This window comes from Petromyzon marinus, unplaced genomic scaffold (genome assembly GCF_048934315.1).
Source record: "Petromyzon marinus isolate PM22_M1 ecotype Great Lakes invasive population unplaced genomic scaffold, UKy_Petmar_22M1.pri1.0 PM_G_Scaffold_34, whole genome shotgun sequence".
Classification (NCBI taxonomy): Eukaryota; Metazoa; Chordata; class Hyperoartia; order Petromyzontiformes; family Petromyzontidae; genus Petromyzon; species Petromyzon marinus.
In genome coordinates this window covers 2465546-2537634 of record NW_027422917.1, presented here as the reverse complement: position 1 = coordinate 2537634, position 72089 = coordinate 2465546, and the positions used below count along the sequence as shown (strand labels likewise).

At 45.3% G+C, this 72089-nt stretch overlaps 1 protein-coding gene across 1 annotated transcript; it reads left to right on the top strand.

Annotated features, from left to right (window-relative positions):
* The first annotated feature begins 17251 nt into the window (after positions 1-17251).
* On the top strand, positions 17252-55316 carry LOC142915706 (gap junction gamma-1 protein-like). The gene is made up of 4 exons (XM_076061401.1): positions 17252-17360; positions 47743-48074; positions 49526-49990; positions 54664-55316. Exons 2-4 carry the CDS (start codon positions 47773-47775, stop codon positions 54866-54868), a joined length of 972 nt encoding a protein of 323 aa, XP_075917516.1. The 5' UTR covers positions 17252-17360; positions 47743-47772; the 3' UTR covers positions 54869-55316.
* Positions 55317-72089: the final 16773 nt, after the last annotated feature.

The window sequence follows — 72089 nt, the reverse complement described above, 5'->3', positions numbered from 1 at the left end:
TCACACATCATACACTGACTCACTCACACAATGCACTGACTCACTCACACATCATACACTGACTCACTCACACCATGCACTGACTCACTCACACATCATACACTGACCTTCTCACACATACACTGACTCACTCACACCATGCACTGACTCACTCACACATTATGCACTGACTCACTCACACATCATACACTGACTCACTCACACCATGCACTGACTCACTCACACATCATACACTGACTCACTCACACATCATGCACTGACTCACTCACACATCATACACTGACTCACTCACACCATGCACTGACTCACTCACACCATGCACTGACTCACTCACACATCATACACTGACTCACTCACACCATGCACTGACTCACTCACACATCATACACTGACTCACTCACACATCATACACTGGCTCACTCAAACATCATACACTGACTCACTCACACATCATACACTGACTCACTCACACATCATACACTGACTCACTCACACATCATACACTGACTCACTCACACATCATACACTGACTCACTCACACATCATACACTGGCTCACTCAAACATCATACACTGACTCACTCACACCATGCACTGACTCACTCACACATCATACACTGACTCACTCACACCATGCACTGACTCACTCACACATTATGCACTGACTCACTCACACATCATACACTGACTCACTCACACCATGCACTGACTCACTCACACATCATACACTGACTCACTCACACATCATACACTGACTCACTCACACATCATACACTGACTCACTCACACATCATACACTGACTCACTCACACCATGCACTGACTCACTCACACCATGCACTGACTCACTCACACATCATACACTGACTCACTCACACCATGCACTGACTCACTCACACATCATACACTGACTCACTCACACCATGCACTGACTCACTCACACCATGCACTGACTCACTCACACATCATACACTGACTCACTCACACCATGCACTGACTCACTCACACATCATACACTGACTCACTCACACATCATACACTGGCTCACTCAAACATCATACACTGACTCACTCACACATCATACACTGACTCACTCACACATCATACACTGACTCACTCACACATCATACACTGACTCACTCACACATCATACACTGACTCACTCACACATCATACACTGGCTCACTCAAACATCATACACTGACTCACTCACACCATGCACTGACTCACTCACACATCATACACTGACTCACTCACACCATGCACTGACTCACTCACACATTATGCACTGACTCACTCACACATCATACACTGACTCACTCACACCATGCACTGACTCACTCACACATCATACACTGACTCACTCACACACCATACACTGACTCACTCACACATCATACACTGACTCACTCACACACCATACACTGACTCACTCACACATCATACACTGACTCACTCACACATCATACACTGACTCACTCACACATCATACACTGACTCACTCACACATCATACACTGACTCACTCTCACATCATACACTGACTCACTCACACATCATACACTGACTCACTCACACCATGCACTGACTCACTCACACCATGCACTGACTCACTCACATCATACACTGACTCACTCACACCATGCACTGACTCACTCACACATCATACACTGACTCACTCACACCATGCACTGACTCACTCACACATCATACACTGACTCACTCACACATCATACACTGACTCACTCACACATCATACACTGACTCACTCACACATCATGCACTGACTCACTCACACATCATACACTGACTCACTCACACATCATACACTGACTCACTCTCACATCATACACTGACTCACTCACACATCATACACTGACTCACTCACACATCATACACTGACTCACTCACACCATGCACTGACTCACTCACACCATGCACTGACTCACTCACACATCATACACTGACTCACTCACACCATGCACTGACTCACTCACACATCATACACTGACTCACTCACACCATGCACTGACTCACTCACACCATGCACTGACTCACTCACACATCATACACTGACTCACTCACACCATGCACTGACTCACTCACACATCATACACTGACTCACTCACACATCATACACTGACTCACTCACACATCATACACTGACTCACTCACACATCATACACTGACTCACTCACACATCATACACTGACTCACTCACACATCATACACTTACTCACTCACACATCATACACTGACTCACTCACACATCATACACTGGCTCACTCAAACATCATACACTGACTCACTCACACCATGCACTGACTCACTCACACATCATACACTGACTCACTCACACATCATACACTGACTCACTCACACAATGCACTGACTCACTCACACATCATACACTGACTCACTCACACCATGCACTGACTCACTCACACATCATACACTGACCTTCTCACACATACACTGACTCACTCACACCATGCACTGACTCACTCACACATTATGCACTGACTCACTCACACATCATACACTGACTCACTCACACCATGCACTGACTCACTCACACATCATACACTGACTCACTCACACACCATACACTGACTCACTCACACATCATACACTGACTCACTCACACACCATACACTGACTCACTCACACATCATACACTGACTCACTCACACATCATACACTGACTCACTCACACATCATACACTGGCTCACTCAAACATCATACACTGACTCACTCACACATCATACACTGACTCACTCACACATCATACACTGACTCACTCACACATCATACACTGACTCACTCACACATCATACACTGACTCACTCACACATCATACACTGGCTCACTCAAACATCATACACTGACTCACTCACACATCATACACTGACTCACTCACACATCATACACTGACTCACTCACACATCATATACTGACTCACTCACACACCATACACTGACTCACTCACACATCATACACTGACTCACTCACACACCATACACTGACTCACTCACACATCATACACTGACTCACTCACACATCATACACTGACTTTCTCACACATCATGCACTGACTCACTCACACATCATACACTGACTCACTCACACATCATACACTGACTCACTCACACATCATGCACTGACTCACTCACACATCATACACTGACTCACTCACACCATGCACTGACTCACTCACACCATGCACTGACTCACTCACACATCATACACTGACTCACTCACACCATGCACTGACTCACTCACACATCATACACTGACTCACTCACACATCATACACTGGCTCACTCAAACATCATACACTGACTCACTCACACATCATACACTGACTCACTCACACATCATACACTGACTCACTCACACATCATACACTGACTCACTCACACATCATACACTGGCTCACTCAAACATCATACACTGACTCACTCACACCATGCACTGACTCACTCACACATCATACACTGACTCACTCACACCATGCACTGACTCACTCACACATTATGCACTGACTCACTCACACATCATACACTGACTCACTCACACCATGCACTGACTCACTCACACATCATACACTGACTCACTCACACATCATACACTGACTCACTCACACATCATACACTGACTCACTCACACATCATACACTGACTCACTCACACCATGCACTGACTCACTCACACCATGCACTGACTCACTCACACATCATACACTGACTCACTCACACCATGCACTGACTCACTCACACATCATACACTGACTCACTCACACCATGCACTGACTCACTCACACCATGCACTGACTCACTCACACATCATACACTGACTCACTCACACCATGCACTGACTCACTCACACATCATACACTGACTCACTCACACACCATACACTGACTCACTCACACATCATACACTGGCTCACTCAAACATCATACACTGACTCACTCACACCATGCACTGACTCACTCACACATCATACACTGACTCACTCACACCATGCACTGACTCACTCACACATTATGCACTGACTCACTCACACATCATACACTGACTCACTCACACCATGCACTGACTCACTCACACATCATACACTGACTCACTCACACACCATACACTGACTCACTCACACATCATACACTGACTCACTCACACACCATACACTGACTCACTCACACATCATACACTGACTCACTCACACATCATACACTGACTCACTCACACATCATACACTGACTCACTCACACATCATACACTGACTCACTCACACATCATACACTGACTCACTCACACATCATACACTGACTCACTCACACATCATACACTGGCTCACTCAAACATCATACACTGACTCACTCACACAACATACACTGACTCACTCACACATCATACACTGACTCACTCACACATCATACACTGACTCACTCACACACCATACACTGACTCACTCACACATCATACACTGACTCACTCACACACCATACACTGACTCACTCACACATCATACACTGACTCACTCACACATCATACACTGACTTTCTCACACATCATGCACTGACTCACTCACACATCATACACTGACTCACTCACACATCATACACTGACTCACTCACACATCATGCACTGACTCACTCACACATCATACACTGACTCACTCACACCATGCACTGACTCACTCACACCATGCACTGACTCACTCACACATCATACACTGACTCACTCACACCATGCACTGACTCACTCACACATCATACACTGACTCACTCACACATCATACACTGGCTCACTCAAACATCATACACTGACTCACTCACACATCATACACTGACTCACTCACACATCATACACTGACTCACTCACACATCATACACTGACTCACTCACACATCATACACTGACTCACTCACACATCATACACTGGCTCACTCAAACATCATACACTGACTCACTCACACCATGCACTGACTCACTCACACATCATACACTGACTCACTCACACCATGCACTGACTCACTCACACATTATGCACTGACTCACTCACACATCATACACTGACTCACTCACACCATTCACTGACTCACTCACACATCATACACTGACTCACTCACACATCATACACTGACTCACTCACACATCATACACTGACTCACTCACACATCATACACTGACTCACTCACACCATGCACTGACTCACTCACACCATGCACTGACTCACTCACACATCATACACTGACTCACTCACACCATGCACTGACTCACTCACACATCATACACTGACTCACTCACACCATGCACTGACTCACTCACACCATGCACTGACTCACTCACACATCATACACTGACTCACTCACACCATGCACTGACTCACTCACACATCATACACTGACTCACTCACACATCATACACTGGCTCACTCAAACATCATACACTGACTCACTCACACATCATACACTGACTCACTCACACATCATACACTGACTCACTCACACATCATACACTGACTCACTCACACATCATACACTGACTCACTCACACATCATACACTGGCTCACTCAAACATCATACACTGACTCACTCACACCATGCACTGACTCACTCACACATCATACACTGACTCACTCACACCATGCACTGACTCACTCACACATTATGCACTGACTCACTCACACATCATACACTGACTCACTCACACCATGCACTGACTCACTCACACATCATACACTGACTCACTCACACACCATACACTGACTCACTCACACCATGCACTGACTCACTCACACATTATACACTGACTCACTCACACATCATACACTGACTCACTCACACATCATACACTGACTCACTCACACATCATACACTGACTCACTCACACATCATACACTGACTCACTCACACATCATACACTTACTCACTCACACATCATACACTGACTCACTCACACATCATACACTGGCTCACTCAAACATCATACACTGACTCACTCACACATCATACACTGACTCACTCACACAATGCACTGACTCACTCACACATCATACACTGACTCACTCACACCATGCACTGACTCACTCACACATCATACACTGACTTTCTCACACATACACTGACTCACTCACACCATGCACTGACTCACTCACACATTATGCACTGACTCACTCACACATCATACACTGACTCACTCACACCATGCACTGACTCACTCACACATCATACACTGACTCACTCACACACCATACACTGACTCACTCACACATCATACACTGACTCACTCACACACCATACACTGACTCACTCACACATCATACACTGACTCACTCACACATCATACACTGACTCACTCACACATCATACACTGACTCACTCACACATCATACACTGACTCACTCACACATCATACACTGACTCACTCTCACATCATACACTGACTCACTCACACATCATACACTGACTCACTCACACATCATACACTGACTCACTCACACCATGCACTGACTCACTCACACCATGCACTGACTCACTCACACATCATACACTGACTCACTCACACCATGCACTGACTCACTCACACATCATACACTGACTCACTCACACCATGCACTGACTCACTCACACCATGCACTGACTCACTCACACATCATACACTGACTCACTCACACCATGCACTGACTCACTTACACATCATACACTGACTCACTCACACATCATACACTGACTCACTCACACATCATACACTGACTCACTCACACCATGCACTGACTCACTCACACATCATACACTGACTCACTCACACATCATACACTGACTCACTCTCACATCATACACTGACTCACTCACATATCATACACTGACTCACTCACACATCATACACTGACTCACTCACACCATGCACTGACTCACTCACACCATGCACTGACTCACTCACACATCATACACTGACTCACTCACACCATGCACTGACTCACTCACACATCATACACTGACTCACTCACACCATGCACTGACTTACTCACACCATGCACTGACTCACTCACACATCATACACTGACTCACTCACACCATGCACTGACTCACTCACACATCATGCACTGACTCACTCACACATCATACACTGACTCACTCACACATCATACACTGACTCACTCACACATCATACACTGACTCACTCACACATCATACACTGACTCACTCACACATCATACACTGACTCACTCACACATCATACACTGACTCACTCACACATCATACACTGGCTCACTCAAACATCATACACTGACTCACTCACACCATGCACTGACTCACTCACACATCATACACTGACTCACTCACACCATGCACTGACTCACTCACACATTATGCACTGACTCACTCACACATCATACACTGACTCACTCACACAATGCACTGACTCACTCACACATCATACACTGACTCACTCACGCACCATACACTGACTCACTCACACATCATACACTGACTCACTCACACACCATACACTGACTCACTCACACATCATACACTGACTCACTCACACATCATACACTGACTCACTCACACATCATACACTGACTCACTCACACATCATACACTGACTCACTCTCACATCATACACTGACTCACTCACACATCATACACTGACTCACTCACACCATGCACTGACTCACTCACACCATGCACTGACTCACTCACATCATACACTGACTCACTCACACCATGCACTGACTCACTCACACATCATACACTGACTCACTCACACCATGCACTGACTCACTCACACATCATACACTGACTCACTCACACATCATACACTGACTCACTCACACATCATACACTGACTCACTCACACATCATGCACTGACTCACTCACACATCATACACTGACTCACTCACACATCATACACTGACTCACTCTCACATCATACACTGACTCACTCACACATCATACACTGACTCACTCACACATCATACACTGACTCACTCACACCATGCACTGACTCACTCACACCATGCACTGACTCACTCACACCATGCACTGACTCACTCACACATCATACACTGACTCACTCACACCATGCACTGACTCACTCACACCATGCACTGACTCACTCACACATCATACACTGACTCACTCACACCATGCACTGACTCACTCACACATTATACACTGACTCACTCACACATCATACACTGACTCACTCACACATCATACACTGACTCACTCACACATCATACACTGACTCACTCACACATCATACACTGACTCACTCACACATCATACACTTACTCACTCACACATCATACACTGACTCACTCACACATCATACACTGGCTCACTCAAACATCATACACTGACTCACTCACACATCATACACTGACTCACTCACACAATGCACTGACTCACTCACACATCATACACTGACTCACTCACACCATGCACTGACTCACTCACACATCATACACTGACTTTCTCACACATACACTGACTCACTCACACCATGCACTGACTCACTCACACATTATGCACTGACTCACTCACACATCATACACTGACTCACTCACACCATGCACTGACTCACTCACACATCATACACTGACTCACTCACACACCATACACTGACTCACTCACACATCATACACTGACTCACTCACACACCATACACTGACTCACTCACACATCATACACTGACTCACTCACACATCATACACTGACTCACTCACACATCATACACTGACTCACTCACACATCATACACTGACTCACTCACACATCATACACTGACTCACTCTCACATCATACACTGACTCACTCACACATCATACACTGACTCACTCACACATCATACACTGACTCACTCACACCATGCACTGACTCACTCACACCATGCACTGACTCACTCACACATCATACACTGACTCACTCACACCATGCACTGACTCACTCACACATCATACACTGACTCACTCACACCATGCACTGACTCACTCACACCATGCACTGACTCACTCACACATCATACACTGACTCACTCACACCATGCACTGACTCACTTACACATCATACACTGACTCACTCACACATCATACACTGACTCACTCACACATCATACACTGACTCACTCACACATCATGCACTGACTCACTCACACATCATACACTGACTCACTCACACATCATACACTGACTCACTCTCACATCATACACTGACTCACTCACATATCATACACTGACTCACTCACACATCATACACTGACTCACTCACACCATGCACTGACTCACTCACACCATGCACTGACTCACTCACACATCATACACTGACTCACTCACACCATGCACTGACTCACTCACACATCATACACTGACTCACTCACACCATGCACTGACTTACTCACACCATGCACTGACTCACTCACACATCATACACTGACTCACTCACACCATGCACTGACTCACTCACACATCATGCACTGACTCACTCACACATCATACACTGACTCACTCACACATCATACACTGACTCACTCACACATCATACACTGACTCACTCACACATCATACACTGACTCACTCACACATCATACACTGACTCACTCACACATCATACACTGACTCACTCACACATCATACACTGGCTCACTCAAACATCATACACTGACTCACTCACACCATGCACTGACTCACTCACACATCATACACTGACTCACTCACACCATGCACTGACTCACTCACACATTATGCACTGACTCACTCACACATCATACACTGACTCACTCACACAATGCACTGACTCACTCACACATCATACACTGACTCACTCACGCACCATACACTGACTCACTCACACATCATACACTGACTCACTCACACACCATACACTGACTCACTCACACATCATACACTGACTCACTCACACATCATACACTGACTCACTCACACATCATACACTGACTCACTCACACATCATACACTGACTCACTCTCACATCATACACTGACTCACTCACACATCATACACTGACTCACTCACACCATGCACTGACTCACTCACACCATGCACTGACTCACTCACATCATACACTGACTCACTCACACCATGCACTGACTCACTCACACATCATACACTGACTCACTCACACCATGCACTGACTCACTCACACATCATACACTGACTCACTCACACATCATACACTGACTCACTCACACATCATACACTGACTCACTCACACATCATGCACTGACTCACTCACACATCATACACTGACTCACTCACACATCATACACTGACTCACTCTCACATCATACACTGACTCACTCACACATCATACACTGACTCACTCACACATCATACACTGACTCACTCACACCATGCACTGACTCACTCACACCATGCACTGACTCACTCACATATCATACACTGACTCACTCACACCATGCACTGACTCACTCACACATCATACACTGACTCACTCACACCATGCACTGACTCACTCACACCATGCACTGACTCACTCACACATCATACACTGACTCACTCACACCATGCACTGACTCACTCACACATCATACACTGACTCACTCACACATCATACACTGACTCACTCACACATCATACACTGACTCACTCACACATCATACACTGACTCACTCACACATCATACACTGACTCACTCACACATCATACACTGACTCACTCACACATCATACACTGACTCACTCACACATCATACACTGGCTCACTCAAACATCATACACTGACTCACTCACACCATGCACTGACTCACTCACACATCATACACTGACTCACTCACACATCATACACTGACTCACTCACACAATGCACTGACTCACTCACACATCATACACTGACTCACTCACACCATGCACTGACTCACTCACACATCATACACTGACTTTCTCACACATACACTGACTCACTCACACCATGCACTGACTCACTCACACATTATGCACTGACTCACTCACACATCATACACTGACTCACTCACACCATGCACTGACTCACTCACACATCATACACTGACTCACTCACACACCATACACTGACTCACTCACACATCATACACTGACTCACTCACACACCATACACTGACTCACTCACACATCATACACTGACTCACTCACACATCATACACTGACTCACTCACACATCATACACTGACTCACTCACACATCATGCACTGACTCACTCACACATCATACACTGACTCACTCACACATCATACACTGACTCACTCTCACATCATACACTGACTCACTCACACATCATACACTGACTCACTCACACATCATACACTGACTCACTCACACCATGCACTGACTCACTCACACCATGCACTGACTCACTCACACATCATACACTGACTCACTCACACCATGCACTGACTCACTCACACATCATACACTGACTCACTCACACCATGCACTGACTCACTCACACCATGCACTGACTCACTCACACATCATACACTGACTCACTCACACCATGCACTGACTCACTCACACATCATACACTGACTCACTCACACATCATACACTGACTCACTCACACCATGCACTGACTCACTCACACATTATGCACTGACTCACTCACACATCATACACTGACTCACTCACACATCATACACTGACTCACTCTCACATCATACACTGACTCACTCACACATCATACACTGACTCACTCACACATCATACACTGACTCACTCACACCATGCACTGACTCACTCACACCATGCACTGACTCACTCACACATCATACACTGACTCACTCACACCATGCACTGACTCACTCACACATCATACACTGACTCACTCACACCATGCACTGACTTACTCACACCATGCACTGACTCACTCACACATCATACACTGACTCACTCACACCATGCACTGACTCACTCACACATCATACACTGACTCACTCACACATCATACACTGACTCACTCACACATCATACACTGACGGTAAAGCCACGTAGATAGAAAAAATAATGAAAATAAAAACAATATCACGTTTCCATCGCAACACAAGCAATCGTCTTGTGTTGCGAGTAAATTCCTTTTATTATACATGTAACATTTAGGAATTAGTTGTATAATAAAAAAAAATGTTAAAAAAGAGATGTTAAAAACATATTATACGCACGTTTACTATAACATTATCTTCAAGTCTGCTTATAAAACAGCTTTCGTTATAAAAGTGGAAGGTTTTAATCAACAGTGTATACATGCTGCTGCCATCCTGTGGCTTACATTAACATGGATGGCGACTGCACTGCATGTTCTATACTAAACACACTTCTTATTCCTCCTATTCTTACCTGAAATTATATTTGGTAAATGAAATTGGCCTCCGAGGCATTTACAGCGCTAATTATCTGAATATTTCTCAATTTATTGATGCAATGCACACGTAACAAGAGGATTACAGCTGTAAAACATTAAGATAGCATGGCTAGCGATAAAGCATCTCCCCAGCAATATTCCCCATCAATAAAACAAATTACGAGTTTGGTTGTTTAAACATTGCTTTTTAAGTTTATTAGGCTAATGGGGATTTAATCTTACCTTTTTGGGGAGCAAATCAGACCGTTGTCTATTATTTGTACATCACTTTATTAATTCACCACTGGATGAGGGCTTTCCACCATGTGAGTTGTGAGGATTATGGTGAGAGCAGGAGCATTAAGATGATAGAGCTGCCCACCATGAAGCATAACAGCAGCCTGCACTAAGCCGGTTTGTATGGTGGTCACCGATCGACGCACGATCCAGACTCAACCGTGCTGAGCTTCCGAGATCGCGTGAGATCGGACACATTCCTGGTGACTTGGTTAATTAACATTTAACCCAGTTGCACTCGATTTTTTTGGGATTGTTTAATGCTTTGTTTTACGTAACCCCCCACCCCCCCTTCTCTACTTTTCTAGAAGGAATTAAAAAAAAATGTGTTTTTTCTTCACGGCGCGCTCGTCAGTAAGGCCCCCCCGTGCCTTGAGGACCCCCCGTGCCTTGAGGCCCCCCCGTGTCTCGAGGGCCCCCCCCCCGTGCCGCGAGGCGGAGCGCAGTACCGCTCCGGTCGCGTCGGCGAGCGGGAACGGAAGCGGCACTCGTCCACGACGCCGCCCGCCCCGGCGCCCCGGCCGCCCCGGCCCTCGCCCCGCCGCGCCGCGTAGAAGCCGTCGGTGCCGCACGCGAACCGCGGCGCCTCCATCAGCTCGGAGCCGCGGAGCGTCCTGGCCCAGCGGGGATCGCACCGCAGCGTGGCGCGCAGGGCCAGCCACGCCGGGGCCTGGACGAGGCGGTGCGGGCGCGGCCGGCGGCTTGAGTGGAGGAGGCTCATGGCGATGGGGGAGCGGTGCCGCCCCTGCTTGCCGCTGCTTGCTGCCGCCGTGATCGCGGTGAGGGTAAGAACGGCGAAGCATAGTTCATAGTTAGTTCATAGTTTCATTTATTTTGGTATAGCCCTGTGAGCCATTCGGCTCTTGAATCGGGTGCAACCTCAACAAACAAAAAACATGAACAAGAAAACATCTTAAAGTGACTTTGTGTTGACTATGCAAACAGAAAAATCCAGGAAAAAAAACCATCAAAATATTCCTGAAATAGCACCGTACACCAAGGCTGTGTGCAAAAATCCCAGTGGGATGCAAGTCAAACAACAACAACATCAACCACAAGACAACTAAGATTAAGGCCATCAGTCTAACTCCGTACTACAATAAACAAAAACATGGCCAAAACAAAAAAACTTTTCGAAATCAAAATAAAAGCCATGAATGCAATGTGGCTCCCTCCACTTGCCGGATTTCAGCCACCTCACGCCTCGCTCCTTGCCTCACCTCCTCTCTATCGCCTCACCTCCTCTTTCTCGCCTCACCTCCTCTTCCTCGCCTCACCTCCTCTCCCTCGCCTCACCTCCTCTCGCTCGCCTCACCTCCTCTCGCTCGCCTCACCTCCTCTCTCTCGCCTCAACTCCGCACCTCAAATCACTTTCTTCTCGTCACCTCACATCACCAAACTCCCCACCCCCACACAAGTAGGCACGTGACTGCCCCTCCCCCCCATCACGAGACCCGCCCACCCCCACCCGTAGGCACGTGACTGCCCCTCCCCCCATCACGAGACCCGCCGTCCCTTGGTGTGGACCAATCAGTTTCAAGGACAATGCATATATTATCATAGTATGTTTTTTGTTTGCATTTTGACTGCAGGTATTGTGGTTAATGCAGACATGAATCCTTGTAAAAAGGTTTCAGTTTTGTTGCCAGAAAAAAGGGGAAAAACCCTATTATTATATTTTGGTACTGGCAAAGGAGGTCTAAGGATGTAGATGCTCTACACACATGTTGAGCGCTCGGTTTACCGAACTGTTTAATCTCATCCACGCTCTGCATGCGCTAACCACAACAACTCCCTCTTTGCTTCTTTCTTCTTCCCTCGCTTGGAGAAGTCTCGTGGTATCAATGGCTGCCGCCACGATGACATCTTGTGTTTTGACACGATTGTGATTGGAGGGCGATGTTTAAGTGCTTACTCTTTTTTTTACATCTCAGGTGGCATGCGGTGAGAAATCCTGCGTTTACTCTGCAACACACCGGTGGGGCTTAAGTATGAACTAATTGGCACGTCTTGTTTACGTGACAAACCTTACTAATTGGCTGTGTTGGGTGGTGGTGGGTTAACGACACATTTATGCGATCTAACCCAAACAAAAACCTTTCTACTGTATTCATAGCAATTGACGCCCCCTATTGGAGTGATGTAATTTTTGACCGATGTTTTCCTGGGTTAATAAGTATAGTGACTATAGTCTATATGGTGAATAATATGGCCTACTGTGAGGATTATTTTAAATTGACGCACTAATTGTAATGCTGGTCGTTGTTGTTCGGCATTTTAGCGTACAACAAACGGAGGACGCTGAGGATGCTATGAAGAACTTTCTGAAAATATTTAGAGGGATTTTCTGAGTTGGTAAATTGATTTTGAAACGTCTGACTGAGGTGTTCTAGTAAAATTGCGTCACTTATATTCTTTACGGATGGTCTTCATCATAACAGTAATTTCCTTGCCTGCAACACAACTTGTATAAGTTAATGTTTTTTTTTATAATGTAGTTTATCTAATAAAAACATTTCACGGTTGGTGTTGCATATCTAATCCTCTGATCGTATTACCAGTTTCAGTAAATGGTCGAGAGATGTAATTTTCCACAGTTGTGAAAATAAAGTCAAAGTTTCAAAATACTTTTGAGCGCCGAACGACGCCCCTGAAGGCGTTGAGCAAGCAGAAGGACAAAGAAAATCCTTCTGTGATAGCGGAGGCGTGGAGGGGGGACTGTGGACACAGGTCCTGTATGGGATGGAGTGTTTCTCCAGCGACCTAGGGGAAGAGATGACAAGCCACATGGTGGGAGACTGTTACGCAGATCTGAGAGAGGTCGCTGTTGTACAGCAGCAGCAGCAGCGGTAGCAGCTGCGGGGATTGACGGGAGGGTAGAACGCGTTGGAACCTGTGCCAGGCTAGGTGCAGGAGGTCACGGGACAGACCCAGCAGGTGACATTAGTTGACTCACCGAGATGACTGGCAGATGCACCACTGTGCCAGGCTAGGTGCAGGAGGTCACGGGACAGACCCAGCAGGTGGCATTAGTTGACTGACCGAGATGACTGGCAGATGCACCACTGTGCCAGGCTAGGTGTAGGAGGTCACGGGACAGACCCAGCAGGTGACATTAGTTGATTCTTTAGCACCCATGCAGAACTGCCATAAAGTGGCGGTGACGTGACCACAGCACTTGTGCCAGGTTAGGTGCACTTAAAGTGCACACTTTGAGGCCACGTGAAGTATCGAAGGCTCTCTGCGAGCCGGTCACGGGACAGACTGACCGAGATGACTGGCTGTTTCACCACCTGTGCTCCCCATTGTGCCAACTCGCTGTATTTTATCCGCCCAGTGCAACGCTCGTTGTTGTGAGCGTCCCGTCTCCAACCACTGCTGTTGTTGGGAGGGCGACTGCCTCTACTGCCCAGTAGCGTTCTTCAGGAAACTCCTCCACAGAGGCTAATCTTGGCACCGCTGGTCGGCAAGTCCACTCAGCTCCAAATACTCCTGTGCCGCATCAGTCCATCCCTTCTCATAGTTTCATAGTTTCATTTATTTGGTATAGCCCTGTGAGCCATTCGGCTCTTGAATCGGGTGCAACGCAAACAAACAAACAAAAACATGAACAAGAAAACATCTTGAAATGACTTTGTGCATGTGCAAACAGAAAATCCAGGAAAAAAAACATCAAAATAACCTGAAATAGCACCATACACCAACGCTGTGTGCAAAAATCCCATTGGGATGCAAGTCAAACAACAACAAGAAAACTAAGATTAAGGCCATCAGCCTAACTCCGTACTACAATAAACAAAAACATGGCCAAACCAAAAAACTTTTAGAAATCACCAAAATAAAGCCATAAATGCAATGTAACAGTGATCATAGAGCGACAGCTGGCTGCATGAGTCACTCCACAAACAACAGGAGCATCAGTCGGAGTATCAAATTTTTCAATGCACCTTTAAGATCAGCACACTAAATCACAAAACAGATAATACTTTGCAGCGGTCATCCGGTATGAAACATTTTATTTTATTTTAGGCCACTGAATAGCAGTGGCAAGCTAGGGTGTACAACTCCTCTAGAGCAGTTTTGAGTGAAGATCTCATTGGTAGCGATTCAAGTTGCAGTTTATTGGCAATAGCATTCCAGACCCTGGGGGCATCAATAGCAAAGGCCCTTCCTCCGGTTTTTGTACGGCAATAGGGAATGTGAAGCCGGTAGATGAGCAAAGACCCGAGGTCAAAATTTGTTCAAATGTGTTCTTTTAAACAGAGAGGAGATCTAGCACCAGGTAGTCTGCGGATAGTTTTGGGTTCTCCAGCTCATGGTGCGAACCCCTCGCGCACAACAGGGGGGGAATGGAGGGGAATGAGGAGGGAGGAGCCGGAAGTGAGGGGGGGCGGGGTCTGAAGTGAGGGGCGAGGGGGGGGGCGGAGGTGAGGGAGGTGACGGGGGGAAGAGGAGGGCCGGAAGCGAGGGGGGGAGGGGCATAAGTGAGGGGAGGTGCCAGGGGGAGGGTCCAAAGCGAGGACGAAGGAGGGGCCGGATGTGGGGGAGGGGCGGATGTGGAGGGGGTGAAGTGAGGGGGAGGGGCTGGAAGTGAGGGGGGGCAGAAAGATGGCGTCCTAGCCAGGTGCTGTCCCTGTCTCTCATCTCTCTGCGTCATCTCCCAGCTGCTCGGGACGTCTCCTGGGCTCCCGGGCGCTCCAACAGAGGTCTGACTCCACCACCCTTCCCTCTCTCTCCGCTGTCTCCCACGCAGCCGCTGCCGTCTTTGTCTCCCCTTTGCTGCTGTGGCCCCGGCCCCGAGATCTGTGTTTGTGTGCGTGCGAGCGGACGCCTAAACAGCTAGAGAAGAGATGGAGCGCTGTAGATGTAGATGCCACTGGTTCTTCATATTCTACAGATCTAGATGCCACTGGCTCTACACGTTCTGTAGATGTAGATGCCACTGGTTCTGCATGTTCTGCAGATCTAGACGCCACTGGTTCTTCATGTTCTGCAGATGTAAATGCTACTGGTTCTTCACGTTCTGCAGATCTAGATGCCACTGGTTCTACACGTTCTGCAGATCTAGACGCCACTGGTTCTTCGTGTTCTGCAGATGTAGATGTCACTAATTCTTCACGTTCTGCAGATGTAGATGCCACTGGTTCTTCACGTTCTACAGATGTAGATGCCACTAGTTCTTCACGTTCTACAGATGTAGATGCCACTGGTTCTTCATGTTCTGCAGATCTAGATGCCACTGGTTCTTCATGTTCTGTAGATGTAGATGCCACTGGTTCTTCACGTTCTGCAGATGTAGATTTCACTAGTTCTTCACGTTCTGCAGATGTAGATGCCACTGGTTCTTCACGTTCAGTAGACGTAGATGCCACTCGTTCTTCACGTTCTGTAGATGTAGATGCCACTGGTTGTTCACATTCTGTAGATGTAAATGCCACTGTTTCTTCATGTTCTGCAGATGTAGATGCAACTGGTTCGTCATGTTCTGCAGATGTAGATTCCACTGGCTCTTCACGTTCTGTAGATGTAGATGCAACTGGTTCTTCACGTGCTGCAGATGTAGATGCAACTGGTTTTTCACGTTCTGCACATCTAGATGCCACTGGTTCTTCATTTCTGCAGATCTAGATGCCACTGGTTCTACACGTTCTGCAGATCTAGACGCCACTGGTTCTTCGTGTTCTGCAGATGTAGATGCCACTAGTTCTTCACGTTCTGCAGATGTAGATGCCACTGGTTCTTCATGTTCTACAGATGTAGATGCCACTGGTTCTTCATTTTCTGCAGATCTAAATGCTACTGGTTCTTTGTGTTCTGCAGATGTAGATGCCACTGGTTCTTCATGTTCTGTAGATGTAGATGCCACTGGTTCTTCACGTTCTGCAGATGTAGATGTCACTAGTTCTTCACGTTCTGCAGATGTAGATGCCACTGGTTCTTCATGTTCAGTAGACGTAGATGCCACTCGTTCTTCACGTTCTCTAGATGTAGATGCAACTGGTTGTTCACATTCTGAAGATGTAAATGCCACTGTTTCTTCATGTTCTGCAGATGTATATGCAACTGGTTCGTCATGTTCTGCAGATGTAGATTCCACTGGCTCTTCACGTTCTGTAGATGTAGATGCAACTGGTTCTTCACGTGCTGCAGATGTAGATGCCACTGATTCTTCATGTTCTGCAGATCTAGATGCTACTGGTTCTTCATGTTCTGCAGATCTAGGTGCCACTGGTTCTACACGTTCTGCAGATGTAGATGCCACTAGTTCTTCATGTTCTGTAGATGTAGATGCCACTGGTTCTTCACGTTCTGCAGATGTGGATGCCACTAGTTCTTCACGTTCTGCAGATGTAGATGCCACTGGTTCTTCACGTTCAGTAGATGTAGATGCCACTGGTTCTTCACGTTCTGCAGATGTAGATGCAACTGGTTCTTCACGTTCTGCAGATGTAGATTCCACTGGCTCTTCATGTTCTGTAGATGTAGATGCAACTGGTTCTTCACGTGCTGCAGATGTAGATGCCATTGATTCTTCATGTTCTGCACATCTAGATGCTACTGGTTCTTCATGTTCTGCAGATCTAGATGCCACTGGTTCTTCACGTTCTGCAGATGTAGATGCCACTGATTCCTCATGTTCTGCAGATCTAAATGCTGCTGGTTCTTCATGTTCTGCAGATCTAGATGTCACTGGTTCTTCACGTTCTGCAGATGTAGATGTCACTAGTTCTTCACGTTCTGCAGATGTAGATGCAACTGGTTCTTCACGTTCTGCAGATGCAGATGCCACTGGTTCTTCACATTTAGTAGACGTAGATGCCACTGGTTCTCCACGTTCAGTAGATGTAGATGCCACTGGTTCTTCGCGTTCTGTAGATGTAAATGCCACTGGTTCTTCACATTCTGCAGATGTAGATGCAACTGGTTCTTCACGTTCTGCAGATGTAGATGCCACTGGCTCTTCACGTTCTCTAGATATAGATGCAACTGGTTCTTCACGTTCTGCAGATGGAGATGCCACTGATTCTTTACGTTCTGTAGATGTAGATGCCACTGGTTCTTTACGTTCTGCAGATGTAGATGCCACTGGTTCTTCGCATTCTGCAGATGTTGATGCAACTGGTTCTTCACGTTCTGTAGATGTAGATGCCACTGGTTCTTCACATTCTGCAGATGTAGATGCCACTGTTTTTTCAAGTTCGCAGATGTAGATGCCACTGATTGATAATTGACCACAATACCTGCCCTCGGAACGCAAACAAAAAACAACTCTGATAATGTATGCACTGTCCTTGAAATTGATTGGTCCACACCTGAGACAACTTTCTTTAGAGCCTCGTCTCACATGGTGTTGGACCAGAAGACGCCAAAAGGCGCACAACTCAAAGACAATGCACCATCAGAGTATTTGAGCTCAGGGTAAGCATTTACACCATTGGAAACCTCATTTGCCAGTAACAAAATATGATAATTGGTTTTTTACCCTTTATTCTGGCAACAAAACTGACACCTTTTTTACAAGGAGTCATGTTTACATTGACCACAATGCCTGCGGTCGGAACGCAAACAAAAAACAACTCTAATAATGTATTGGTCCAACACCATGTGAGACGAGGCTCTAAAGAAACCTGTCTCAGGTGTGGACCAATCAATTTCAAGGACAGTGCATACATTATCAGAGTTGTTTTTTGTTTGCGTTCCGACCGCAGGCATTGTGGTCAATGTAAACATGACTGCTTGTAAAAAAGGTGTCAGTTTTGTTGCCAGATAAAAGGGTAAAAAAACAATTATCATATTTTGTTACTGGCAAATGAGGTTTCCAATGATGCCACTGATTCTTCACGTTCTGTAGATGTAGATTCCACTGGTTCTTCACGTTCTGCAGATGTAGATGCCACTGGTCTTTCAAGTTCTGCAGATGTAGATGCCACTGGTTCTTCACGTTCTTCAGATGTAGATGCCACTGGTTCTTCACGTTCTGCAGATGTATATGCAACTGGTTCTTCACGTTCTGCAGATGTAGATGCCACTGGTTCATCATGTTCTGCAGATGTAGATGCCACTGGTTCTTCGTGTTCTGCAGATGTAGATGTAACTGGTTCTTCACGTTCTGCAGATGTAGATGCCACTGGTTCTTCACGTTCAGTAGACGTAGATACCACTTGTTCTTTGCGTTCTGCAGATGTAGATGCCACTGGTTCTTCACGTTCTGCATATGTAGATGTCACTGGTTCTTCGCATTCTGCAGACGATGCCACCGGTTCTTCACATTCTGCAGATGTAGATGCCATTGGTTCTTCACGTTCTACAGATGTAGATGCCACTGGTTCTTCACGTTCTGCAGATGTAGATGCCACTGGCTCTTCATGTTCTGTAGATGTAGATGCAACTGGTTCTTCACGTTCTGCAGATGTAGATGCCACTGGTTCTTCACGTTCTGTAGATGTAGATGCAACTGGTTATTCACATTCTACAGATGTAGATGCCACTGGTTCATCATGTTCTGCAGATGTAGATGCCACTGGTTCTTCGTGTTCTGCAGATGTAGATGCCACTGGTTCTTCATGTTCTGCAGATTTAGATGCCACTGGTTCTTCACGTTCTGCAGGTGTATATGCCACTGGTTCTTTGCGCTCTGCAGATGTAGATGCCACTGGTTCTTCACGTTCTGCAGATGTAGATGTCACTGGTTCTTCGCGTTCTGCAGACGCAGATGCCACTGGTTCTTTGCGTTCTGTAGCTGTAGATGCCAATGGTTCTTCACTTTTTGTAGATGTAGATGCCACTGGTTCTTCACATTCTGCAGATGTAGATGCCATTGGTTCTTCACCTTCTACAGATGTAGATGCCACTGGTTCTTCACGTTCTGCAGATTTAGATGCCACTGGTTCTTCACGTTCTGGAGATGTAGATGCCATTGGTGCTTCACGTTCTGCAGATGTTGATGCCACTGGTTCTTCACGTTCTGTTGATGTAGATGCCACTGGTTCTTCCCGTTCTGCAGATGTAGATGCCACTGTTCATCATGTTCTGCAGATGTAGATGCCACTGGTTCTTCACGTTCTGCAGATGTAGATGCCATTGGTTCTTCACGTTCAGTAGACATAGATGCCACTGGTTTTTCATGTTCTGCAGATGCCACTAGTTCTTCACGTTCTGCAGATATAGATGGCACTGGTTCTTCACGTTCTGCAGATGTAGATGCCACTGGTTCTTCATGTTCTGTATATGTAGATGCAACTGGTTCTTCACGTTCTGCAGATGTACATGCCACTGGTTCTTTACGTTCTGTAGATGTAGATTCAACTGGTTCTTCACGTTCTGCAGATGTAGATGCCACTGGTTCTTCACGTTCTGCAGATGTAGATGCCACTGGTTCTTCACGATCTGCAGATGTAGATGTCACTGGTTCTTCACGTTCTGTAGATGTCGATACAACTGGTTCTTCACGTTCTGCAGATGTAGATGCAACTGGTTCTTCACGTTCTGCAGATGTAGATGCCACTGGTTCATCATGTTCTGCAGATGTAGATGCCACTGGTTCTTCGTTTTCTGCAGATGTAGATGCCACTGGTTCTTCATCTTCTGCAGATTTAGATGCCACTGGTTCTTCACGTTCTGCAGGTGTATATGCCACTGGTTCTTTGCGTTCTGCAGATGTAGATGCCACTGGTTCTTCACGTTCTGCAGATGTAGATGCCACTGGTTCTTCACGTTCTGCAGATGTAGATGCCACTGGTTCTTCATGTTCTGTAGATGTAGATGCCACTGGTTTATCACGTTCTGCAGATGTAGATGCCACTGGTTCTTCACGTTCTGTAGATGTAGATGCAACTGGTTCTTCACGTTCTGCAGATGTAGATGCAACTGGTTCTTCACGTTCTGCAGATGTAGATGCCACTGGTTCATCATGTTCTGCAGATGTAGATGCCACTGGTTCTTCGTGTTCTGCAGATTTAGATGCCACTGGTTCTTCATGTTCTGCAGATGTAGATGCAACTGGTTCTTCACGTTCTGTAGATGTAGATGCCACTGGTTCTTCACGTTCTGTAGATGTAGATGCCACTGGTTCTTCGTGTTCTGCAGATGTAGATGTAACTGGTTCTTCACGTTTATCAGATGTAGATGCCACTGGTTCTTCACGTTCAGTAGACGTAGATACCACTGGTTCTTTGCGTTCTGCAGATGTAGATGCCACTGGTTCTTCACGTTCTGCATATGTAGATGTCACTGGTTCTTCGCATTCTGCAGACGATGATGCCACTGGTTCTTCACATTCTGCAGATGTAGATGCCATTGGTTCTTCACGTTCTACAGATGTAGATGCCACTGGTTCTTCACGATCTGCAGATGTAGATGCCACTGGTTCTTCATGTTCTGTAGATGTAGATGCAACTGGTTCTTCACGTTCTGCAGATGTAGATGCCACTGGTTCTTCACGTTCTGCAGATGTAGATGCCGCTGGTTCTTCACGTTCTGCAGATGTAGATGCCACTGGTTCTTCATATTCTACAGATGTAGATGCCACTGGTTCTTCACGTTCTGCAGATGTAGATGCCAATGGTTCTTCACTTTTTGTAGATGTAGATGCCACTGGTTCTTCACATTCTGCAGATGTAGATGCCATTGGTTCTTCACCTTCTACAGATGTAGATGCCACTGGTTCTTCACGTTCTGCAGATTTAGATGCCACTGGTTCTTCACGTTCTGGAGATGTAGATGCCATTGGTGCTTCACGTTCTGCAGATGTTGATGCCACTGGTTCTTCACGTTCTGTTGATGTAGATGCCACTGGTTCTTCCCGTTCTGCAGATGTAGATGCCACTGTTCATCATGTTCTGCAGATGTAGATGCCACTGGTTCTTCACGTTCTGCAGATGTAGATGCCATTGGTTCTTCACGTTCAGTAGACGTAGATGCCACTGGTTTTTCATGTTCTGCAGATGCCACTAGTTCTTCACGTTCTGCAGATGTAGATGGCACTGGTTCTTCACGTTCTGCAGATGTAGATGCCACTGGTTCTTCATGTTCTGTATATGTAGATGCAACTGGTTCTTCACGTTCTGCAGATGTACATGCCACTGGTTCTTTACGTTCTGTAGATGTAGATTCAACTGGTTCTTCACGTTCTGCAGATGTAGATGCCACTGGTTCTTCACGTTCTGCAGATGTAGATGCCACTGGTTCTTCACGATCTGCAGATGTAGATGTCACTGGTTCTTCACGTTCTGTAGATGTCGATACAACTGGTTCTTCACGTTCTGCAGATGTAGATGCAACTGGTTCTTCACGTTCTGCAGATGTAGATGCCACTGGTTCATCATGTTCTGCAGATGTAGATGCCACTGGTTCTTCGTTTTCTGCAGATGTAGATGCCACTGGTTCTTCATCTTCTGCAGATTTAGATGCCACTGGTTCTTCACGTTCTGCAGGTGTATATGCCACTGGTTCTTTGCGTTCTGCAGATGTAGATGCCACTGGTTCTTCACGTTCTGCAGATGTAGATGCCACTGGTTCTTCACGTTCTGCAGATGTAGATGCCACTGGTTCTTCATGTTCTGTAGATGTAGATGCCACTGGTTCTTCACGTTCTGCAGATGTAGATGCCACTGGTTCTTCACGTTCTGCAGATGTAGATGCCACTGGTTCTTCATGTTCTGTAGATGTAGATGCCACTGGTTCTTCACGTTCTGCAGATGTAGATGCCACTGGTTCTTCACGTTCTGTAGATGTAGATGCAACTGGTTCTTCACGTTCTGCAGATGTAGATGCAACTGGTTCTTCACGTTCTGCAGATGTAGATGCCACTGGTTCATCATGTTCTGCAGATGTAGATGCCACTGGTTCTTCGTGTTCTGCAGATTTAGATGCCACTGGTTCTTCATGTTCTGCAGATGTAGATGCAACTGGTTCTTCACGTTCTGTAGATGTAGATGCCACTGGTTCTTCACGTTCTGTAGATGTAGATGCCACTGGTTCTTCGTGTTCTGCAGATGTAGATGTAACTGGTTCTTCACGTTTATCAGATGTAGATGCCACTGGTTCTTCACGTTCAGTAGACGTAGATACCACTGGTTCTTTGCGTTCTGCAGATGTAGATGCCACTGGTTCTTCACGTTCTGCATATGTAGATGTCACTGGTTCTTCGCATTCTGCAGACGATGATGCCACTGGTTCTTCACATTCTGCAGATGTAGATGCCATTGGTTCTTCACGTTCTACAGATGTAGATGCCACTGGTTCTTCACGATCTGCAGATGTAGATGCCACTGGTTCTTCATGTTCTGTAGATGTAGATGCAACTGGTTCTTCACGTTCTGCAGATGTAGATGCAACTGGTTATTCACATTCTACAGATGTAGATGCCACTGGTTCATCATGTTCTGCAGATGTAGATGCCACTGGTTCTTCGTGTTCTGCAGATGTAGATGCCACTGGTTCTTCATGTTCTGCAGATTTAGATGCCACTGGTTCTTCACGTTCTGCAGGTGTATATGCCACTGGTTCTTTGCGCTCTGCAGATGTAGATGCCACTGGTTCTTCACGTTCTGCAGATGTAGATGTCACTGGTTCTTCGCGTTCTGCAGACGCAGATGCCACTGGTTCTTTGCATTCTGTAGCTGTAGATGCCAATGGTTCTTCACTTTTTGTAGATGTAGATGCCACTGGTTCTTCACATTCTGCAGATGTAGATGCCATTGGTTCTTCACCTTCTACAGATGTAGATGCCACTGGTTCTTCACGTTCTGCAGATTTAGATGCCACTGGTTCTTCACGTTCTGGAGATGTAGATGCCATTGGTGCTTCACGTTCTGCAGATGTTGATGCCACTGGTTCTTCACGTTCTGTTGATGTAGATGCCACTGGTTCTTCCCGTTCTACAGATGTAGATGCCACTGTTCATCATGTTCTGCAGATGTAGATGCCACTGGTTCTTCACGTTCTGCAGATGTAGATGCCATTGGTTCTTCACGTTCAGTAGACGTAGATGCCACTGGTTTTTCATGTTCTGCAGATGCCATTAGTTCTTCACGTTCTGCAGATGTAGATGGCACTGGTTCTTCACGTTCTGCAGATGTAGATGCCACTGGTTCTTCATGTTCTGTATATGTCGATACAACTGGTTCTTCACGTTCTGCAGATGTAGATGCAACTGGTTCTTCACGTTCTGCAGATGTACATGCCACTGGTTCTTTACGTTCTGTAGATGTAGATTCAACTGGTTCTTCACGTTCTGCAGATGTAGATGCCACTGGTTCTTCACGTTCAGTAGACGTAGATACCACTGGTTCTTTGCGTTCTGCAGATGTAGATGCCACTGGTTCTTCACGTTCTGCATATGTAGATGTCACTGGTTCTTCGCATTCTGCAGACGATGATGCCACTGGTTCTTCACATTCTGCAGATGTAGATGCCATTGGTTCTTCACGTTCTACAGATGTAGATGCCACTGGTTCTTCACGATCTGCAGATGTAGATGCCACTGGTTCTTCATGTTCTGTAGATGTAGATGCAACTGGTTCTTCACGTTCTGCAGATGTAGATGCAACTGGTTATTCACATTCTACAGATGTAGATGCCACTGGTTCATCATGTTCTGCAGATGTAGATGCCACTGGTTCTTCGTGTTCTGCAGATGTAGATGCCACTGGTTCTTCATGTTCTGCAGATTTAGATGCCACTGGTTCTTCACGTTCTGCAGGTGTATATGCCACTGGTTCTTTGCGCTCTGCAGATGTAGATGCCACTGGTTCTTCACGTTCTGCAGATGTAGATGTCACTGGTTCTTCGCGTTCTGCAGACGCAGATGCCACTGGTTCTTTGCATTCTGTAGCTGTAGATGCCAATGGTTCTTCACTTTTTGTAGATGTAGATGCCACTGGTTCTTCACATTCTGCAGATGTAGATGCCATTGGTTCTTCACCTTCTACAGATGTAGATGCCACTGGTTCTTCACGTTCTGCAGATTTAGATGCCACTGGTTCTTCACGTTCTGGAGATGTAGATGCCATTGGTGCTTCACGTTCTGCAGATGTTGATGCCACTGGTTCTTCACGTTCTGTTGATGTAGATGCCACTGGTTCTTCCCGTTCTACAGATGTAGATGCCACTGTTCATCATGTTCTGCAGATGTAGATGCCACTGGTTCTTCACGTTCTGCAGATGTAGATGGCACTGGTTCTTCACGTTCTGCAGATGTAGATGCCACTGGTTCTTCATGTTCTGTATATGTCGATACAACTGGTTCTTCACGTTCTGCAGATGTAGATGCAACTGGTTCTTCACGTTCTGCAGATGTACATGCCACTGGTTCTTTACGTTCTGTAGATGTAGATTCAACTGGTTCTTCACGTTCTGCAGATGTAGATGCCACTGGTTCTTCACGTTCTGCAGATGTAGATGCCACTGGTTCTTCATGTTCTGCAGATCTAGATGCTACTGGTTCTTCATGTTCTGCAGATCTAGGTGCCACTGGTTCTACACGTTCTGCAGATGTAGATGCCACTAGTTCTTCATGTTCTGTAGATGTAGATGCCACTGGTTCTTCACGTTCTGCAGATGTGGATGCCACTAGTTCTTCACGTTCTGCAGATGTAGATGCCACTGGTTCTTCACGTTCAGTAGATGTAGATGCCACTGGTTCTTCACGTTCTGCAGATGTAGATGCAACTGGTTCTTCACGTTCTGCAGATGTAGATTCCACTGGCTCTTCATGTTCTGTAGATGTAGATGCAACTGGTTCTTCACGTGCTGCAGATGTAGATGCCATTGATTCTTCATGTTCTGCACATCTAGATGCTACTGGTTCTTCATGTTCTGCAGATCTAGATGCCACTGGTTCTTCACGTTCTGCAGATGTAGATGCCACTGATTCCTCATGTTCTGCAGATCTAAATGCTGCTGGTTCTTCATGTTCTGCAGATCTAGATGTCACTGGTTCTTCACGTTCTGCAGATGTAGATGTCACTAGTTCTTCACGTTCTGCAGATGTAGATGCAACTGGTTCTTCACGTTCTGCAGATGCAGATGCCACTGGTTCTTCACATTTAGTAGACGTAGATGCCACTGGTTCTCCACGTTCAGTAGATGTAGATGCCACTGGTTCTTCGCGTTCTGTAGATGTAAATGCCACTGGTTCTTCACATTCTGCAGATGTAGATGCAACTGGTTCTTCACGTTCTGCAGATGTAGATGCCACTGGCTCTTCACGTTCTCTAGATATAGATGCAACTGGTTCTTCACGTTCTGCAGATGGAGATGCCACTGATTCTTTACGTTCTGTAGATGTAGATGCCACTGGTTCTTTACGTTCTGCAGATGTAGATGCCACTGGTTCTTCGCATTCTGCAGATGTTGATGCAACTGGTTCTTCACGTTCTGTAGATGTAGATGCCACTGGTTCTTCACATTCTGCAGATGTAGATGCCACTGTTTTTTCAAGTTCGCAGATGTAGATGCCACTGATTGATAATTGTTTTTTTACCCTTTTATCTGGCAACAAAACTGACATCTTTTTTTACAAGGAGTCATGTTTACATTGACCACAATACCTGCCCTCGGAACGCAAACAAAAAACAACTCTGATAATGTATGCACTGTCCTTGAAATTGATTGGTCCACACCTGAGACAACTTTCTTTAGAGCCTCGTCTCACATGGTGTTGGACCAGAAGACGCCAAAAGGCGCACAACTCAAAGACAATGCACCATCAGAGTATTTGAGCTCAGGGTAAGCATTTACACCATTGGAAACCTCATTTGCCAGTAACAAAATATGATAATTGGTTTTTTACCCTTTATTCTGGCAACAAAACTGACACCTTTTTTACAAGGAGTCATGTTTACATTGACCACAATGCCTGCGGTCGGAACGCAAACAAAAAACAACTCTAATAATGTATTGGTCCAACACCATGTGAGACGAGGCTCTAAAGAAACCTGTCTCAGGTGTGGACCAATCAATTTCAAGGACAGTGCATACATTATCAGAGTTGTTTTTTGTTTGCGTTCCGACCGCAGGCATTGTGGTCAATGTAAACATGACTGCTTGTAAAAAAGGTGTCAGTTTTGTTGCCAGATAAAAGGGTAAAAAAACAATTATCATATTTTGTTACTGGCAAATGAGGTTTCCAATGATGCCACTGATTCTTCACGTTCTGTAGATGTAGATTCCACTGGTTCTTCACGTTCTGCAGATGTAGATGCCACTGGTCTTTCAAGTTCTGCAGATGTAGATGCCACTGGTTCTTCACGTTCTTCAGATGTAGATGCCACTGGTTCTTCACGTTCTGCAGATGTATATGCAACTGGTTCTTCACGTTCTGCAGATGTAGATGCCACTGGTTCATCATGTTCTGCAGATGTAGATGCCACTGGTTCTTCGTGTTCTGCAGATGTAGATGTAACTGGTTCTTCACGTTCTGCAGATGTAGATGCCACTGGTTCTTCACGTTCAGTAGACGTAGATACCACTTGTTCTTTGCGTTCTGCAGATGTAGATGCCACTGGTTCTTCACGTTCTGCATATGTAGATGTCACTGGTTCTTCGCATTCTGCAGACGATGCCACCGGTTCTTCACATTCTGCAGATGTAGATGCCATTGGTTCTTCACGTTCTACAGATGTAGATGCCACTGGTTCTTCACGTTCTGCAGATGTAGATGCCACTGGCTCTTCATGTTCTGTAGATGTAGATGCAACTGGTTCTTCACGTTCTGCAGATGTAGATGCCACTGGTTCTTCACGTTCTGTAGATGTAGATGCAACTGGTTATTCACATTCTACAGATGTAGATGCCACTGGTTCATCATGTTCTGCAGATGTAGATGCCACTGGTTCTTCGTGTTCTGCAGATGTAGATGCCACTGGTTCTTCATGTTCTGCAGATTTAGATGCCACTGGTTCTTCACGTTCTGCAGGTGTATATGCCACTGGTTCTTTGCGCTCTGCAGATGTAGATGCCACTGGTTCTTCACGTTCTGCAGATGTAGATGTCACTGGTTCTTCGCGTTCTGCAGACGCAGATGCCACTGGTTCTTTGCGTTCTGTAGCTGTAGATGCCAATGGTTCTTCACTTTTTGTAGATGTAGATGCCACTGGTTCTTCACATTCTGCAGATGTAGATGCCATTGGTTCTTCACCTTCTACAGATGTAGATGCCACTGGTTCTTCACGTTCTGCAGATTTAGATGCCACTGGTTCTTCACGTTCTGGAGATGTAGATGCCATTGGTGCTTCACGTTCTGCAGATGTTGATGCCACTGGTTCTTCACGTTCTGTTGATGTAGATGCCACTGGTTCTTCCCGTTCTGCAGATGTAGATGCCACTGTTCATCATGTTCTGCAGATGTAGATGCCACTGGTTCTTCACGTTCTGCAGATGTAGATGCCATTGGTTCTTCACGTTCAGTAGACGTAGATGCCACTGGTTTTTCATGTTCTGCAGATGCCACTAGTTCTTCACGTTCTGCAGATATAGATGGCACTGGTTCTTCACGTTCTGCAGATGTAGATGCCACTGGTTCTTCATGTTCTGTATATGTAGATGCAACTGGTTCTTCACGTTCTGCAGATGTACATGCCACTGGTTCTTTACGTTCTGTAGATGTAGATTCAACTGGTTCTTCACGTTCTGCAGATGTAGATGCCACTGGTTCTTCACGTTCTGCAGATGTAGATGCCACTGGTTCTTCACGATCTGCAGATGTAGATGTCACTGGTTCTTCACGTTCTGTAGATGTCGATACAACTGGTTCTTCACGTTCTGCAGATGTAGATGCAACTGGTTCTTCACGTTCTGCAGATGTAGATGCCACTGGTTCATCATGTTCTGCAGATGTAGATGCCACTGGTTCTTCGTTTTCTGCAGATGTAGATGCCACTGGTTCTTCATCTTCTGCAGATTTAGATGCCACTGGTTCTTCACGTTCTGCAGGTGTATATGCCACTGGTTCTTTGCGTTCTGCAGATGTAGATGCCACTGGTTCTTCACGTTCTGCAGATGTAGATGCCACTGGTTCTTCACGTTCTGCAGATGTAGATGCCACTGGTTCTTCATGTTCTGTAGATGTAGATGCCACTGGTTTATCACGTTCTGCAGATGTAGATGCCACTGGTTCTTCACGTTCTGTAGATGTAGATGCAACTGGTTCTTCACGTTCTGCAGATGTAGATGCAACTGGTTCTTCACGTTCTGCAGATGTAGATGCCACTGGTTCTTCACGTTCTGCATATGTAGATGTCACTGGTTCTTCGCATTCTGCAGACGATGATGCTACTGGTTCTTCACATTCTGCAGATGTAGATGCCATTGGTTCTTCACGTTCTACAGATGTAGATGCCACTGGTTCTTCACGATCTGCAGATGTAGATGCCACTGGTTCTTCATGTTCTGTAGATGTAGATGCAACTGGTTCTTCACGTTCTGCAGATGTAGATGCCACTGGTTCTTCACGTTCTGCAGATGTAGATGCCGCTGGTTCTTCACGTTCTGCAGATGTAGATGCCACTGGTTCTTCATATTCTACAGATGTAGATGCCACTGGTTCTTCACGTTCTGCAGATGTAGATGCCAATGGTTCTTCACTTTTTGTAGATGTAGATGCCACTGGTTCTTCACATTCTGCAGATGTAGATGCCATTGGTTCTTCACCTTCTACAGATGTAGATGCCACTGGTTCTTCACGTTCTGCAGATTTAGATGCCACTGGTTCTTCACGTTCTGGAGATGTAGATGCCATTGGTGCTTCACGTTCTGCAGATGTTGATGCCACTGGTTCTTCACGTTCTGTTGATGTAGATGCCACTGGTTCTTCCCGTTCTGCAGATGTAGATGCCACTGTTCATCATGTTCTGCAGATGTAGATGCCACTGGTTCTTCACGTTCTGCAGATGTAGATGCCATTGGTTCTTCACGTTCAGTAGACGTAGATGCCACTGGTTTTTCATGTTCTGCAGATGCCACTAGTTCTTCACGTTCTGCAGATGTAGATGGCACTGGTTCTTCACGTTCTGCAGATGTAGATGCCACTGGTTCTTCATGTTCTGTATATGTAGATGCAACTGGTTCTTCACGTTCTGCAGATGTACATGCCACTGGTTCTTTACGTTCTGTAGATGTAGATTCAACTGGTTCTTCACGTTCTGCAGATGTAGATGCCACTGGTTCTTCACGTTCTGCAGATGTAGATGCCACTGGTTCTTCACGATCTGCAGATGTAGATGTCACTGGTTCTTCACGTTCTGTAGATGTCGATACAACTGGTTCTTCACGTTCTGCAGATGTAGATGCAACTGGTTCTTCACGTTCTGCAGATGTAGATGCCACTGGTTCATCATGTTCTGCAGATGTAGATGCCACTGGTTCTTCGTTTTCTGCAGATGTAGATGCCACTGGTTCTTCATCTTCTGCAGATTTAGATGCCACTGGTTCTTCACGTTCTGCAGGTGTATATGCCACTGGTTCTTTGCGTTCTGCAGATGTAGATGCCACTGGTTCTTCACGTTCTGCAGATGTAGATGCCACTGGTTCTTCACGTTCTGCAGATGTAGATGCCACTGGTTCTTCATGTTCTGTAGATGTAGATGCCACTGGTTCTTCACGTTCTGCAGATGTAGATGCCACTGGTTCTTCACGTTCTGCAGATGTAGATGCCACTGGTTCTTCATGTTCTGTAGATGTAGATGCCACTGGTTCTTCACGTTCTGCAGATGTAGATGCCACTGGTTCTTCACGTTCTGTAGATGTAGATGCAACTGGTTCTTCACGTTCTGCAGATGTAGATGCAACTGGTTCTTCACGTTCTGCAGATGTAGATGCCACTGGTTCATCATGTTCTGCAGATGTAGATGCCACTGGTTCTTCGTGTTCTGCAGATTTAGATGCCACTGGTTCTTCATGTTCTGCAGATGTAGATGCAACTGGTTCTTCACGTTCTGTAGATGTAGATGCCACTGGTTCTTCACGTTCTGTAGATGTAGATGCCACTGGTTCTTCGTGTTCTGCAGATGTAGATGTAACTGGTTCTTCACGTTTATCAGATGTAGATGCCACTGGTTCTTCACGTTCAGTAGACGTAGATACCACTGGTTCTTTGCGTTCTGCAGATGTAGATGCCACTGGTTCTTCACGTTCTGCATATGTAGATGTCACTGGTTCTTCGCATTCTGCAGACGATGATGCCACTGGTTCTTCACATTCTGCAGATGTAGATGCCATTGGTTCTTCACGTTCTACAGATGTAGATGCCACTGGTTCTTCACGATCTGCAGATGTAGATGCCACTGGTTCTTCATGTTCTGTAGATGTAGATGCAACTGGTTCTTCACGTTCTGCAGATGTAGATGCAACTGGTTATTCACATTCTACAGATGTAGATGCCACTGGTTCATCATGTTCTGCAGATGTAGATGCCACTGGTTCTTCGTGTTCTGCAGATGTAGATGCCACTGGTTCTTCATGTTCTGCAGATTTAGATGCCACTGGTTCTTCACGTTCTGCAGGTGTATATGCCACTGGTTCTTTGCGCTCTGCAGATGTAGATGCCACTGGTTCTTCACGTTCTGCAGATGTAGATGTCACTGGTTCTTCGCGTTCTGCAGACGCAGATGCCACTGGTTCTTTGCATTCTGTAGCTGTAGATGCCAATGGTTCTTCACTTTTTGTAGATGTAGATGCCACTGGTTCTTCACATTCTGCAGATGTAGATGCCATTGGTTCTTCACCTTCTACAGATGTAGATGCCACTGGTTCTTCACGTTCTGCAGATTTAGATGCCACTGGTTCTTCACGTTCTGGAGATGTAGATGCCATTGGTGCTTCACGTTCTGCAGATGTTGATGCCACTGGTTTTTCACGTTCTGTTGATGTAGATGCCACTGGTTCTTCCCGTTCTACAGATGTAGATGCCACTGTTCATCATGTTCTGCAGATGTAGATGCCACTGGTTCTTCACGTTCTGCAGATGTAGATGCCATTGGTTCTTCACGTTCAGTAGACGTAGATGCCACTGGTTTTTCATGTTCTGCAGATGCCATTAGTTCTTCACGTTCTGCAGATGTAGATGGCACTGGTTCTTCACGTTCTGCAGATGTAGATGCCACTGGTTCTTCATGTTCTGTATATGTCGATACAACTGGTTCTTCACGTTCTGCAGATGTAGATGCAACTGGTTCTTCACGTTCTGCAGATGTACATGCCACTGGTTCTTTACGTTCTGTAGATGTAGATTCAACTGGTTCTTCACGTTCTGCAGATGTAGATGCCACTGGTTCTTCACGTTCAGTAGACGTAGATACCACTGGTTCTTTGCGTTCTGCAGATGTAGATGCCACTGGTTCTTCACGTTCTGCATATGTAGATGTCACTGGTTCTTCGCATTCTGCAGACGATGATGCCACTGGTTCTTCACATTCTGCAGATGTAGATGCCATTGGTTCTTCACGTTCTACAGATGTAGATGCCACTGGTTCTTCACGATCTGCAGATGTAGATGCCACTGGTTCTTCATGTTCTGTAGATGTAGATGCAACTGGTTCTTCACGTTCTGCAGATGTAGATGCAACTGGTTATTCACATTCTACAGATGTAGATGCCACTGGTTCATCATGTTCTGCAGATGTAGATGCCACTGGTTCTTCGTGTTCTGCAGATGTAGATGCCACTGGTTCTTCATGTTCTGCAGATTTAGATGCCACTGGTTCTTCACGTTCTGCAGGTGTATATGCCACTGGTTCTTTGCGCTCTGCAGATGTAGATGCCACTGGTTCTTCACGTTCTGCAGATGTAGATGTCACTGGTTCTTCGCGTTCTGCAGACGCAGATGCCACTGGTTCTTTGCATTCTGTAGCTGTAGATGCCAATGGTTCTTCACTTTTTGTAGATGTAGATGCCACTGGTTCTTCACATTCTGCAGATGTAGATGCCATTGGTTCTTCACCTTCTACAGATGTAGATGCCACTGGTTCTTCACGTTCTGCAGATTTAGATGCCACTGGTTCTTCACGTTCTGGAGATGTAGATGCCATTGGTGCTTCACGTTCTGCAGATGTTGATGCCACTGGTTCTTCACGTTCTGTTGATGTAGATGCCACTGGTTCTTCCCGTTCTACAGATGTAGATGCCACTGTTCATCATGTTCTGCAGATGTAGATGCCACTGGTTCTTCACGTTCTGCAGATGTAGATGGCACTGGTTCTTCACGTTCTGCAGATGTAGATGCCACTGGTTCTTCATGTTCTGTATATGTCGATACAACTGGTTCTTCACGTTCTGCAGATGTAGATGCAACTGGTTCTTCACGTTCTGCAGATGTACATGCCACTGGTTCTTTACGTTCTGTAGATGTAGATTCAACTGGTTCTTCACGTTCTGCAGATGTAGATGCCACTGGTTCTTCACGTTCTGCAGATGTAGATGCCACTGGTTCTTCACGATCTGCAGATGTAGATGTCACTGGTTCTTCACGTTCTGTAGATGTCGATACAACTGGTTCTTCACGTTCTGCAGATGTAGATGCAACTGGTTCTTCACGTTCTGCAGATGTAGATGCCACTGGTTCATCATGTTCTGCAGATGTAGATGCCACTGGTTCTTCGTTTTCTGCAGATGTAGATGCCACTGGTTCTTCATCTTCTGCAGATTTAGATGCCACTGGTTCTTCACGTTCTGCAGGTGTATATGCCACTGGTTCTTTGCGTTCTGCAGATGTAGATGCCACTGGTTCTTCACGTTCTGCAGATGTAGATGCCACTGGTTCTTCACGTTCTGCAGATGTAGATGCCACTGGTTCTTCATGTTCTGTAGATGTAGATGCCACTGGTTTATCACGTTCTGCAGATGTAGATGCCACTGGTTCTTCACGTTCTGTAGATGTAGATGCAACTGGTTCTTCACGTTCTGCAGATGTAGATGCAACTGGTTCTTCACGTTCTGCAGATGTAGATGCCACTGGTTCATCATGTTCTGCAGATGTAGATGCCACTGGTTCTTCGTGTTCTGCAGATTTAGATGCCACTGGTTCTTCATGTTCTGCAGATGTAGATGCAACTGGTTCTTCACGTTCTGCAGATGTAGATGCCACTGGTTCTTCACGTTCTGCAGATGTAGATGCCACTGGTTCTTCATGTTCTGTAGATGTAGATGCCACTGGTTTATCACGTTCTGCAGATGTAGATGCCACTGGTTCTTCACGTTCTGTAGATGTAGATGCAACTGGTTCTTCACGTTCTGCAGATGTAGATGCAACTGGTTCTTCACGTTCTGCAGATGTAGATGCCATTGGTTCTTCACCTTCTACAGATGTAGATGCCACTGGTTCTTCACGTTCTGCAGATTTAGATGCCACTGGTTCTTCACGTTCTGGAGATGTAGATGCCATTGGTGCTTCACGTTCTGCAGATGTTGATGCCACTGGTTCTTCACGTTCTGTTGATGTAGATGCCACTGGTTCTTCCCGTTCTACAGATGTAGATGCCACTGTTCATCATGTTCTGCAGATGTAGATGCCACTGGTTCTTCACGTTCTGCAGATGTAGATGGCACTGGTTCTTCACGTTCTGCAGATGTAGATGCCACTGGTTCTTCATGTTCTGTATATGTCGATACAACTGGTTCTTCACGTTCTGCAGATGTAGATGCAACTGGTTCTTCACGTTCTGCAGATGTACATGCCACTGGTTCTTTACGTTCTGTAGATGTAGATTCAACTGGTTCTTCACGTTCTGCAGATGTAGATGCCACTGGTTCTTCACGTTCTGCAGATGTAGATGCCACTGGTTCTTCACGATCTGCAGATGTAGATGTCACTGGTTCTTCACGTTCTGTAGATGTCGATACAACTGGTTCTTCACGTTCTGCAGATGTAGATGCAACTGGTTCTTCACGTTCTGCAGATGTAGATGCCACTGGTTCATCATGTTCTGCAGATGTAGATGCCACTGGTTCTTCGTTTTCTGCAGATGTAGATGCCACTGGTTCTTCATCTTCTGCAGATTTAGATGCCACTGGTTCTTCACGTTCTGCAGGTGTATATGCCACTGGTTCTTTGCGTTCTGCAGATGTAGATGCCACTGGTTCTTCACGTTCTGCAGATGTAGATGCCACTGGTTCTTCACGTTCTGCAGATGTAGATGCCACTGGTTCTTCATGTTCTGTAGATGTAGATGCCACTGGTTTATCACGTTCTGCAGATGTAGATGCCACTGGTTCTTCACGTTCTGTAGATGTAGATGCAACTGGTTCTTCACGTTCTGCAGATGTAGATGCAACTGGTTCTTCACGTTCTGCAGATGTAGATGCCACTGGTTCATCATGTTCTGCAGATGTAGATGCCACTGGTTCTTCGTGTTCTGCAGATTTAGATGCCACTGGTTCTTCATGTTCTGCAGATGTAGATGCAACTGGTTCTTCACGTTCTGTAGATGTAGATGCCACTGGTTCTTCACGTTCTGTAGATGTAGATGCCACTGGTTCTTCGTGTTCTGCAGATGTAGATGTAACTGGTTCTTCACGTTTATCAGATGTAGATGCCACTGGTTCTTCACGTTCAGTAGACGTAGATACCACTGGTTCTTTGCGTTCTGCAGATGTAGATGCCACTGGTTCTTCACGTTCTGCATATGTAGATGTCACTGGTTCTTCGCATTCTGCAGACGATGATGCCACTGGTTCTTCACATTCTGCAGATGTAGATGCCATTGGTTCTTCACGTTCTACAGATGTAGATACCACTGGTTCTTCACGATCTGCAGATGTAGATGCCACTGGTTCTTCATGTTCTGTAGATGTAGATGCAACTGGTTCTTCACGTTCTGCAGATGTAGATGCCACTGGTTCTTCACGTTCTGCAGATGTAGATGCCGCTGGTTCTTCACGTTCTGCAGATGTAGATGCCACTGGTTCTTCACGTTCTGCAGATGTAGATGCCACTGGTTCTTCATATTCTACAGATGTAGATGCCACTGGTTCTTCACGTTCTGCAGATGTAGATGCCAATGGTTCTTCACTTTTTGTAGATGTAGATGCCACTGGTTCTTCACATTCTGCAGATGTAGATGCCATTGGTTCTTCACCTTCTACAGATGTAGATGCCACTGGTTCTTCACGTTCTGCAGATTTAGATGCCACTGGTTCTTCACGTTCTGGAGATGTAGATGCCATTGGTGCTTCACGTTCTGCAGATGTTGATGCCACTGGTTCTTCACGTTCTGTTGATGTAGATGCCACTGGTTCTTCCCGTTCTGCAGATGTAGATGCCACTGTTCATCATGTTCTGCAGATGTAGATGCCACTGGTTCTTCACGTTCTGCAGATGTAGATGCCATTGGTTCTTCACGTTCAGTAGACGTAGATGCCACTGGTTTTTCATGTTCTGCAGATGCCACTAGTTCTTCACGTTCTGCAGATGTAGATGCCACTGGTTCTTTACGTTCTGTAGATGTAGATTCAACTGGTTCTTCACGTTCTGCAGATGTAGATGCCACTGGTTCTTCACGTTCAGTAGACGTAGATACCACTGGTTCTTTGCGTTCTGCAGATGTAGATGCCACTGGTTCTTCACGTTCTGTAGATGTCGATACAACTGGTTCTTCACGTTCTGCAGATGTAGATGCAACTGGTTCTTCACGTTCTGCAGATGTAGATGCCACTGGTTCATCATGTTCTGCAGATGTAGATGCCACTGGTTCTTCGTTTTCTGCAGATGTAGATGCCACTGGTTCTTCATCTTCTGCAGATTTAGATGCCACTGGTTCTTCACGTTCTGCAGGTGTATATGCCACTGGTTCTTTGCGTTCTGCAGATGTAGATGCCACTGGTTCTTCACGTTCTGCAGATGTAGATGCCACTGTTCTTCACGTTCTGCAGATGTAGATGCCACTGGTTCTTCATGTTCTGTAGATGTAGATGCCACTGGTTCTTCACGTTCTGCAGATGTAGATGCCACTGGTTCTTCACGTTCTGTAGATGTAGATGCAACTGGTTCTTCACGTTCTGCAGATGTAGATGCAACTGGTTCTTCACGTTCTGCAGATGTAGATGCCACTGGTTCATCATGTTCTGCAGATGTAGATGCCACTGGTTCTTCGTGTTCTGCAGATTTAGATGCCACTGGTTCTTCATGTTCTGCAGATGTAGATGCAACTGGTTCTTCACGTTCTGTAGATGTAGATGCCACTGGTTCTTCACGTTCTGTAGATGTAGATGCCACTGGTTCTTCGTGTTCTGCAGATGTAGATGTAACTGGTTCTTCACGTTTATCAGATGTAGATGCCACTGGTTCTTCACGTTCAGTAGACGTAGATACCACTGGTTCTTTGCGTTCTGCAGATGTAGATGCCACTGGTTCTTCACATTCTGCATATGTAGATGTCACTGGTTCTTCGCATTCTGCAGACGATGATGCCACTGGTTCTTCACATTCTGCAGATGTAGATGCCATTGGTTCTTCACGTTCTACAGATGTAGATGCCACTGGTTCTTCACGATCTGCAGATGTAGATGCCACTGGTTCTTCATGTTCTGTAGATGTAGATGCAACTGGTTCTTCACGTTCTGCAGATGTAGATGCCACTGGTTCTTCACGTTCTGCAGATGTAGATGCCGCTGGTTCTTCACGTTCTGCAGATGTAGATGCCACTGGTTCTTCACGTTCTGCAGATGTAGATGCCACTGGTTCTTCATATTCTACAGATGTAGATGCCACTGGTTCTTCACGTTCTGCAGATGTAGATGCCACTGCTTCTTCATGTTCTGTAGATGTAGATGCAACTGGTTCTTCACGTTCTGTAGATGTAGATGCCACTGGTTTCTTCACGTTCTGTAGATGTAGATGCAACAGGTTCTTCACGTTCTGTAGATGTAGATGCAACAGGTTCTTCACGTTCTGCAGGTGTAGATGCCATTGGTTCTTCGTGTTCTGTAGATTTAGATGCCACTGGTTCTTCACGTTCTGCAGATGTAGATGCAACTGATTCATCACGTTCTGCAGATGTAGATCCCACTGGTTCTTCGTGTTCAGTAGATGTAGATGCAACTGGTTATTCACGTTCTGCAGATGTAGATGCCACTGGTTCTTCACGTTCTGTAGATGTAGATGCAACTGGTTCTTCATGTTCTGCAGATGTAGATGCCACTGATTCTTCACGTTCTGTAGATGTAGATGCCACTGGTTCTTCACGTTCTGTAGATGCCACTGGTTCTTCACGTTCTGTAGATGTAGATGCCACTGGTTCTTCATGTTCTGTAGATGTAGATGCAACTGGTTATTCACGTTCTGCAGATGTAGATGCCACTGGTTCTTCATGTTCTGTAGATATAGATGCCACTGGTTCTTCACGTTCTGCAGATGTAGATGCCACTGGTTCATCGCGTTCTGCAGATTATGATGCCACTGGTTCTTCCCGTTCTGCAGATGTAGATGCCACTGGTTCTTCACGTTCTGCAGATGTAGATGCCACTGGTTCTTTGCGTTCTGCAGATGTAGATGCCACTGGTTCTTCGCGTTCTGCAGATGTAGATGCCACTGGCTCTTCGCATTCTGCAGATTATGATGCCACTGGTTCTTCACGTTCTGTAGATGTAGATGCAACTGGTTCTTCACGTTCTGCAGATGTAGATGCCACTGGTTCTTCACATTCTGTAGATGTAGATGCCACTGGTTCTTCACATTCTGTAGATGTAGATGCAACTGGTTCTTCACTTTCTGTAGATGTAGATGCCACTGGTTCTTCGTGTTCCGCAGATTTAAATGCCACTGGTTTTTCATGTTCTGCAGATGTAGATGCAACTGGTTCTTCACGTTCTGCAGATGTAGATGCAACTGGTTCTTCACGTTCTGCAGATGTAGATGCCACTGGTTCTTCATGTTCTGTAGATGTAGATGCAACTTTTTCTCCACGTTCTGTAGATGTAGATGCCACTGGTTTCTTCACGTTCTGTAGATGTAGATGCAACAGGTTCTTCACGTCCTGTAGATGTAGATGCAACAGGTTCTTCACGTTCTGCAGATGTAGATGCCACTGATTCTTCACGTTCTGTAGATGTTGATGCCACTGGTTCTTCGTGTTCTGCATATTTAAATGCCACTGGTTCTTCATGTTCTGCAGATGTAGATGCAACTGGTTCTTCACGTTCTGCAGATGTAGATGCAACTGGTTCTTCACGTTCTGTAGATGTAGATGCCACTGGTTCTTCATGTTCTGTAGATGTAGATGCCACTGGTTCTTCACGTTCTGTAGATGTAGATGCAACTTTTTCTCCACGTTCTGTAGATGTAGATGCAACAGGTTCTTCACGTTCTGCAGATGTAGATGCCACTGATTCTTCACGTTCTGTAGATGTTGATGCCACTGGTTCTTCGTGTTCTGCATATTTAAATGCCACTGGTTCTTCATGTTCTGCAGATGTAGATGCAACTGGTTCTTCACGTTCTGCAGATGTAGATGCAACAGGTTCTTCACGTTCTGTAGATGTAGATGCCACTGGTTCTTCATGTTCTGTAGATGTAAATGCAACTGGTTTTTCACGTTCTGTAGATGTAGATGCCACTGGTTTCTTCACGTTCTGTAGATGTAGATGCAACAGGTTCTTCACGTTCTGTAGATGTAGATGCAACAGGTTCTTCACGTTCTGCAGGTGTAGATGCCATTGGTTCTTCGTGTTCTGTAGATTTAGATGCCACTGGTTCTTCACGTTCTGTAGATGTAGATGCAACTGATTCATCACGTTCTGCAGATGTAGATCCCACTGGTTCTTCGTGTTCTGTAGATGTAGATGCAACTGGTTATTCACGTTCTGCAGATGTAGATGCCACTGGTTCTTCACGTTCTGTAGATGTAGATGCAACTGGTTCTTCATGTTCTGCAGATGTAGATGCCACTGATTCTTCACGTTCTGTAGATGTAGATGCCACTGGTTCTTCACGTTCTGTAGATGCCACTGGTTCTTCACGTTCTGTAGATGTAGATGCCACTGGTTCTTCATGTTCTGTAGATGTAGATGCAACTGGTTATTCACGTTCTGCAGATGTAGATGCCACTGGTTCTTCATGTTCTGTAGATGTAGATGCCACTGGTTCTTCACGTTCTGCAGATGTAGATGCCACTGGTTCATCGCGTTCTGCAGATTATGATGCCACTGGTTCTTCCCGTTCTGCAGATGTAGATGCCACTGGTTCTTCACGTTCTGCAGATGTAGATGCCACTGGTTCTTTGCGTTCTGCAGATGTAGATGCCACTGGTTCTTCGCGTTCTGCAGATGTAGATGCCACTGGCTCTTCGCATTCTGCAGATTATGATGCCACTGGTTCTTCACGTTCTGTAGATGTAGATGCAACTGGTTCTTCACGTTCTGCAGATGTAGATGCCACTGGTTCTTCGCATTCTGCAGATGTAGATGCCACTGGTTCTTCACATTCTGTAGATGTAGATGCCACTGGTTCTTCACATTCTGTAGATGTAGATGCAACTGGTTCTTCACTTTCTGTAGATGTAGATGCCACTGGTTCTTCGTGTTCCGCAGATTTAAATGCCACTGGTTCTTCATGTTCTGCAGATGTAGATGCAACTGGTTCTTCACGTTCTGCAGATGTAGATGCAACTGGTTCTTCACGTTCTGCAGATGTAGATGCCACTGGTTCTTCATGTTCTGTAGATGTAGATGCAACTTTTTCTCCACGTTCTGTAGATGTAGATGCCACTGGTTTCTTCACGTTCTTTAGATGTAGATGCAACAGGTTCTTCACGTCCTGTAGATGTAGATGCAACAGGTTCTTCACGTTCTGCAGATGTAGATGCCACTGATTCTTCACGTTCTGTAGATGTTGATGCCACTGGTTCTTCGTGTTCTGCATATTTAAATGCCACTGGTTCTTCATGTTCTGCAGATGTAGATGCAACTGGTTCTTCACGTTCTGCAGATGTAGATGCAACTGGTTCTTCACGTTCTGTAGATGTAGATGCCACTGGTTCTTCATGTTCTGTAGATGTAGATGCCACTGGTTCTTCACGTTCTGTAGATGTGGATGCAACTTTTTCTCCACGTTCTGTAGATGTAGATGCAACAGGTTCTTCACGTTCTGCAGATGTAGATGCCACTGATTCTTCACGTTCTGTAGATGTTGATGCCACTGGTTCTTCGTGTTCTGCATATTTAAATGCCACTGGTTCTTCATGTTCTGCAGATGTAGATGCAACTGGTTCTTCACGTTCTGCAGATGTAGATGCAACAGGTTCTTCACGTTCTGTAGATGTAGATGCCACTGGTTCTTCATGTTCTGTAGATGTAGATGCAACTGGTTCTTCACGTTCTGTAGATGTAGATGCCACTGGTTTCTTCACGTTCTGTAGATGTAGATGCAACAGGTTCTTCACGTTCTGTAGATGTAGATGCAACAGGTTCTTCACGTTCTGCAGGTGTAGATGCCATTGGTTCTTCGTGTTCTGTAGATTTAGATGCCACTGGTTCTTCACGTTCTGTAGATGTAGATGCAACTGATTCATCACGTTCTGCAGATGTAGATCCCACTGGTTCTTCGTGTTCTGTAGATGTAGATGCAACTGGTTATTCACGTTCTGCAGATGTAGATGCCACTGGTTCTTCACGTTCTGTAGATGTAGATGCAACTGGTTCTTCATGTTCTGTAGATGTAGATGCCACTGGTTCTTCACGTTCTGTAGATGCCACTGGTTCTTCACGTTCTGTAGATGTAGATGCCACTGGTTCTTCATGTTCTGTAGATGTAAATGCAACTGGTTATTCACGTTCTGCAGATGTAGATGCCACTGGTTCTTCATGTTCTGTAGATGTAGATGCCACTGGTTCTTCACGTTCTGCAGATGTAGATGCCACTGGTTCATCGCGTTCTGCAGATTATGATGCCACTGGTTCTTCCCGTTCTGCAGATGTAGATGCCACTGGTTCTTCACGTTCTGCAGATGTAGATACCACTGGTTCTTTGCGTTCTGCAGATGTAGATGCCACTGGTTCTTCGCGTTCTGCAGATGTAGATGCCACTGGTTCTTCGCATTCTGCAGATTATGATGCCACTGGTTCTTCACGTTCTGTAGATGTAGATGCAACTGGTTCTTCACGTTCTGCAGATGTAGATGCCACTGGTTCTTCGCATTCTGCAGATGTAGATGCCACTGGTTCTTCACATTCTGTAGATGTAGATGCCACTGTTTCTTCACATTCTGTAGATGTAGATGCAACTGGTTCTTCACTTTCTGTAGATGTAGATGCCACTGGTTCTTCGTGTTCCGCAGATTTAAATGCCACTGGTTCTTCATGTTCTGCAGATGTAGATGCAACTGGTTCTTCACGTTCTGCAGATGTAGATGCAACTGGTTCTTCACGTTCTGCAGATGTAGATGCCACTGGTTCTTCATGTTCTGTAGATGTAGATGCAACTTTTTCTCCACGTTCTGTAGATGTAGATGCCACTGGTTTCTTCACGTTCTGTAGATGTAGATGGAACAGGTTCTTCACGTCCTGTAGATGTAGATGCAACAGGTTCTTCACGTTCTGCAGATGTAGATGCCACTGATTCTTCACGTTCTGTAGATGTTGATGCCACTGGTTCTTCGTGTTCTGCATATTTAAATGCCACTGGTTCTTCATGTTCTGCAGATGTAGATGCAACTGGTTCTTCACGTTCTGCAGATGTAGATGCAACTGGTTCTTCACGTTCTGTAGATGTAGATGCCACTGGTTCTTCATGTTCTGTAGATGTAGATGCCACTGGTTCTTCACGTTCTGTAGATGTGGATGCAACTTTTTCTCCACGTTCTGAAGATGTAGATGCAACAGGTTCTTCACGTTCTGCAGATGTAGATGCCACTGATTCTTCACGTTCTGTAGATGTTGATGCCACTGGTTCTTCGTGTTCTGCATATTTAAATGCCACTGGTTCTTCATGTTCTGCAGATGTAGATGCAACTGGTTCTTCACGTTCTGCAGATGTAGATGCAACAGGTTTTTCACGTTCTGTAGATGTAGATGCCACTGGTTCTTCATGTTCTGTAGATGTAAATGCAACTGGTTCTTCACGTTCTGTAGAGGTAGATGCCACTGGTTTCTTCACGTTCTGTAGATGTAGATGCAACAGGTTCTTCACGTTCTGTAGATGTAGATGCAACAGGTTCTTCACGTTCTGCAGGTGTAGATGCCATTGGTTCTTCGTGTTCTGTAGATTTAGATGCCACTGGTTCTTCACGTTCTGTAGATGTAGATGCAACTGATTCATCACGTTCTGCAGATGTAGATCCCACTGGTTCTTCGTGTTCTGTAGATGTAGATGCAACTGGTTATTCACGTTCTGCAGATGTAGATGCCACTGGTTCTTCACGTTCTGTAGATGTAGATGCAACTGGTTCTTCATGTTCTGCAGATGTAGATGCCACTGATTCTTCACGTTCTGTAGATGTGGATGCCACTGGTTCTTCACGTTCTGTAGATGCCACTGGTTCTTCACGTTCTGTAGATGTAGATGCCACTGGTTCTTCATGTTCTGTAGATGTAGATGCAACTGGTTATTCACGTTCTGCAGATGTAGATGCCACTGGTTCTTCATGTTCTGTAGATGTAGATGCCACTGGTTCTTCACGTTCTGCAGATGTAGATGCCACTGGTTCATCGCGTTCTGCACATTATGATGCCACTGGTTCTTCCCGTTCTGCAGATGTAGATGCCACTGGTTCTTCACGTTCTGCAGATGTAGATACCACTGGTTCTTTGCGTTCTGCAGATGTAGATGCCACTGGTTCTTCGCGTTCTGCAGATGTAGATGCCACTGGTTCTTCGCATTCTGCAGATTATGATGCCACTGGTTCTTCACGTTCTGTAGATGTAGATGCAACTGGTTCTTCACGTTCTGCAGATGTAGATGCCACTGGTTCTTCGCATTCTGCAGATGTAGATGCCACTGGTTCTTCACATTCTGTAGATGTAGATGCCACTGGTTCTTCACATTCTGTAGATGTAGATGCAACTGGTTCTTCACTTTCTGTAGATGTAGATGCCACTGGTTCTTCGTGTTCCGCAGATTTAAATGCCACTGGTTCTTCATGTTCTGCAGATGTAGATGCAACTGGTTCTTCACGTTCTGCAGATGTAGATGCAACTGGTTCTTCACGTTCTGCAGATGTAGATGCCACTGGTTCTTCATGTTCTGTAGATGTAGATGCAACTTTTTCTCCACGTTCTGTAGATGTAGATGCCACTGGTTTCTTCACGTTCTGTAGATGTAGATGCAACAGGTTCTTCACGTTCTGTAGATGTAGATGCAACAGGTTCTTCACGTTCTGCAGATGTAGATGCCACTGATTCTTCACGTTCTGTAGATGTTGATGCCACTGGTTCTTCGTGTTCTGCATATTTAAATGCCACTGGTTCTTCATGTTCTGCAGATGTAGATGCAACTGGTTCTTCACGTTCTGCAGATGTAGATGCAACAGGTTCTTCACGTTCTGTAGATGTAGATGCCACTGGTTCTTCATGTTCTGTAGATGTAGATGCAACTGGTTCTTCACGTTTTGTAGATGTAGATGCCACTGGTTTCTTCACGTTCTGTAGATGTAGATGCAACATGTTCTTCACGTTCTGTAGATGTAGATGCAACAGGTTCTTCACGTTCTGCAGGTGTAGATGCCATTGGTTCTTCGTGTTCTGTAGATTTAGATGCCACTGGTTCTTCACGTTCTGTAGATGTAGATGCAACTGATTCATCACGTTCTGCAGATGTAGATCCCACTGGTTCTTCGTGTTCTGTAGATGTAGATGCAACTTGTTATTCACGTTCTGCAGATGTAGATGCCACTGGTTCTTCACGTTCTGTAGATGTAGATGCCACTGGTTCTTCACGTTCTGCAGATGTACATGCCACTGGTTCATCGCGTTCTGCAGATTATGATGCCACTGGTTCTTCCCGTTCTGCAAATGTAGATGCCACTGGTTCTTCACGTTCTGCAGATGTAGATGCCACTGGTTCTTCGCGTTCTCTAGATTTCACTGGTTCTTGACGTTCTGTATATGTAGATGCCACTGGTTCTTCGCATTCTGCAGATGTAGATGCCACTGGTTCTTCACATTCTGTAGATGTAGATGCCACTGGTTCTTTGCGTTCTGCAGATGTAGATGCCACTGGTTCTTCGCGTTCTGCAGATGTAGATGCCACTGGTTCTTCGCATTCTGCAGATTATGATGCCACTGGTTCTTCACGTTCTGTAGATGTAGATGCAACTGGTTCTTCACGTTCTGCAGATGTAGATGCCACTGGTTCTTCGCATTCTGCAGATGTAGATGCCACTGGTTCCTCACATTCTGTAGATGTAGATGCCACTGGTTCTTCACATTCTGTAGATGTAGATGCAACTGGTTATCTGGTTATTCATGTTCTGCAGATGTAGATGCCACTGATTCTTCACGTTCTGTAGATGTAGATGCCACTGGTTCTTCACGTTCTGTAGATGCCACTGGTTCTTCACGTTCTGTAGATGTAGATGCCACTGGTTCTTCATGTTCTGTAGATGTAACTGGTTATTCACGTTCTGCAGATGTAGATGCCGTTGGTTCTTCGTGTTCTGAAGATGTAGATGCCACTGGTTCTTCACGTTCTGTAGATGTAGATGCCACTGGTTCTTCACGTTCTGTAGATGTAGACGGCACTGGTTCTTCACGTTCTGCAGATGTAGATGCCACTGGTTCTTCACGTTCTGCAGATGTAGATGCCACTGGTTCTTCGCGTTCTGCAGATGTAGATGCCACTGGTTCTTCATGTTCTGCAGATCTAGATGCCACTGGTTCTACACGTTCTGCAGATCTAGACGCCACTGGTTCTTCTTGTTCTGCAGATGTAGATGCCACTGGTTCATCACGTTCTACAGATGTAGTTGCCAATGGTTCTTCACGTTCTGTCGATGTAGATGCCACCACTGCCATTTATTGTGCGTGGAGGTTGAACTTACGACTCTCATTCCAAACGGGCAACTGGACAAACGGGATAGATTTTTGTATTATCTCTAAAAGTCTTTAAGTTGAAGGTTTGTAAGTAGAGTAGTGCATGTACAAACTCGTGCGAACATTTCCCCGCAGCGGCGTTGCTGCATCTGACCGGCGGCCACGATGAGCTGGGGCTACCTCACGCAGCTGCTGGAGAAGGTTGATCGGCACTCCACCTTCCTGAGCAAGCTGTGGATCACCACCTTCCTCATCTTTCGCATCGTTCTCACGACGGTCGCCGGCGAGTCCATCTACTACGACGAGCAGGGCAGCTTCGCGTGCAACACGGCGCAGCCCGGCTGCGAGAACGTCTGCTACGACAGCTTCGCACCGCTCTCCCACGTCCGCTTCTGGGTGTTCCAGAGCATCGCGGTCGCCACGCCCACCATCCTGTACCTCGGCTTTGCAGTGCATCGCATCACCAGGTACGGAGGTCCCCGGAGGGAGTTTTCACAGCGGGGGAGCTACGGTGGAAATTTGAATGGCTGCCCGCAGTTGGAAATGTTTTAGTTTGTTTTTTAATTAGGCTGCGCCGTCGATTTGGTCACGAGTTTGAACGGTGAAAGGGCCGGCAAGGTTTCCCCTTGACTTAGGAATGGAGTTCCGTTCCCGAGCCCCCCCGTCGGTACGTCCGAACGGCTAGTTTACTTCAGGAGAGCGAATCTGCGCTGTGTTTAAACACGCACACGGTCAGCGTCGTGAAATACGCTGCGGTTCAACAGCAAAAAGGGAAGCATTGTTAAACTCTTCAACAGTAAGAAATATAATACATCTGCATGCGATATTATAATTGCGTAGTGTATCTATATTTATTATAGGGAATTTTGTGAATATGTGTGTCTGTTCGAAATGTTTAGCGTACTTCCCGACATGCAACACACTTGAAATTTGCCATGTGGGTACTTTCCAGACTGTACACCATGCAAACATAAAAATACACTTTTTTTGGGGGGGGGGGGGGGATGACGATGAAGTGTGACGAGAATCGATATCTGGTGAGCTTTCGTGGTATCGAGTAATTGGGAATAGGCCGATTCTAAAGAAATCTACAACCTTCGATTCCTTTGCGCGATCTAAAGAATCGAATCTTGGCGCGCGAGCGTACGTTTTTTTTCCGCCGCGCGTTGGGTTTTATTTAATTTTTTATGAATGAGGTAACGATCATCGTTTATTTTTTTATTTGTATATGTTATGTTTTTAAGTTTTGATAAGTTTTTCAATATTTTTTTCCCCCGGGCAACGCCGGATGCTTCCCGCTAGTAGTAAATAAAGCGTAAAATAAAGGAAGGTAAATATTTTCACTTACCTCGAGTCCCGATGCTGGCTTGCTTGTAGCGCACAGACATCCACAACAACAACCGCCATTTGCCACTAAGCGGTGGTGACGTCACCACGGTGCTTGTGCCAGGCTACGTGCACGGTAAGGCCACGCACACACAGACACACGCGGACGCGCACGGGGCCACATGCGCACAAAGACAAAAATCCCCCATGTAGCCTTCACAGGCTGTCGGGATAAGCGCTGCTCGTGAGCGGCGCCTCAAAGCACACGAGGGGGGTCTATGGCCAAAGCCACGCCGGGCTGCATTTTTCTCCCCAGTTGGCAAAGTTTTTACAAATCGCATCAGCTACTCATTCGAGGCTGAGTCGACCTAGGGTAGGCCCAGGACCGATTCAGATCATTGCCACCGGCACGGACACTTTAAGTGGTCTCTCAGAGGCGACGATCAGAAGTGAAAGTGGAATCCCGGACAGCCTCGTAGCTGTCGCTGTTCGTCGTAATGTCGCGTTTCATAGCGAGCGCATATTTCCATTTGCTCGCGACGTTTCACACCGAGGGGTGAAACTTAAACGCCGCCGCTCTCTGTCGTGGTAGGATCGAGTACAAGCGAGACGAACAAACCAAGCGAGCCAAGCGAGCCGGCGGCCCCGACCGCGTGGTTGAATGCACGGAGAAAGAGGAGGAGGAGGTGGAGGAGGTGGAGGGTGAAGAAGATGGCAAGGGGAAGCAGCACAACGAGCGGTGGTGGATCAAGACGGACGGCCTGATGGTGGCCTACACCCTCCAGCTGCTGGCCCGCACGCTGGCCGAGGTTGGCTTCCTGGTGGGGCAGTACCTGATGTATGGCTTGGAGGTGGCCCCGCGCTTCAAGTGCGTCCGTGACCTCTGCCCGAATAGCGTCGACTGCTTTGTGTCGCGCCCCACGGAGAAGACCGTCTTCCTTCTGGTCATGTACGCAGTCGCCGGTCTCAGCCTCCTGCTCCAACTGTCCGAGATTGCCTACCTGGGGCTGGGCGCCATCCACGACTCGCTGAGCGGGAGGCACCGGCCACGGAGCAGGTGGGGGGCCTCGCCGGCGCGGTTGGCATTGCGTCACGTAAACTAAACGTGCCGGGTCGCTACCGGCTCGACACTCGCCGGCTGTGTGTCAGAGAGTGACCCCAACTACGCCGACAATTCGAGTTTCCGTGCCGTTTCGCCGATGATGACAACAGCAAAAAACATCATGGGACCTCCCTTGCCAGTAACAAAATATAAGAATATGTTTGACCCTTTTCTAGAAATAAAACAGCTGTGTGAACATGATAACACCAAACGTAAACCTCTTGCAAGGAATCATCTCACTGCATTGGCCACACACACGGTACTTGTAATGAACATGCAAACAGAAAAAAACATGCTCTGGTAGTCTACGAGATGATGATGATGATGCATTGTCTTTGAAACTGATTGTTCCACACCAGAGACAGCTTTCTTTAGAGCCTCGTGTGTCTCACCCTGAGCTGTCAATGTCTTCGTAGTGGCATTGTCCTCTCATCTAACACTGTTTGAGACTAGGCTCTAAACAAAGCTGTCTCTTATTTTTGGTTCTTTCGCTAAAGTCACGTGGAAGGGAAATAATATTGGTTCCGTCAGCTCCCCAACCGCTATATATATAGATGATGTGTGTAGTTTATAGTGTAGTGTATGTGTTGATAGCTATGTATAGAGATGTTGTGTGTAGTTTATAGTGTAGTGTATGGTGTAGTGTATGTGTTGATAACTATGTATATAGATGTTGTGTATAGTTTATAGTGTAGTGTATGTGTTGATATCTATGTATATAGATGTTGTGTATAGTTTATAGTGTAGTGTATAGTGTAGTGTATGTGTTGATAGCTATGTATATAGATGTGTGTAGTTTATAGTGTAGTGTATAATGTAGTGTATGTGTTGATAGCTATGTATATAGATGTGTATAGTTTATAGTGTAGTGTATGTGTTGATAGCTATGTATATAGATGTTGTGTGTAGTGTATAGTGTAGTGTATAATGCAGTGTATGTGTTGATAGCTATGTATATATGTTGTGTGTAGTTTATAGTGTAGTGTATAGTGTAGTGTATGTATTGATAGCTATATATATAGATGTTGTGTGTAATGTATAGTGTAGTGTATAATGTAGTATATGTGTTGATAGCTATGTATATAGATGTTGTGTATAGTTTATAGTGTAGTGTTTAGTGTAGTGTATGTGTTGATAGCTATGTATATAGATGTTGTCTGTGTAGTGTATAGTGTAGTGTATAGTGTAGTGTATGTGTTGATAGCTATGTATATAGATGTGTATAGTGTAGTGTATAGTGTAGTGTATGTGTTGATAGCTATGTATATAGATGTTGTGTGTAGTGTATAGTGTAGTGTATAATGCAGTGTATGTGTTGATAGCTATGTATATATGTTGTGTGTAGTTTATAGTGTAGTGTATAGTGTAGTGTATGTGTTGATAGCTATGTATATAGATGTTGTGTGTAGTGTATAGTGTAGTGTATAATGTAGTGTATGTGTTGATAGCTATGTATATAGATGTTGTGTGTATAGTGTATAGTGTATGTGTTGATAGCTATGTATATAGATGTTGTGTGTGTAGTGCATAGTGTAGTGTATAGTGTAGTGTATGTGTTGATAGCTATGTATATAGATGTTTTGTGTGTAGTTTATAGTGTAGTGTATAGTGTAGTGTATGTGTTGATAGCTATGTATATAGATGTTTTGTGTGTAGTTTATAGTGTAGTGTATAGTGTAGTGTATGTGTTGATAGCTATATATATAGATGTTGTGTGTAGTGTATAGTGTAGTGTATAGTGTAGTGTATGTGTTGATAGCTATGTATATAGATGTTTTGTGTGTAGTTTATAGTGTATTGTATAGTGTAGTGTATGTGTTGATAGCTATGTATATAGATGTTTTGTGTGTAGTTTATAGTGTAGTGTATAGTGTAGTGTATGTGTTGATAGCTATGTATATACATGTTGTGTGTAGTGTATAGTGTAGTGTATAATGTAGTGTATGTGTTGATAGCTATGTATATATGTTGTGTGTAGTTTATAGTGTAGTGTATAGTGTAGTGTATGTGTTGATAGCTATGTATATAGATGTTGTGTTTGTAATGTATAGTGTAGTGTATGTGTTGATAGCGATGTATATAGATGTGTGTAGTTTATAGTGTAGTGTATGTGTTGATAGCTATGTATATAGATGTTTGTAATTTATAGTGTAGTGTATAGTGTAGTGTATGTGTTGATAGCTATGTATAGATGTTGTGTGTAGTGTATAGTGTAGTGTATGTGTTGATAGCTATGTATATAGATGTTGTGTATAGTTTATAGTGTAGTGTATAATGTAGTGTATGTGTTGATCTCTATATATATAGATGTTGTGTGTAGTGTATAGTGTAGTGTATAATGTAGTGTATGTGTTGATAGCTATATATATGTTGCGTGTAGTGTATAGTGTATGTGTTGATAGCTATGTATATAGATGTTGTGTGTGTAGTGTATACTGTATAGCGTAGTGTATGTGTTGATAGCTATGTATATAGCTGTTGTGTGTGTAGTGTATACTGTATAGTGTAGTGTATGTGTTGATAGCTATGTATATAGATGTTGTGTGTAGTTTATAGTGTAGTGTACAATGTAGTGTATGTGTTGATAGCTATGGATATAGATGTTGTGTTTGTAGTGTATAGTGTAGTGTACGTGTTGATAGCTATATATATGTTGTGTATATTTTATAGTGTAGTATATGTGTTGATAGCTATGTATATCGATGTTGCGTGTGTAGTGTATGTGTTGATAGCTATGTATATAGATTTTGATTTAAAGCTTTCGTGACTGCAGTAATTCATATTCTTAGCTCTTTCGGTAAAGTCACGTTGAAGGGAAACAATAAAATAATAAAATATATAAAACAATAAAAATTCTCACGACGTTTCGACCATAACACAAACGGTCGTCATCAGGTGTGTCGGTTTGCATTAATTAATTTATTTTTTACAGTGTGTTTATTTATTTTTTAAAAACGTCAGCGCCACGCGCAGCGATTTGGCAGTTTATTTAGAAGGACGAGTCCATCTATGTTCTGAAAAGAGGAGGGGGGAGACGAAAAATTAATGTATGCTGTCTGAAAGCCACTGTAAGCGTGAACAATCAATTAAGACCTGAAATGGTTAATCAAATCTTTCCAATGATTGCTAAGCCAGAATCCATCTTCTCGGTTGGAATTGTCTCTGTGCTTGTATATGTGGATAGCCTCATGAACGAATCTCTCATGGTAGCCAGATGGCTTACAAAGAACCTCTGTCTTGGAAAAGTCAATGTCATGTGAGCCTACTGAATTATAACAATGATCTGCCACGGCCGAGGTGTTGGTCCTACGGTGTTTAAGGTCTGCTTTGTGTTCACGGATGCGGTCCGAGACGTGGCGTTTGGTTTCTCCAATGTAACTACTACCACAGAGGCAACTTAGTTTGTAGACACCAGGGTACTGTATGTCCGGAATCACTTCTTTTACAGACGGAACCAGATCACGGATTTTATGTAATGTGTTGAAACGGACCTGGATCTTGTGTTTATTCAAGATTTTAGAGATCTTTTTTGTGATCCCCGCAATGTAGGGTAAAGTGGTGGTTTTGAAAGGCTCCTCAAGAGGGTCCTTCATGGTTTGAGTGATAGCTTTGCGGATTGTATAGTCGGAGTAACCATTAGCCTTAAGAACTTGGTGTACGTGCTTGAGTTCACTGACTATGTGTTCCTGGTCGGATATGCATTGGGCTCTATGTTACAGAGTCTTGATGAGAGAATTCTTCTGTGATGGATGGTGGTGGGAATCCGGTTTTATTGTTTTATATATATATTTTATTATTTTATTGTTTCCCTTCAACGTGACTTTACCGAAAGAGCTAAGAATATGTATATAGATGTTGTGTGCACTATACACTGCACTATACACTGCACTATACACTACACTATACACTGCACTATACACTGCACTATACACTACACTATACACTACAATACACTGCACTATACACTGCACTATGCACTGCACTATCCACCGCACTATGCACTGCACTATACACTACACTATACACTGCACTATACACTACACTATACACTGCACTATTCACTACACTATACACTATACACTGCACTATACTCTGCGCTATACACTACACTATACACTACACTATACACTACACTACACACTACAGTACACTATAAACTACACTATACACTACTATCCACTGCACTATACACTACACTATGCACTGCACTATACACTACACTATACACTACACTATACACTACGCTATACACTACACTACACACTACAGTACACTATACACTACACTATACACTACTATCCACTGCACTATACACTACATTATACACTGCACTATACACTACACTATACACTGCACTATACACTGCACTATACACTACACTATACACTGCACTATACACTACTATACACTACGCTATACACTACACTATACACTACACTATACACTACTATACACTACACTATACACTGCACTTTATACTACTATACATTACACTATACACTGCACTTTATACTACACTATACACTGCACTATACATGCGATATAACCAAAAAACCCTCTATCATGGAGAGTGTATATATATTTTTTGTTAATGAAAATACTCTTATTGAAATTCGACTCGTTTCTAGGGTGGCAGATGCCGGCGAGCCGGAGTCCACGGCGGGGCCCAGAGCGACGTCACCATCGGAATTGTGGCAGCTCCGTGACGAGGTGCAGGAGCTTCAGACGGAGCTGGGGGCGACGCCGAGGGCCCACCAGGAGCCCCCCGAGCAGGCCGCTGGCGGCGCCTCCCACGGCGTGGACGCGCCCCACGACCTGCACGTCTTGATTTAGCGGGATGGTTTTACTCTCGGGCGTAGTTATCGCTCAAATCGCTTTTTGCCATCCCACGTTCCATTTACTCGGCCCCCCAATGCCACGCCGCCGTTTTGATCGTCTCGACTTTGGAGGTTTTCTTGACATTCTTCCGTCAAGATTCAATCGGAGGCGACCGTTTGCGCTTTTAAGATTCGAGCGGCAGAGCGCGGGCACCCCGCTAACGCGCTCGCGACGGCACGGGGGGCACGCCAGCACCCAGCCTCGTGGCTCGGGGGATTCGGCGCTGGGTTTGTAACCCAGAGCGTTGAGAGTTCAAATCTCCTTAGAACGCGTTTTGTGTGGCATTGTGGCTTTCGCATTCGGCCAACGTATAAATGCACGAGTCGGGGGGGGGAATGTTTGCGTGAGTGTTTAATCAATATGGAGGTGTGTTTTGATTAAAGCAACCCAAATATTTTTGTTACTTTAGCTTACTTCTTAATTTGCGTGAGTTTCTGTTTTCATTGTTTTGTTAAACTTCCTCGTTCATCGGTGGATAAGAGGGCCTGAGTTTAGCGGGCACGTCGTTATTATACCGTAACAGCCTGCTCCGATTTATATTTTGTCAAACCAAAAGGCGTTTAAGATGCTGGCTATGCGGTTTGTGAACAGCTGTGGCCAAATCTGAACGGCAGGTGACACAGTTCATAATAAAGGTTTTTGGGTTAGATCGCGTTTATTTATAAATGTGTCGTAACCCTCCAACACCCGACACAGCCAATCAGCAAAAAAAGTGTCACGTTGACAAAAGACAAATAATTCACTACTTCAGCCCACCGGTGTGTTGAAGAGTTAATCCACATTTACAGTTTGAGTACGATGTTTCGCTGGTAAATACATCCAGCATCATCAAGCAATTCGCCAGAATGGTAAAGCCCTCGCTTGCTCCCAGTTTTTATATAGAGCAGCAGGGTGACGTCATCACTTAACTCATATCAGGTGCATTGATTAGAGGCGGAGGGGGGGGGGTATTGTAATTATATAATCGATTAGTAATCAGTTATTGGTTATGATTAGTAATGAGTTGTAGATTAGTAATTCTTTAAATGTAATGTGTATTATTTAATAATACGCTTCCAGGCCGCACTAAGCCGGTAGCTGTCAGAGCGATTAAAGTTATTCTTGTTCCTCTCAATTTCAATGGATTCTCTAATTAGTCTTTGCCGGTAATAATTCGTTTTACACACCACTGCAACATTGTCAAAATCAATTGAGTGTCCTTGTTGACAAGCATGTTCTGCCACTGCCGACAGTTGTGTTTGAGATAATTTAATATTTCTCTGATGTTCTTTTAGTCTTACGCTGATGTTACGTCCCGTCTGCCCAATGTAGCAGCTGCCACATGAACAATTAATCCGATATACACCTTCTGTTGATAGTTCAGGTAATGCATCTTTAGTGCAAGATACTAGTTTTTGAATTTTGTGTACTGTACCAAATCTTACTGTAATGTTTTGCTTTTGCAGAACACGGGCTAATTTGGCAATATTATGAATAATATTGGTCGCGAAAGCCTACGTGTTAAACTGAGGTGACACAGTGTTCATGTGGCAGCTGCTACATTGGGCAGACGGGACGTAACATCAGCGTAAGACTAAAAGAACATCAGAGAAATATTAAATTATCTCAAACACAACTGTCGGCAGTGGCAGAACATGCTTGTCAACAAGGACACTCAATTGATTTTGACAATGTTGCAGTGGTGTGTAAAACGAATTATTACTGGCAAAGACTAATTAGAGAATCCATTGAAATTGAGAGGAACAAGAATAACTTTAATCGCTCTGACAGCTACCGGCTTAGTGCGGCCTGGAAGCGTATTATTAAATAATACACATTACATTTAAAGAATTACTAATCTACAACTCATTACTAATCATAACCAATGACTGATTACTAATCGATTATATAATTACAATACCCCCCCCTCCGCCTCTAATCAATGCACCTGATATGAGTTAAGTGATGACGTCACCCTGCTGCTCTATATAAAAACCGGGAGCAAGCGAGGGCTTTACCATTCTGGCGAATTGCTTGATGATGCTGGATGTATTTACCAGCGAAACGTCGTACTCAAACTGTAAATGTGGATTAACTCTTCAACACACCGGTGGGCTGAAGTAGTGAATTATTTGTCTTTTGTCAACGTGACACTTTTTTTTGCTGATTGGCCGTGTCGGGTGGTGGAGGGTTACGACACATTTATAAATAAACGCGATCTAACCCAAAAACCTTTATTATGAATAATATTGGTCGCGAAAGCCTACGTGTTAAACTGAGGTGACACAGTGTTGTATGTATTGTTTTTCAGAAAAATATTCAATAAAATTGGGAAATGTAAATTATTATTGTGTATTTCATGTTAATTGATGCTAATTGAGTAAGTTTAATGTGATCAATCGCACACCCACTAAACACACGCACACCCCCACTAAACACAGACACGTAGGTAAAATAAAATAAATGAAAACTAAATTAAATCACGACGTTTCGGAGGCAACACAAGCTTCCGTCTTCAGATGGAAACCGTCAGCAAAATTGCTTTGATAGCAGGCTACAGTCTACATTAGTGGTTTATTATTTTAGTTTATGATAGTCAACAACAACCGCCATTGGTCACTAAGTGGTGATGACGTCACCACGACGCTTGTGCCAGGCTATGTGCACCTTGAGGCCAAGTGAAGTGTCGAATGCCCGCTGGCATGTCACGGGGCATACCCAGGTGCCACTGGTCGACTGACTGAGATGACTGAGATGACTGGCTGATGCACCACCTGTGCCCCCTACCGTGCCAACTTGCTGTGCTTTAGACAGACACACAGACATACAGGACAGGCGGACAGACACAGATAAGAGGAACACAGAGACAGAAAGATAGAGAGACAGAGACACAGGCAGAGAGAGACACAGAGGCAAACAGAGATACAGACGTACAGAGAGATGTTGAATCGAACACATTTAACTCGCTCCATTGAAAGAGATTCCTCGATCTTTGCCCATCCCCGAAAGTCGTTCTAGTTTCTATTTATTTCATTGTGTGTGGTGTGTACGTGTAAGCAATGTGGGATATCGATGTACACGGATATGAACAATATCAGCAGACAAGACGTCTTTCATACTCTTTGGTTCTTTCAGTAAAGTCACGTAGGTAGAAAAAATAAAATAATAAAAAAAGAAATCACGATGTTTCGATCACAACACGAGCAGTCATCCTCAGGAGAAACATCCAGACATTGTCGCGGCAGAAGTCACGTGAGTTACAGAACGTGACAAAGGTGCCCCCCCCCCCCCCCCCGTGGCTCACCCCGCTCAGCTGAGCATTGTTTTAATGCGGTGGGCTCACGTGAAATGTATTTCTGTAAAAGGAAGGTACTTTGAAAACCCACTGGCTTTACTCTTTTACAGTGAGGGAAAAAGTATTTCATCCCCTGCTCATTTTGTACGTTTGCCCACTGACAAAGAAATGATCAGTATATAATTTTAATGGTAGGTTTATTTGAACAGTGAGAGACAGAATAACAACAACAAAATCCGGAAAAAGGCATGTCAAAAATGTTATAAATTAATTTGCATTTTAATGAGGGAAATAAGTATTTGACCCCTCTGCAAAACATGACTTAGTACTTGGTGGCAAAACCGTTGTTGGCAATTACAGAGGTCAGACGTTTATTGTAGTTGGCCACCAGGTTTGCACACATCTCAGGAGGGATTTTGTCCCACTCCTCTTTGCAGATCTCCAAGTCCTTAAGGTTTCGAGGCTGACGTTTGGCAACTCAATCTTCAGCTCTCTCCACAGATTTTCTATGGGATGAAGGTCTGGAGACTGGCTAGGCCACTCCAGAACCTTAATGTGCTTCTTCTTGAGCCACTCCTTTGTTGCCTTGGCCGTGTTTTTTGGGTCATTGTCATGCTGGAATACCCATCCACGACCCATTTTAAATGCCCTGGCTGAGGGAAGGAGGCTCACACCCAAGATTTGACGGTACATGGCCCCGTCCATCGTCCCTTTGATGCGGTGAAGTTGTCCTGTCCCCTTAGCAGAAAAAAACACCCCCAAAGCATAATGTTTCCACCTCCATGTTTGACGGTGGGGATGGTGTTCTTCTTGGGGTCATAGCATTCCTCCTCCTCCAAACACGGCGAGTTGAGTTGATGCCAAAGAGCTCAATTTTGGTCTCATCTGACCACAACACTTTCACTCAGTTGTCCTCTGAATCATTCAGATGTTCATTGGCAAACTTCAGACGGGCATGTATATGTGCTTTCTTGAGCAGGGGGACCTTGCGGGCGCTGCAGGATTTCAGTCCTTCACGGCATAGTGTGTTACCAATTGTTTTCTTGGTGACTATGGTCCCAGCTGCTTTGAGATCATTGACAAGATCCTCCCGTGTAGTTCTGGGCTGATTCCTCAGCGTTCTAATGATCATTGCAACTCCACGAGGTGAGATCTTGCATGGAGCCCCAGGCCGAGGGAGATTGACAGTTCTTTTGTGTTTCTTCCATTTGCGAATAATCACACCAACTGTTGTCACCTTCTCACCAAGCTGCTTGGCAATGGTCTTGTAGCCCATTCCAGCCTTGTGTAGGTCTACAATCTTGTCCCTGACATCCTTGGAGAGCTCTTTGGTCTTGGCTATGGTGGAGAGTTTGGAATCTGATTGATTGATTACTTCTGTGGACAGATGTCTTTTATGTATACAGGTAACAAGCTGAGATTAGGAGCACCCCCTTTAAGAGTGTGCTCCTAATCTCAGCTCGTTACCTGTATAAAAGACACCTGGGAGCCAGAAATCTTTCTGATTGAGAGGGGGTCAAATACGTATTTCCCTCATTAAAATGTAAATCAATTTATAACATTTTTGACATGCGTTTTTCTGGATTTTGTTGTTGCTATTGTCTCTCACTGTTCAAATAAACCTACCATTAAAATTATAGACTGATCATTTCTTTGTCAGTGGGCAAACGTACAAAATCAGCAGGGGATCAAATACTTTTTTTCCCTCACTGTATATAAGTGTTGTGTCCTTAACTAACCACATGGAGACATCTGGTTGAGGCAAGACATTTATTATAACTCTTTCGAACTCGGCTCTACACACTACTGAAACACGAAGGGGTACGTCCCCTTCCACCCGATCGCCTACGGGAGTGACAGACTCCCTTCTATCGCAGCCTGCACAATCCGGGCTCTGCTACCCACGGGTCCCTTAGCCCGGCGTTAAGGGAAGACTGGACGACCTGTCCTAGCCAGGGTACGGGAGCTCACCTCTGGTCTGCTACAACCTGGTTCTGGCTAGAGCCTGGGAAGGGTCCCAGGGTGTCCGATCCACCTCTGGTCCGCTACAACCCGGCTCTAACAAGAGCCTCGGATGAGGGTCCCCGGGTGCCGGTCCAGTCTTCAGGTCTTCGGATGTCTTCAGGCTTGAGTTAGTGAACACTGCCTCGGCCCGTCCAGAGGGCCGGCCTTTTATCCCCAGGTCGGGGTCACCCCTCCCCTCCTGAACCTTCTGAAAGGTCTTAAGGGGCCTTAGGGACGGGTGGGGGGTCAGGGGTGTCAGTCTCCGATCACGGGGGGGTGGGGCGGGGGTTTAACCTTTGGTCGACCCCTACGCACCGCGCTCTCTCTCGGCTGCCCCGTTGACCCGTGAATGTGGTGGCAGGTCAGCTTACAGTGCCTTGTTATGGCGCTTATGCACAACTTCGTGACGAACACTGCACGTTCCGTCATTTTCATGCATGGGGTGCTGCAAACCTACGCGCCCCCTGCATGAACGACGGAGGCGCAGGGACAGACGTTCAATCGTGTTGAAATCGATCTGCAGACGACGGTCTTCTCGCACGGCAAGCTTTGTGTCGCCTCATCTCGATCCCGCGATCCCAACCAGGTGAAAGTCCGCATCGAACGGAACCCCTGGCAAAGCCATCTACTTAATGACGAGAGAAAATTCACACGAAATATCGTTTTCAATGAATAAGCTGTTAATGAAGAAATACAATTATTTAATTCAAAACATAATACAATTCAAAGTTGTTTCATTTTCAAACTTCAAAACGGAGCATTGGGAGCTTGCGTGGATGCGTCGTTCTTGTGCAATTTTTTTCGTGACTTTCCTGGCCCAAGGCCGCAAATGGTTGTGAGGGGCGCCGCAGGCGGTCAGCCTTGCTTCAACCCTTGGTTGTGAACATCCAGACGTTAATCAGCAAGGAGCATTTCTAGTCCTAGTTCGACAAAATCTACGTCAACACGTAATACAAAACTACAATTTGTGTTGTAGAGAATGAATCTCCTCTACGTGTAACCTTTGAGAGGTATGCCATGTAACTGATTAATGATCCGAGTGTGCTCCCTATTTCAAAGACAATGAGTTGCTCCAGAGGGAGAAGCTTCCTGAAAACACAAAATTCCCTTTGACCTGTATGACAAGAACAATGAGTCTCACCTGAGTTATCTGTACAGGTTACTTCCAAAACACACACTTTGTCCTAACATCACTTATTCAATGTTTAACCCTTATAGACAAAATGGTACATGTATGCACACAATCAGACAAGTATTATTGACAGGCATATTAACAAAATTCAATTACTGCACTGAAACATACTGCATCAGGTTACATCGCATTAACAAGAAGCTATTTTAGTATGTACAACATACTATTGCGCCATTCAAAACGAGTAGGCCATTGCATACTGGCGTCTGGGTCAAAATTTATCAAATTCTAAACATTACCTACAAACTCCACAACTAAGATGCCACATCAACCATCGCCTCCTACTGACAGGCTCTTGTGCACATGCAGGCCGGAGCAGGGCCACCACCTTGTGCCACACAGGGGCAGCTGCTACTTGGGGATGCTCTTCGAGTGTTTGAGACGAGATACGACACAAAACTCCGAATTGCCGAGGCGATTAAGCAAGCACCATATAAATGGAATTATTAGAACCTAGTGAATGCTTGGGAGCTTATTCGACTCTCGCTCCTGGTTAGAGATCTACCCAACCCACAGGTCCACAAAGACTGGCCGCTCTTACCCTGCAGGTTGAACCTAGGAATTGAGTGTTCAACTTCATTCTTGTCATTAAAGGCCTGTGATGAAGGTGCATCTATTGGAGCGACATCGTTTCAAGCTTACACATCTACCGGGTCTCCATTTGAGTTGTATTGTCTCGGAGGAAGTCCACCCACACCTCCACTTCCACAAACTGCTGGGAGTTGCCTCGCTCTGCCTCACAGTCAGAATTCACCTCCTGCTTCACGTTGCCTCCATCGATGTGAAGGTCCCATTTTGGAGCTGAATCTTCATCTTCACATTTTACCCTCACTTCTTCGCTCTTCACTTCTTCACATTTCACCTTGACCTCTTCAGATTTCACCTCGATACCTTTAAAAGTGTCCAAGCTGGGATTTTCTTCCGGTTGTTTCATGAGGGATGGGCTCATTGCGTCACTTTGACTTTCACAAGCTGATTTCAGACTCCACTCCTTGTGGATCTTCTGATGCTTTTGTGTTCTCTGGTGTACTTTAAGATTTGATGAACGTGCAAACGCCTTCCCACACACACTGCACTTGAAGGGTTTCTCTCCCGTGTGTGTTCTCTGGTGTTCTACAAGAAGAGATGAACGTGCAAACGCCTTCCCACACACACTGCACTTGAAGGGTTTCTCTCCCGTGTGTGTTCTCTGGTGTGCTACAAGAGTAGATAACTGTGCAAACGCCTTCCCACACACACTGCACTTGAAGGGTTTCTCTCCCGTGTGTGTTCTCTGGTGTTCTACAAGAAGAGATGAACGTGCATACGCCTTCCCACACACACTCCACTTGAAGGGTTTCTCTCCCGTGTGTGTTCTCTGGTGTATTACAAGAACAGATAACTGTGCAAACGCCTTCCCACACACACTGCACTTGAAGGGTTTCTCTCCCGTGTGTGTTCTCTGGTGTTCTACAAGAGTAGATGAACGTGCAAACGCCTTCCCACACACATTGCACTTGAAGGGTTTCTCTCCTGTGTGAGTTCTCTCGTGCCGTGTCAAATTTCCAGTACGATCCGTGCTGTATGCACACCAGTCACAATGTTGCCTTGTAGTAACAAGCTGCGCCGAGCGCCTTTGCACCATCAGACCAATTCTGCAGAGGAAGCGTCAGAGGAAGCGTCAGCTGCAGACATAAAAATATAATATCTACACCATCTACACGTCAGTATCGATACACAGAGGAAAGCATATATACACAGTAAAACGTGACTTACACGTCTATACTTATTCATATATTCATGATATAGTGGAAAAGTGTCCCAAATTCAACACACGGGCTGTTATGGCACACAATGAGAGGGAAAATGGTTACAAACATGCCTGGAAGCCCTCGTATCTTCAAAATGAATGTTAACCAAAAACTCCGAGCACACAATTTCAGCTGTCTGGCTTCAAAAGGAATATTTATGAAAGCTAACTTCAGCTGACATAGCAAAGGGTGTTTAAAATAATACTATTTGTGTTATGCAGAAATGCATAAATTAATGTTCAATCGCAACTTAGAGGTGTGAAGCCAGGCTCAGATGTCCTTGAATGCTGGGATGAACAGATCCGACTTCAGCTGCACGTGTGTGCTGTGTTAACTTCCTGACTCCATTCTTACAAAGAGTTGCAGAGGAAAACAAAACTAAACTACTGTTTTGATATAACCTCCGTGCTCAATAGAGTTAATAGACTTTACTGAAAACACAACTTGACACTGTCACACACTCAGAGGTGGAGCCAGGATTTTCAGGTAGGGGGGCAACCCCTCCAGCAATGAAATGACAGGAGTTGTTAGTAAGTAAGGAGTTGCTAGTAAGGAGTTGTTAGTAAGTGAGGAGTTGTTAGTAAGGAGTTTTTAGTAAGTGAGGAGTTGTTAGTAAGGAGTTGTTAGTAAGTAAGGAGTTGTTAGTAAGTAAGGAGTTGTTAGTATGTAATGACTTGTCCCTTACTTTTTATTCGACGCGTGTGATCGGCATTGCGCTCGCTGAAGGTGTTTGCCTTCAGGGAAGTCGTGTACTCTGTATACGCAACTGCGCAAAATTCTGTGAGTCACTTACAACTGCTTTGTCGTTACTTATTGCCAATTATGGACTTGGACTGTTGTCCTCTCATAGAGTCCCTGGCACGTAATAATATGCCACACGGTGGCAGTGGGGGTCGCAAAATGCTGATTTATCTATATATATGAAAGGGAAATGTGTGGATACTTGTGTCTGTTCGAAATGTTTAGCATACTTCCCAACGTGCCACACACTTGAAATTTGGCATGTGGGTATGTTCCATACTGTACACAATGTAAAAAATATAAAAAAAGTTTTTTTTTTTTTTTGGGGGGGTGGGGGAATGACCATGAAGTGTCTGGCGTCAACCCGCAACACCTCTGAGTTAAGCGCTCTGCAATGCTTAGAGCTGTTAACAGACGTGCCGGGAGATTTTAGGTGGCGCTTCGCTCCTGGCCGATGAAGCCATTGGCTTCTCGGAGTTCAATACATATCCTCCGTGCGAAGAACGGGTAGAACTGCTATCTTAAATATGAAGCAGAACATTCCATCTGTTTGTTTGTGCGAAGCAGCAAAAACCTCTCCAGCGCCGAGCTCTGGCGTCGTGAAAATTTGCACAGCTCACGCTGTCTGGAATTTCTAAATGAACGTGACTATTTTCAGCTCGCCACGTCATTATTCCCTTCCCGGGTGGCCAAAATCGACCTTACGTATAAGTGGCGTAAGAGGTTGAATTTCCTTGAGTGAAAACATCCGATTTAGGTAAATTGATTTGTTTCGGCTTTTTTCTTTCTTGCAAGCATCAATTTTTTCCAGGGTTTTTCAGTCAAATGGAAGGGAATGTGAAGTTAATCCAAGACAATAATCCAAGTCCCGGGCGAAGCTGGGTAGTGAAGCTTATTACTAATAAACCCCAATGATCCTATCAAAATTAGGGATTTCGATCGGATCGTTGGGGGGGGCACGTGCCACCCCACCCCCCACTGGCTCCACCACTGTCACACACTGGCATGGTTCACAGGTGGTGGTGTGTCCAGACCCACGCCTTGCCACCTTCACCTGCTCAGTATTAATGCTTCCTCACTCCACCAAGTAGTTAATTGAGGATCAATCAACACAACCGAGGCTGCGTGTCTCTCTCCCCGTGGTCGTGTGGATTTCCTTCCCGAACCCCCGGTCTCCCCTCTACATGTAGAGAATGAACACCGCCACGCATCTAGAGCAGTGGTTCTTAACCTTGTTGGAGGTACCGAACCCCACCAGTTTCATATGCGCATTCACCGAACCCCTCTTTAGTGAAAAATAAAATGTGATTTTTTTCAAATTCAAGACATAGATATGTTTTTTACTGGTACACAAAATGAGCCGTGCATGAACATTACCTTGTTCAAAGAATAAAACCAACACAATGCATAAACTCACAACAAATTACATACCTGGAAATCAATGTGACTTCTGCTGTTGCCTTTGAGAGATCAGTTCAGATATGCGTGGCTTCACCTTGGCAAGTGCCACTCTCATGTCATTTTCACAGCAAAGTCTGTTCCTTTTCTTCGTTTTTATGTCCAGCATCCTCGAAAAGGATTGCTCACAAAGATATGTTGTAACAAATGGTATAAAAAAAAATCCAGGGCTTTCTTAGCAATAACTGGATACTTGTTCATTTGTCGACACCAAAACGTTGAGAGCGTTGTTGTTCTGAAGAGTTGCTGTTGAACCTGGCTCTGCTGAATTTCAATGATTTCGTCGAGGAATTCATCATTGACATCTGCTGTTTCAACAGCAAACGTGAACGGCTGTCTCACCCATGCTGGATATGACTCTCTTGTAGGGAAATATCCGTCGAGAGACTTTGCAAGCTCATCTAAGTGCGTGGCAATTGTTTGCTTCAGTTCCGTGGATACAGAAATATCTCCGATTCCAGACACATCTTCGATCTTACTTGCACAGTCGTCCAGAAGCGGGAAGTTTGCGAAGTTATTGTTCTCTGTTCGTCGTTTCCATAACGGTAGCTTTTTTTGAAAAGCCTTCAGGTGTTCTTCCGCTTCCATGATATTGACTCCACCACCCTGCATCTGCTGATTGAGATGATTGAGAGCTGCGAATATATCAGTCATGTACGCTAAAATGAGAATGAACTCAGGATTTTTGAAGCAATTTGCATGGCAGTGTTGGTGCTCTTGCAAAAACAGGGCTAATTCCACACGCATGGCAAAAACACGATTCAGCACCTGTCCCCGGGATAACCACCGAATATTAGAATGGAGCAGAAGTACCTCAAATTCAGAGCCCATTTCTTTACACAGCTCACTGAAGATGCGGTGCCTCAGAGCACTTTTTCGCACATAGTTCACACATTCCACCACAGTTTTTAATACTTCTGCCATTTTTGGAGGTAAGGTTTTTGTTGCCAACGCATGCCTGTGCAGAATACAATGCGTCACAATGATGTGTGGTGCATCGGCCTTTACTAGCGCACCAAAACCAGACTTTCTTCCCAGCATGACTGGAGCTCCGTCCGTACAAACTGCAGAAACCATATCCCATGAAAGATTGTTGTCTCTGAAGAAGTCATCCACAAGCTTCTTCACATCGGCTGCCTTCGTTGTTGTTGTAAGAGGCTTACAAAATAAAAACTCTTCTTTTATCATGTCGTCTTTCACATAGCGTACAAAAACAGCAAGCTGGCTTAGATCAGAAACGTCTGTGGTTTCTTCGAGTTGAAGGCTGAATTTTGCCGGGCTTGAAATCAGATCCGCGACTACTTGAGCCAAGATGTCTTTACTCATGTCTTCTATTCTGTCACTGACGGTGTCATTTGAAAGGGGAATTTGGGATAATTTACCTTCGGCCGCTGTTCCGAGTATCAGATTCGCCATCTTTAATGCAGCTGGTTTCACAAGTGTTTCACCAATGGTGTGTGGCTTGCCCTGCTTTGCGATCAGGTAAGCAACTTCGTACGATGCTGTCAGGATCGGTTTGTTAACAGGTACAAATCCAAAAGCAGGCAGAGTGGCCCTTTCATCGAATCTGGCTCTCTTCACCCTGAATTCAGCAAGTGTTGTGTTCTTGTATTCCCCGTCTCCATGCAGCTTCAAGAAGTGTTCCTTTAGTTTTGCCGGTGCAAGACTAGAGTTGCTCAACTTGGCGTTGCAAATCATGCAGATAGGACGCTCACTCCCATCACGTTCCGTGATACATGAGAATCCATGTTGTACATATTCGTCCGACCACTTTCTTCTTTTGCCCGACATAGTTAGTATGGATAAAATATTAAAGAAATCACACGACGTACGACAACAACAGTCAAACGTTGACTACTGAGTACGCACTAAATTCCCCGCAGCGCTGATTGGCCAAGCAGTGTAGCATGATCATCTGCAGCCAGTGATGGCCTAGCAGGCCGTGTGTGTCATCACAAATTTACACAATAATTCAAGTGTGTCCGGACCTCCATGGCGGGGGCTCTGCCGAAGCCCTGAGATCGACTCACCGAACCCCTGGGGTTCGATCGAACCCAGGTTAAGAACCACTGATCTAGAGTGAACACCACCCCGCGTCTAGAGTGAACACCACCACGCGTCTAGAGTGAACACCACCACGCGTCTAGAGTGAACACCACCACGTGTCTAGAGTGAACACCACCAAGCGTCTAGAGTGAACACCACCAAGCGTCTAGAGTGAACACCACCACGTGTCTAGAGTGAACACCGCCACGCGTCTAGAGTGAACACCACCACGCGTCTAGAGTGAACACCACTACGTGTCTAGAGTGAACACCACTACGCGTCTAGAGGGAACACCGCCACGCGTCTAGAGTGAACACCACCACGCGTCTAGAGTGAACACCACCAAGCATCTAGAGTGAACACCGCCACGCGTCTAGGGTGAACACCGCCACGTGTCTAGAGTGAACACCACCACGCATCTAGAGTGAACACCGCCACGTGTCTAGAGTGAACACCACCACGCGTCTAGAGTGAACACCGCCACGCATCTAGAGTGAACACCACTAAGCGTCTAGAGTGAACACCGCCACGCGTCTAGAGTGAACACTGCCACGCGTTTAGAGTGAACACCACCACGCGTCTAGAGTGAACACCACCACGTGTCTAGAGTGAACACCACCACGTGTCTAGAGTGAACACCGCCACGTGTCTAGAGTGAACACCACCACCCGTCTAGAGTGAACACCGCCAAGCATCTAGAGTGAACACCAACACGCGTCTAGAGTGAACACCGCCACGTGTCTAGAGTGAACACCGCCACGCATCTAGAGTGAACACCACTAAGCGTCTAGAGTGAACACCGCCACGCGTCTAGAGTGAACACTGCCACGCGTTTAGAGTGAACACCACCACGCGTCTAGAGTGAACACCACCACACGTCTAGAGTGAACACCACCATGTGTCTAGAGTGAACACCACCACACGTCTAGAGTGAACACCAACACGCGTCTAGAGTGAACACCACCACGCGTCTAGAGTGAACACCGCCACGTGTCTAGAGTGAACACCACCACGCGTCTAGAGTGAACACCACTAAGCGTCTAGAGTGAACACCACTAAGCGTCTAGAGTGAACACCACTAAGCGTCTAGAGTGAACACCGCCACGTGTCTAGAGTGAACACCACCACGCTGTTGACAAGCCCCACCTTACACCATTGTAAACCTCATTTGCCAGTAACAAAATATGATAATTGTTATTTTTACCCTTTAATCTGGCAACAAAACTGACACCTTTTTTACAAGGAGTCATGTTCACATTCACCACAATACCTGCGGTCGGAACGCAAACACAAAACAACAACTCTGATAATGTATGTGGCACTGTCCTTGAAATTGATTGGTCCACACCCGAGACAGCTTTCTTTTTGGCGTCTTCTGGTCCAACACCAACGTGAGACGAGGCTCTAAAGAAAGCTGTCTTGGGTGTGGACCAATCAATTTCAAGCTTCCTGTTGCCTCGCGACAGCAGGAAGTAGTATAACGTCACTTCCCTCCCACGAGCGGCTCTCTAACTAAATAAATTATGTTAATGAGGCAGGCCCATATGTCGAGGGATGGGGGCGTGGGCGCTGAACCCGTCGCAATAAACTCGCGACGGCTTTAACGGATACATTATGTTAATGAGCCACCAGTCACTGGGCGTAGCTTTGCCCAAATAAGGATTGCCATTGGAACGATATCGGCAGTGACCCAAGCGGAGGTGACGTCACGCTCAAGAGCGCGGTGGACGGGCGAGGGGTGAATACCTTGGTAACATGACGTCACTAGCGAGGTACACCTCCCCCTGGCGTTTCACACCGATGAGGTAATGCAGAGTGGTGACGTCACAGAGTTGGAGTTTAAGTTGATTTAGATTCATTTTCCATTGCTCCCTCCCTTGGGTGTGTGAGCTCAGCAACAACGTGGACATTATTGTGTATACACTGTGTGTGTGTACACTGTGTGTGTACACTGTGTGTGTCACTGTGTGTCACTGTGTGTCGCTGTGTGTCACTGTGTGTGTCACTGTGCCTGGCACAAGCGTCGTGGTGACGTCACCGCCACTTAGTGGCGAATGGCGGTTGTTGTTGTGTCACTTTGTGTGTCACTGTGTATACACTGTGTGTGTACATTGTGTGCGTGTACACTGTGTGTGTGCACACTGTGTGTACACTGTGTGTACGCTATGTGTGTATACACTGTGTGTCACTGTGTGTGTGTACACTGTGTGTGTGTACAGTGTGTGTGTACACTGTGTGTGTGTACACTGTGTGTGTGTACACTGTGAATGTACACTGTGTCTACACTGTGTGTGTACACTGTGTGTACACTCTGTGTGTACACTGTTTGTGTCCGCATTGAACCGAACCCCCGGCAAGGCCATCTACTTAATGACGAGAGAAAATTCACACGAAATGTCCTTTTCAATGGAGTCATCCAGATGTAAATTGATACGAGCTTTTAATGAAGAAATACAAATTATCTAATTCAAAACACAACACAATTCAAATATTTCATTTTAAAACTTCAAAACGGAGCATGAGGTACTTGCGTGAATGCGTCCTTCGTGTGCAAATCTTGTGACTTTCCTGGCCTGAAGGCCGTCAATGTGTTGGACCCTTATTGGTGCACAGCGTCTCAACAACAGCAGTGGGGTTTGCTTCAACCGATAGGTACGAACATCCAGACGTGAATCAGCGAGGTGCATTTCTAGTCCTAGTTAGACAAAATCTACGTCAACACGTAAGACAAAACTACAATTCGTGTTGTAGAGAATGTATCTCCTCCTATATGTGTAACTTTTAAGTGGTATGCCTTGTAACTGATGAATGATCCGAGTGTGCTACCTATTTCAAAGACAATGAGTTGCTCCGGATGCTTCGTGGAACACAAAAACACCGTTTGACCTGTATCACAAGAACAACGGGTCTCACCTGAGACTTCTGTACAGGTTACTTTCAAACACACACACACACACTTTGTCCTAACATCACTTATTCAATGTTTAACCCTTATAGATCAAATGTTACAAGTATGCACAAAACCAGACAAGTATACATTCTAAATTATTGACAGGCATATTAACAAAACTGAATTACTGCAGTGAAATATACTGCATCACGTTATATCGTATTAACAAGCTTTTAAAAAAAGTTGCACAGTCTGCTTCACAGTGTACACTACACTATAGTAGGCCATTGCATGCTAGCGTCTGAGTGAAAATGTAGCAAATTCTAAACATTACCTACAAACTACACAACTGAGATGACACATCATCGCCCCCTACTGACAGGCTCTTGTCCACGTGCAGGCCGGTGCAGGGCCACCAACTTGTGCCACACAGGGGCAGCTGCTACTTGGGGATACTCTTCAAGTGTTTCAGACGAGGTACGACACAAAACTCCGAGTTGCTGAGGCGGTTAAGCAAGCACTATGTAAAATAAATTACTATGATAACATAGTGAATGCTTGGGAGCTTATTGGCTCTTGCTCCTGGTTAGAGATCTACCCAACCCATGGGCCCATAAAGTGTTCAACTTCACATTCTTGTCATTAAAGGCCTATTTACAAAGGTGCATCTATTGTAGTGACATCGTCTCTGGCTTGCACATCTACCGGGTCTCCACTTGACTTTGTATTGTCTAGGAGCAAGTCCACCCACACCTCCACTTCCACAAACTGCTGGGAGTTGCCTCACTCTGCCTCAGTCAGAATTCTCCTCCTGCTTTACGATGTGAAGGTCCCATTTTGGAGTTGAATCTTCATCTTCACATTTTACCTTCACTTCTTCGCTCATCACTTCTTCACATTTCACCATCACCTCTTTATATTTCACCTCGATACCTTTAAAAGTGTCCAAGCTGGGATTTTCGTCCGGTTCTTGTTTCATGAGGGATGGGCTCATTGCGGCACTTTGACTTTCACAAGCTGATTTCAGACTCCGACTCCGCTCCTTGTGGATCTTCCGATGTGTTCTCTGGTGTACTTGAAGATTTGCTGAATGTGCAAATGCCTTCCCGCACAGAGTGCACCTGAAAGGTTTCTCTACCATGTGTGTTCTCTGGTGTTTCTTAAGAGCAGATGACTGTGAAAATGCCTTCCCACAAACACTGCACTTGAAGGGTTTCTCTCCCGTGTGTGTTCTCTGGTGTTTTTAAAGAGCAGATGACCATGAAAATGCCTTCCCACAAACACTGCACTTGAAGGGTTTCTCTCCTGTGTGTGTTCTCTGGTGTAATACGAGATTATATGACTGTGTAAACGCCATCCCACACATCGTGCACCTGAAGGGTTTCTCTCCCGTGTGTGTTCTCTGGTGTGTTACAAGATCAGATGACTGTGCAAATGCCTTCACGCACACACTGCACTTGAAGGGTTTCTCTCCTGTGTGTGTTCTCTGGTGTTTTTGAAGAGTAGATAAATCTGAAAATGCCTTCCCACACACACTGCACTTGAAGGGTTAGTCTCTCCCGTGTGTGTTCTCTGGTGTGTTACAAGATTACATGACTGTGTAAACGCCATTCCGCACATCGTGCACCTGAAGGGTCTTTCTCCCGTGTGTGTTCTCTGGTGTTTTACAAGATCAGATGACCGTGCAAATGCCTTCACGCACACACTGCACCTGAAGGGTTTCTCTCCTGTGTGTGTTCTCTGGTGTTTTACAAGATCAGATGACTGTGCAAATCTCTTCG

Bases quoted from the DNA above. Each gene is read 5' to 3' on its own strand.
- LOC142915706 (XM_076061401.1), top strand. From the start codon at position 47,773: ATGAGCTGGGGCTACCTCACGCAGCTGCTGGAGAAGGTTGATCGGCAC. The intron at 48,075-49,525 runs GTACGGAGGTCC...CTGTCGTGGTAG, and splicing joins GCAGTGCATCGCATCACCAG to GATCGAGTACAAGCGAGACG. The intron at 49,991-54,663 runs GTGGGGGGCCTC...ACTCGTTTCTAG, and splicing joins AGGCACCGGCCACGGAGCAG to GGTGGCAGATGCCGGCGAGC.